At 39.2% G+C, this 72089-nt stretch overlaps 1 protein-coding gene and 1 long non-coding RNA gene across 4 annotated transcripts; one reads left to right on the top strand and one right to left on the bottom strand.

Moving 5' to 3' along the window:
- The first annotated feature begins 24089 nt into the window (after window positions 1-24089).
- CDC42EP3 (CDC42 effector protein 3) lies at window positions 24090-51384 on the top strand. Of its 3 annotated transcripts, XM_053937449.1 has the most exons (3): window positions 24506-24668; window positions 29304-29446; window positions 49282-51384. In XM_053937449.1, exon 3 carries the CDS (start codon window positions 49560-49562, stop codon window positions 50319-50321), a length of 762 nt encoding a protein of 253 aa, XP_053793424.1. In that variant the 5' UTR covers window positions 24506-24668; window positions 29304-29446; window positions 49282-49559; the 3' UTR covers window positions 50322-51384. The 3 variants fall into 3 exon arrangements, with proteins under 3 accessions (XP_053793425.1, XP_053793424.1, XP_053793423.1); XM_053937450.1 differs by lacking the exons at window positions 24506-24668; window positions 29304-29446 and adding an exon at window positions 24090-24142; XM_053937448.1 differs by lacking the exon at window positions 29304-29446.
- Window positions 51385-64766: 13382 nt separating this feature from the next.
- LOC128785179 (uncharacterized) lies at window positions 64767-71324 on the bottom strand. The gene is made up of 3 exons (XR_008429785.1): window positions 70625-71324; window positions 66458-66534; window positions 64767-64979 (listed from the first exon to the last, which is right to left on the bottom strand). It is a non-coding gene; the product is annotated as an uncharacterized LOC128785179 (long non-coding RNA).
- Between the last annotated feature and the right edge of the window lie 765 nt (window positions 71325-72089).

Genomic DNA, 72089 nt, shown 5'->3' with positions numbered 1-72089 from the left:
AATGTTACTGGCTCTTTTAATTTCAATCCTTCATCTCCCCAACCTCACTTCTCATCCAGTCTTGTTTTACCCATGGTCTGTTCATCCACTGACATCTGTATTAAACTGTTGGCCACAAATATGGCCATTTCTATCAATCAGAGCTACAGGCACTGACTTTGGAAGATGTCTCAGGTACTTGTATTCCCCTTGGAAACAACATTTTAAAAAAAAATTTACAAAGCTCACAAGCCTGTACATGTCATGAGGAAGTACAACTTTCTGGATTCCCCAGTTACAGCCAATAACTGAGTTATCCTGTCTTTAGCAGCTGGAGGCATTTGTGTTTTCCACAACAGCATAAGCAAGCACTGATGCTAAATGATATTTTGTTTAAATTTTGTTCTCATAAGACCAAGCTGAAAACTTTGAAATACCTTTCAAAAGGCATTGCCATCAAAAAGAGACACTGCAAGCTTATGCTGCAAAATATTCATTTTGTCAACATTTTGCTGATGCTGCAATTAAGTATAATGTTATTTAGAAAGTTTTTAAGAAGTAATACCTGTGAGTAGGAAGTTGTGTATAGAAGTATTTTACCAATGGATTTTTATTAGAGTAGATTTCTTTGATCAAGTTCTATGGTGAGGAGACTATACCTTTTTCTCTGTATTGATTCTGTGAAGATAGTGCTGTAGATATGCAAACAAACAATCAAACAAAAAAGAATTTATGCAAATATGTCAGTAGCACATTATGTTCTATAATTTTTCTCTACTTTTTTTTTTCATATTCTGAAACACAAGGAAAACCTCATTCCTGACTTTCTGGAATACCTTTGGCAGACTACCTCTTGTCAATTAAATGAATGCTGAAAATTGGCAACAAAAATTATTCAGCATGTTGAATATATTTCAGGGCTCACCCAGTGGTTGTCCTTGAATTTGAGTTTACTCCAGTGGCAGAAAAGGCATCAAACAGAGTGGAATGTTCCTCCACTGTAGCAAATCAGGAAGTGCTTTTAATGTCAGTGAGTTGCACTAATTTACAGTGTCTGCAAGCTGTGTTCCAAATTTTCTTTTCCTTGTTGTTTTCATGTCAGAGTTTCTGAGGACAATAGAGATTCAATAAACCCAGCCCCAGATCTGTTTCACTGAAGGAGTACGCAGAGCTGCTCTAGCCAGAGGGGTCTGAACTTATTTATCTAAAGTCTTTTTCAAAAACACAGTCACACCTTCTCTTAATCAGTTTTACATTTAAAAAAGAGTATTACAAAATTAGAGAATAAAAGTCCAAGCTTGCTCAGGAATGTAATTTTTAAGGCACAGATCTCAGGAAATACATCCTGTCTCAGCTTCCAAAAGCTCTTTTCTACGTTAATATCTTCTTACATTTCCTGTAGCTTTTTTCCCTGCCCAGATAACCTCATCTTGTGTTTCCATTACCTCATGAGTTCTGTTTTACTCTGACCTGTTTTATCCTGACCTTCAATATGTTTTTCTTAGGGGACATGTATGACCATAAGCTCAATTACACAGCTTCTAAATGGATGATTTGTACTGTTTCTTATTAGAATCACAATCTATTTAAGCACCAATTCAGCCAGGCTACTCTTTAGGTTCACTATGTATGGGCAGCATCTTGGAGGATTTTAGTTGTTTTTCTTCTTCCTGACTCTCTCAAGGGCTGTAGGTAATGCAGTGCCCAAGTGGTGGATAGGGCACGTACCAGTAGATGGTGCTGAAGAACACGCAGCATGTTCCCGAGCTTTGGGTGTCACTTCCAGCAAGTGGCTGCTGGTGGTATACACAGCTGAAGAAAAAAGGAAAATCATGCTATTTTCTTGGAATGTTGAGTGAAGAACTTTCAGGAAAAAAAGAAAAAGAAAAAGAAAACTTTGTCATCAAAGACAAGCTGTTTCTTCCACTGCAGACCTTAAGTTAGGACCTTCACTACACTCTTCTTTCTTTAAAAAACCCCAGTTTTTCATATCCTGGTATGTTTTTTTTTTACTCAACTGCTGCTGCTTCCTTTTTAATTTCTTTACATCTCATTCCAGGATATGAGACTTCTAAGCATGGGGCAGCCACTGTGCACAAAATCATTTTGAGATATTTATGTATGCCAAACAGTCAGAAATGCAAGTCCACCTTGATCAGATCCTCATCTCTCTCCCTTTAAGTAAATTAACACTGAAACACTTACCTTTGTATGACTTTCACTGCGTGGCCTAGTCAAGGCTAGACACACTCATAAATTTTCACCCTATACTGAATTGGAGATCTTCACTTTGATAGACAACAGATAACATTGCTGTTCTTTATTCAAGACCTAGAAATCTTGAGGCAGGAGGGTAGGGTTTGGATGAGGGTGGATGGAAAAATGGGGAAGAAGCACACTTGAAATAATTTAGATTGCTGATGGTTAAATACATAAATTTGGTGAATGTGATTGAGGCAGTTTAAATGAGTGACTCTTGCTTTGTCTTTTATTGTATTCATGAATAAGAGATTCAGGGAGCCACCTCATCTGTATCTGTTTTTATCCTGATTCAAATAATTCTAGAATGAAGGAAGCCAGAAATGCTGCCAATAAAATATTCAGCTCCATGAGACCTTTCTGTTGTCTCTTAGGGGACATGGTGTCATTTGGCAAATTTATATCAGTTAATTTCAGAAAATTCCTCTGTTCCTGTCTGACAGAGCTGCCCCACACACACAGAGAGCTCTGCACCCCACTAGGGAGATAGCAAGGGAAAGCGTGTCACTAACTCCCCAACAACTCACATGCTGGCTCAACAGCACAACTCCCTTTTCCCAGCTTTAACACGTTACCCAGGAATATGACATATTGCAGCTGAGACCAAGGCACATGTTTATTTGTGTTTCAGGGGTGACAATCTCTGGAAGATTCCCCAAAAAGTGTCTTCATAGTATAAGGATCTCAAAGGGCTGAAGTGCCTTTGTTTCAGAAGACATGTTCAGCTGTAGGAGTGAGGATTAAGGGGACAGATGCACAGCCAAGGAAACCTCTTGTTTAACTCCTTCATATGAGAAGAACCATCTCCACCAGCTCTTGCCCACTGGGCACAGGGCCAGGCACAGCTGCTCTCCAGTTCCACCACCTGTGCTGAGCATGCCATGAAGTACAGAGAGGATTTAGCTGAGCTTCAGACACTCATCTGCACTGCTCTGCTACAGCATTCCTGGGTGCCAGGGCACCAAGGGTACCTAATATTGAAATGCTGTATCTCAGTATTTAGCTCTTGGGATATCTCAGGAGTGCTTGAGGGATGTAGCAGTGTTACACATGGCTTCTAGTGCTGTTGGGAATGGCACATTTCCCATCCCAGAGACTGCGGCACTCCTGGAAAAGTTCTTCTAACACTTGACAGTGATTTGTCAGCACCACCCACATCTGGCAACCCTTCTGTGTAGTTCTGCATGTGCAGTGTTCACACCATTATCCTTCATCTTAGAGCCAAAAGGAGGGAAGGACTCATTCAGGCCTAAGACCAGACCTGAAGATTAACAGCCTTCCACATTTATAACAGTTTTGCAACTGCTAAAATGCCTGGGATTTTCTTTTTAAATACTTAATTTATGCTCTTGAGGGGAGAAATAGGTATTTCACCTTTTGTCTAATGAAAGTGACTTTACTTACTCTGTCAAAAATAGTCCTCTGGATATATGAAAGTTTCTGTTCCTGTCTGGTTTACAGCACATTGTTTGTAAGAAAATTCTGCAGTGGCAAAAAAGCATGGTCTTGTCCAGAAGCTCAGCCCATTAATAACACACAAAGATGCACTGTATTCTGCCAGGCAAAAACACCAGACAAGCTGGAAGCCAGTATGGAAATATTTAATGATTTTTTTTTCAGTAGAAGAGCCAGCTACTGTATTTCATTAAAAAGGAGTAGGATTTTAAGTGAAATAACATAGATTTTGTAAAATGTGGGTATTATAGTTTACACTGAAAATAATTTGGGTTTGGGTCACTGAAGCTTAGCTATTATTGAAAAAAATGAATGTATTTTCATATATGATGGCTCAAAGAAACATGTCTGGATTAAGCTCAATATAGCATTTCCCTTAAATTTGTATACATGTGATCTGATGTTGTTCTCATTCTATAATCTATACAAAAACATGGGTAAAAACATGGGGAAATTTGGAAGAAAGTGTCAATTTGGTCGAGTTTTTCTTCCTTTAATGGATTTTAGAAGATGCTGTGTTTTAGCTAGGAAGATCTACTGACAGTTTTTCTGACCTTTGGCAGTAAGAGAAGATACAGAGAAACGGAGCCAATTGTATAACTGAGAGCTATAACAGTAATCTGAGTCAAGTTGTAAACTGTACTGGGGGCGTTGTATTGCCATCAAAGAGTTACTGCTCAGAATAGCAGAGACTAAATCTGTGGGAATTCCCTGGGCTGATTGGAATCCTGGCTAATCAGTAAGAAGTGATGACAAAATATGACCAAGCCAAAAGAGTCATACCTCATCTCTGCCTTCCACCACTGGAAGTGACCAGACAATGGAGCAGAGTTGATATCAGATTTACAGAGCTGGATAAATTTGGCTTTTACAACATTTTGGACCTATTTAGAGCTTGTTCTACAAATTCTATCTGCACTTCTGCATGTACATATGCAGATACACCTTGAAACATGCTTGTCCAAGCAGTCATGTATTGTCATATGAAAGATTTCTCAGCTATACATGGAATGATGCTGGCTGCATGATTTGGTTTAAGTTATATAGTCAAATGCTGTAACATTACACTAAAAATAATCAAATAACCTATATGCATTTCTGAGTAGAGGCAAGTATCTCTAAAATGGAGGATAATTTTCTTTTAATTAATTTAATCGTATCGTTCCTCCCACAGTGCAAGCTGGGTGAATCTTTTAATGTGTATTCTTCTTTTATGTCTCAGGTACGCTTTGGGGTTCAAAATATGAGGGCAATCCCCCTGAAGATGATTTAAGGCCCTCTGTATTCCTCTCAACATATTTTGCTCCTTGGGAAAATCACTCTTGTAAACAGTCTTAAAGACAAAACTTATAGTTTCAGGTTAATGTGTGCCAAACTGATTTGTCTACAAAAATGAAATAGGCATACAGTGTAATGGAAGAGGATTTCCAGGCAACCAAGTGTCATGATAACTGAGTGCCTTATAGCACAATCTTAGAGGCACTAATGCACTGCAAGATAAAGTCCCACCCTTCACAACTCTCAGGAAATGCATATTATATGTGCTTCACAATATCTGTCTGATTTACTGCTGATGTTATAAAGTGCTCTGTAATCTACATGCAGGCTCCAACTGTACTTTAGGAGTACCATCAAGGAAATTAGCATTAATTAGATAGAGGAAAGATGAAAGACTCCAGGAAGCATTTAGGACACAGTAATCATGTTTCCTAAAGAGAGAGACAGTGTGGTCAAATAAAGCTCCTGAATGATTAGGTCAGAGGCTCCTGCTTTGCAAGGGCCAAATGCAATGAAAAACACTGCAGCCAGAGCTGAGAGAAGGGCAACTCTACTTACTATTTCCATCCAAACCTGCTCCCTCTTCCTCTCCTGCCTGTCCTTACCATAGCCATGGCCACAGGCTGCGAATTGGAGGCACCCTCTGGCTGAGTTTGTGTTCCTCAGAAGAAATGCTTTGGTCACACATAATCTCTGATGTGTCCAAAATCTGGGAAGTAAACAGCAGAAATAATTGCTTTCGCTGGGGTTGTATTCTAATGATTTAAAGTGCAGTATTTCCCTGTACTCAGTCCAGCTGCAGCCATGGGCTGTAGGTAGCTTTATGGAATGGTGAACAAACTGAGCACCAGTTCACCAGAGCTGTTCCTGCAGCAAGAGGGGAATTAAATATTGCCACCAGAGGACACAAGGAAAAATGATGCACCACAGCTGTGGTCACAATGAAGAGACTAATTTATTTCCTCTGACTCCAATAATTTATAGTTTTCCAAAGGTGCCAGTGGATTGGAGGGTGAACGTGCCACCTCTCCAACTACACCGGACAAACTACCAGTACATCACACTTCTCCGCCTCTATGAAGGAATGCAAAACAACAGGTTATTTACAGAAAGTTGTGTGAGAAAGTTTCCTACAAGAATGTAAACTCAGAAGGCTTTAGAAAATCTTAAAAAAATCAGGGCGACAAAACATGTACATGAAACAAGACTTTTGTTGACACTGCATTCAGTAGATTGTGCCTACAGTGGTATACAAGCTCTCCTATCATGAGAGAAACTATGAGCAAGCTGGAAGTATCCTGCAGAAATTACTCCAGCATTCATGGTTAAATAAATGCAAGTCATATTGAAAGCAGAAGAAAGGAGAAAAATAATATTTACAGACGTTGGGATGGCTCATGTGAAGTGTCTCCTACTCAATGTAACTGACCTGAGCTGGGGATTTGTCTGAACAAAGAGAAGAGTTAAGCGTTCAGCTTTCAGTGCTCTGCTTTGGCTTTGGTTCCCAAAGTGTCCCCCCACCATCTGCAGAGCTATTGCATTTCTGGTGTGTGGTTGTCATCATTGCTGAAAGAGGCGAGTTGGTGCTGTAGAGATGACGTGTGTCTTGCTCTTGTATTCTTTGTTTTCCAGAGTTTATATTTAGAGCAGTGCAGTGTATTCTGTCTGCCTTACCACATGAGGTGCATGATGGCACTACAGCCTGAGATTAGAGTATGAGGGTTCAAGTTCAGAGACCCACATTATTTGTGGAATCACTTCCACTTGTCTGAAACTGCACAATGAATGTAAAATGCTGCACTTCAGGCTTGAAAGCAATTTATCTTCACTTTTCTTAACAGAAACAACCATGTAAAGTCTTGAGAAAACCCAAGCTGCAGACTTCCAGGTCAGATAGATCAAATTCAATCAGTACTTGATTAATTAAAAATTGTCCTTTATAATGCAGGTTAACTATTAAAGTCTTTGTTCACATTTACTCAGTTACATAAATGTATCAAATTATTAACTGCCAGTGGAAGACAATGTGCTCAGAAAGTTGAAGTCTGATCTTCACTGTATCATTGAATCAGAATGTAGTGTCAGGTAAATCTGGTCTACCCAAATTACTCCATGCATAAAATTGAAGTCACTTTTATGTCAGAGAGGATAAATTAGTAAATAATTGATAATCAGTAGATAATTAGTTGATAATCAAGTGTGCTTTGAATCAAAAAATGCAAAGTATTATTATCAGCATTAAACTCTCCAGTAGGATATGACTCAGCCTTCAATGTCTAACATTTCATGTCACTATATTTGATTTCAATATTTTAATATAATTTTTATTTTGGTTTTATTAGACAAAATTAAAAAGCCCTTTACCAGCCATAGTTTGGTCTAACAATAAAAATGTAAGTGACTTTGGCACCAAACTTTAGAAATTAAAAAAAATGAAAAATTCCCATTACAGTTTTAACACGAAGGCACTATAAACACTTGAACACACTATTAGAAATCCTAGCTGACTTTGCCTATTTCCATGCTAACCATACCATTCTAGGAATTAAGATATATTCTAGAAATTTAACATATGTTGGTTTGCTTTTTAATCTTTTTTTCAGTCCAGTATTCCTTCACTTATACTTCCTCACTATGTTTTTAAGTGCATTCCAAAATGCAGAATCTACATTTAAAATTACAAACTTTTTTTTTTTTTTTTTTTTTTTGCAAACTAGACACTGATTTTGTGACAGTTGCTCAAGCACTTTTGAGCCAGACTGCTCTATCTTTCCCCCTGAGTCATGCTGGATGTCTCTATATATAGCTGGCAGGGTGGGAAAGCATGAACATTTTAAATGGTGCTACAAATGATGCTACAGTATAGCTGCCAACATAGCCTTTCACTCTGTATCTATGAAATTTACTACATTTCATAAAAAATGGTTCCTGTCCTGCAAAAAGAATGAACATATAGTACTATTAAATAAGTTACAAAGATAAGTTATAAAAAAAAGACACACATAAAAAAGTACATTTGTTTATTTTTTAATACCATGATTTGTAGCCTCACCTCAAAGTTTGATTCAGATTTTGCAAAATGTTGAGGTTGGTAAGGCTAAATTAAGAAACATGATACCTACCAACTTCTGCTTAAAGAGCATTTAGCATAAAAGCCTCACAGTAGCTATCGCTGATACGTGTTTGTGCAAACAGACACCACACTGATGAGAAAACTCACACTGATTGACTGAATGCACATATGGAAGGATTCTTACAACTATTTTTGATGTGAATAAAATTGCACAGGAACTGATGATACGTCAGAGAGACCTGCTGAATATCCGGGGACATAGAGAACTTTTAAGAAGAATGAAATACAATATCATGTGCTGTTTTTAGAGTAAGGTATGACACAAACTAGGGAGAAGGTCATGCAGAGTGATTCTAATATCAAGGAATAAAAACAACCTCAACATTTTTATTACTTAGATTCTTATGATTTGGGGGAGAAACTATGTTATTATTTTTGGATGCCTGAGTTCTGCAATTACATGAAATAAATTGCACAGTAAACCAGCTCCTGATAAAATTTTAATTGGTATCATCTGTTTTTCTGACTGCTTTTACAGATCTCAAAGTAGCTTGGTTGGGAAGGGAGCTGGTGTGCTATAAAAGTAGTTACTACTTTAAATAAAACATTTTAGTCAAACAAACTGACTAAATTCCTTAGGATATATGATCTTGACAAAAGATGATTCTCCTTTTTTAATGTTTATCTTTGTTGCTCTCTAATAGTGTTTCTGGAAAAGAATGGTTAGGAAACCCCTTTTTGACTGAAAATTCAGAATGAAAGTGTTAATGAAGCAAAACCATGTAATGAGCATAAATGCAACCATGATTAAAAAGTAATTATATCTATTTACCTTGATCACATATATGGAAATGATACCAACAGCCATATCTATGTACAAATCTATCCCATACCTCCATAAGCAAAGGACATTGCACAATCCAAAATGCAGAGGGTTTTTTGAGTTTTTTTCCAGCCCTAGCTCACCATGCACCAGACAAACACATCCTCAGTCATGAGAAAGCCATGGGGCAGCATGTGCATTTTGCACAGAAGGCTGCATTCCATTCATGCACTGAAATTAAAGCTAAATAGAAACCGGAGTTCCTCCAGGCAAGAACCATAACTTCTAATTACCAAAGGTAAAAGATAAACTGAAAAAAACAAACATTCTTTCAGATACTGCTAAAATTATGATGTGAGTCTTAGAAATATTTATCTTTCCATCCGTGAGTGAACATTCTTCTGGTAAGTTGGAGTTTTTCTTGGATTCTTGTTACTGTTTCACAATCATCTAAGGCTTTATTTGTAGTCTTAGTGGTGCTTATATAATTACATAAATCTAAAAAAAAATGGAATGGCTGATTATTCTAAATTCCAGTTAAAATAAGTCAATTGAAAAAGGAACTATACCTCAGTGTTTCAGCTACATTTCAGAGGGTCATATATTCATGTGCTCAGCAGGCCACAGAATGAATGATCTTGTCATAGGAGATCATTGGGATTTCTGTGAGATCTCAAATATAATTAAATGTCTAATGTGGACTCACAATAAGCCACAAAAGGCAGCAGTGTCTAAATCTCTCATAGTCCTGAAAAAACCTTAGAGCTGGGTCAAGTGAGGAATGAGACTATCTCCAATGAGAGCTTGTCTTTGAGAAAGCACTCAAGAAACCCAAGTCTAATTAACTGGAAGTACAGTATCAAAGTTGATTAAATGTGCACTTGGGGATAGGGCCAGGTGAACTCTGCCACAAATGCTTTATCTCTATGTGGCACCAACATACATATCTTTGGGGTTTCCTAGACCTACTGCCTCACCACAAAGCCCAGTAATTAATGTTAATTCTTCCTGTAAGTGTCAAACTGATTGCACAGGTCCAAGGTGGCTGTCTAATGCATGCAGGGTACATCCCGTGCTTCCCAAACTAGCAGGCATTGGGTGAGTGAGGTGTAGATCCATACTGTGTGTCCACACACAGTACAGAAGTCTTTGACCTCTGTACAGAATCCAGGTCCAAAAATGTCAGCTCACATGTCAGTTCAGGGCATGTGCAAAACACCATCTGACCTTTCACCACGAATCTCTATGAAGGCTGAAAATCCCAGATAAATATAGAAAGTGATAAAATTTGTCCAGGCAAGATTTCCAGGTAGAAAGAAAGGGGCACATGTTGGGAAACAGAAAGCAAACAACAAAAAAGGGAATGTGCTAGGAATGGCAGTTTTGCTGGATCATTCACAAGTGTTAATGCATGCTATTGCTTGGAAATTAATAAAATTTTCAAAAGTCCTCCTGCAGAAGCATGTCCTCCTAATGGCTACTTGTCACAAATGAGTGCTTTAAGGTCACATGAGGAATCATGTTAACAAATCATGTAATCAAAAGTCTGTGTTGTATATCAATGGGCAGAGCTGGATCAAACTCAATTCAGATTCATTGCATATTTTTACATTATGACAGTCACCTTCTTCTGTTGATCAGGTCAGAAAGGTCTTAAAGGCATTAAACTGTATTAAAGGCATACAACTGTAATTTCTCTTGTTTTGGATTAAATAAAACCTTAGGAGGAATGGCATAAAACATGCTGAGAAATTCTCTCAGTAGTTGTTCATAATGAAAACCAAATTCTTACAAGATACATAATAAAAAGTACAAATCATAGTAAAAATGCATGCTGTTTAAAAATAGAAATAATTTTCAATCTTTTTGGAGTAGTGGTGGTACCAGTAGGTAAACTGAATTTTGTAGGCAGATTCCTTTACAGAGCACAACAGATCTGACTCCACTTTTTCAGATTACAAACTGAGTAACAATAGCTCACATCTTTTGCACATGCTTTCTGCTGTGCTCCACAACAAATTCTTGTAGGTGAGAAGTCCCTGATCTTTTGGCTGGTTTCCAGTCCCAGGATGTTCACTTTCCCTTTCAGTGTAGGCTTGAGGCAAAAATAGCAAAAATAGGAAAAAAAAAAAGTGTAGGAAAACATTTAAGAAATCTCTTGGTACTGGGTCCTGCTCACTAGTGTGTTATTGTGTTTGGACTACTAAAAAAAGAAACAAAGGCACAAAGTCAAAGCAGGTCAGAAATCACTGTATTTCCATACCGTAATATGCACTATATGCTGCCATGGGTAGTTTAGCTACCATGCTCTTCTCCTTTGGAGAAAACATTCTCCATCTAGTAAGAATTTGCTGCATGTTGAATGCCTCCCTACCACTTCTGAATATCTGGGTCAAGAAATGTGCACCTGCGGATCCCAATACACAGCTGGAGCAACATTCCAGCAGGCTCCTGCAATGACTCATCAGCTCTGATCCTGTTCACCGCTCCAATTAATGAAAAAAATAATAGCTGCAAAGTCCAGTTTTAAGCCTTTTATCCAGAACCACTTGGCCACTGCTAAAAAATTAGCATACATGGAGATTCAGATGTTTTGCAGAGAACACTTTAAAGGCATATTAATATTCACTTAAAAGTTGATTTTCATGTCAGTGCCTTAGCTTAGTGTGCTACATTAAGGACTTGCTTTTAAAGTACAATGTTATCTACTTAGCTCAGACTCTTCCATTTCCTTTTTATTCATTACTTTGTGCAATTGTCCAAATATAGGGTAGATTAATATAAGGAAAAAAATATATATGTAAAAGAAAACAGGAATTACCACCATCAGTCTGAGATTTTTGGTCTGCTCCTTCTTCTTCAAACTAAACTGATGTAGGGCAGACACAAACACTGTTTCTTATAAATATCTACGATCTTGATATCATCACTGATGTTTTTACATTTCAGCTCCTCTGAAGCCTGTGGAGTTTCCTTCTGATTTGCACTATGCTTAACGAAAGCAGAGTCAGCCCTTTAAAAGATCATAATTATATCAGAATTTGGCCTGTCTTACTCCTTACTCCATACTTACTCCTTTTCTCCTTAACCTAATAGTAGCAAAGAAAAGCTCTGGATAGAGGCTTAAAGCATGAGATTTTTAATTTGAAGGATGATGAAATGGTAAATTATCTCAGCTTTTCCCTTCTATAAATTAAACAACACAAAATGCCACATTATTTGATTATGCCATTTTCTTTATAAGACCTGTGTTGTGGAAATGAATACTGATAGTCACATTTGATTGCTGACAAAAAGCACATTAGTGAAAGACACAGTTACTGTTGAAGTCTTGTCCCAGGAAATCATAGGAAATTCGCTTTTCACTCTTTGAAACTTGGAAAAACAAACAGAGAAAGCATAAGAAATAGATGACCTGATAAAAGTTACACAATTATTGTCTAACTGCAGAGACATTTAAGAGGAAGCACATAATAAATCTCTGCAGTCAGCCACAGATTTAATCCAGTCCCCGTTTCCCCTCTGAGGTGCCCACAGCAGAGCCATGGTGGGGCTGATGCCAAACCTACCCACAGTCCCTGCAGCAGATCCCTCACTTCACTCCTGGCAGACCCTTACCACAAAGCCAGAGGGATCCCAGCATATGAGGGGGACTCCTGTTCTGCTCCAAACTCCCTAGGGTTGCACACCATCACTGCAGCAATCAGGCCCTGTTCCCTGTGGCCTCTGCCCTATTCCTACCCATCCACCATTCCCAGTCTACCCCCAGTTACAGGCACCAGCTGCAGAGAGAGAAAGGCTGGTACTAGAGGGTCATATCTGCTGGAAGGTCAGGAATCACCATAAGGATGCTGGAAAGACCTTGAATGTCTTGAGAGAGATGCAAACAAGGGCGAGGTGTGGCTTGTGTTTTGAACCTACAGAGGGATGACTCTCACTGTCAAATCAAACAGTTGTCGTAGAACCAGCCTCAGGCCTGTCTGAACTGGTGGATCCAGAAGCAGTTCCAATCCCCTGGGTCAGGGCAGCCTAGGCACTTCCCAGCTGTGTACAGGAGATAAACTCAGACACATGCTGTCTCCTCCCTGCCCTGGTTTCTGCTGGAAGCAACATGGAAACGGAGCAGAGAACTGCCATGTGCTCAGGGCAAGATGACAGCACTGTGGGGACATCAGGATCCTCACTGGATACTAATGCAGGCATCTGCCCTCAGCCTGGATACAGCCTAGATGTGTCAGATCCATTTCCCATGGATACTTGTGTTCCATAGGAAATGGGAAAGATCCTTGGAAAGCAGTGGGGTGAGGTTGGTTTGTAGCAGTTTAGAGCCCAGGGTGACCTAATGGTGCTGCAATTTCACAAAGTCACATTCCTCAATTCAAACACACCATGAGCTAATTGATGATCCATTTGTCTCCCCATTGGATAGCAAATAATAGGGGTTTAGATGCCAAATAGGAATGTGGCGCAACAGGGGAAATTTAAAGCTTCTATTTATTTGGGACTTCCCATATTGATATCAGCAATGATAGGAGGGCCAACTGAGCAGGAAGGATATTATGGGCTGTTGCCTGCTTTCTGCAACCAATTCCTTTCAAATCCATGCAGGATGTAGCCTTGTCATCCTGTTTGAAAACATTCTTTGCATGTTGGAGTTTTCAATGCTAAGAGAAAAGGTGGCCAAAGGGTTTCTTATGGCCACAGGGATCAGGATCACATATATTTGTGAGGATGAGCGTCACAGAGTAACACTTTATGTCATCCTGCTGGCTCACTGCACCTGTGCAGGCATTGTGTTTTTTAGGAAGTGTTTCAGTTTACAACATCCTGTTCTATGCTGCTGAAGCCACAGCTATTTACAGCACGTGGAAATACTACAAGGGCTGGAATGCAAAAGTTCAGTGTTTCTTGATTCTTCCCTAGTATAGATTGTCATGTCTGCACCCACAGAAATTACTCTTTAGCTGGAAGGTGATTCAGTTCAGATCAGTATTTATCTCTCTGGTCAATAATTTCCTTTCAGGTAATACCTGTTGAGGAGCATAAAACTCTTATTATACCCTGCAGAAAAGGAATTCCCACAACAGCAAGGCATGTATAATAATGTCATTGGAACTATGTTTTGGTAAGAGAATTTGATGCCCTGTCAGGACTTTCTGTTTAGGGCCTATTTTGCCAAATCTCAGCAGCAAAGTATCAGCACATTACACAGGAGTTAATAATGAACTATAAGGCTACTGCTTGCATCATTTTAGCAGCTTGGTTTTAATGGCATTTTCCTTTCTACATTTTTATTTCTAGTTCACTTTGAAGAGACAGCATGTTTCAAAAAGTATTTCCCTGTTAATACTGTTAATTTGTTGATATTGTGGGAGTTTATTTATTGTAAATAACAGTGTAATTTAAAATTAGTTATAAAAAGCTTGCTAGTCAATGTGCTCCAAACTTGTAAGTCTTATTAGATATGTTGCCAGGCAGAGGGCTACATGAAATCATCAATATTCCTTTGAGCTCAAGTGGGATGTTAGATTGCCTCTCCCAGGAAAATCCCTGTTCCACAAAACGGAGTGCTAGACATGGTGACTGACATTACAGACAAAAACTTTAATTTCAAAGTTTGCATTTCAAATATCCAACAGTTTTTCAGATAAAATTGATCCCTTATTTCTTGTTGGTCAGTGTGTGTGGAGGGATGGGCTGTGTGAGGCCTGAGAGCACCCCAAACACTCTGGAAGCCTTGTAGGGGGGTAGACCCATACTCTGACAGGCTGCACATCACAACACAGGTCTTTGACAGAATTACGTTAGAAGGATTTGTCAGCACTTGTTCTGTTTCACAGCTTGGAAATGCAGTTCCATGCAGAGAGGGCTGTATTAATCACACAATTTCTGCAGGATGTCATGAATCACAGGTTGCAGGACATCCTCCTGAAAGGCTCCATAAATTCTGACTCATTTTTAAAATAAACATAAGACAATAGCAAGCAAGACCAAACAAAGGTAAATATGAAAGCACTGAAATGCAGAAATAGGATCCCACCATGTCTCCTCCCAGCTGATACCTTCCTCCCGTCTCCCAGCCACTGAAGTGCTGAGAGCTCCACACCCCTTCAGGAAGGATTGTGTCTGCATCACCATCTGCACATCCAACCAAATTGGAGCCTGAGTAAATCTTTGCTCAGGACTTCGGGAACTGGTTGGCTGTGAGCAAACACTGAGTAAGACCACTTCCTTTCTTGATGGAATTCACTAAGGAATTTATTGTAATCAGCTCTGGCATTTTTCTTCAATGATGCATTTTTTTAAGCTGGACGTGTCATGAGGGAGTCATCACATGACATCTTTCTATGGTTCCAAGGTCTTGTTTTCCAAAACTGCATAAAATATACAACTGAGATTTGCACTTTAGTTAGTAGTCCAGAGAAAAATAGAATACACTGAGTAGAAAAGTCACCTCTTCATGGACAGGAATACAAGACAGCCACGCATGGCTGGAAATCCAAATCTGAGCACTAATACCCTAGCTTTAAGTTGATGTAGCTCAACCATTAAACTGAAGATTAATAAGTCTACTTGAAATATTTGTAAGGAACACAAAGCTGATGGGAAATAAAGACACCTTCACTTCTTAAAATCAGATTAAACTGGAGGAAAATTAGATACTGGAAGCAATTATCATTTTTTTCTGACTTATAGTCTTAAACAGACACACAGAAGTCAAATATAATGATTCATGCAACAAATTTTATAAGTATTCAGAAAGACTGAATAAACAAACAGTTGCAGAGCAGTGTGGTTCTCTGTTCTCTATGGAGTGCTAGCTCAGATCTGGGAAGGTTCATTATATTCTATATTGGCTGCATTTACAGTAGGGCTTGTAGCAAACTTCTGCACTTTTAAAAAATTCATCAGACATTATCAATTCAAACCTCTAATCTGGTTTGGGTTAATGCATACCTCTGTGTAGCAATCTGAGAGCGGGTTTTGGAGGTTTCAGAGCACTGACCCCTGCAAGTAATGAAAATTTTGTAACAAAAATACTCTGTGTGTTTCTAGTAAACTGGCAGATGTTACTAACTGACTATTGGTTCCACTTCAGAAGTTCTGACAGACAGAATTAAGTTTAATACACCTACAGTAAATGACATATAGGAAAAAAAAAAAAAAAAAAAAAAAAGGTCAACATTTAACATACCAGGTCCCAAATATAAACCTCTAAATGTTGTGGTTACTTAAGAAAAACAAACTATGTCATTCAGCAGAAAGACTGTTGATTAAGGTTTGGTACACATCTTCTTCAATAAAATATGTATTCCAGTCATATCAGTTTTCTTAAGAGGTTACTCTTAAGAACCCAATAATTTTGCTACAACAGGATGGGATTTAAAATATTAGCTAAGTGACAAAATTCCATTGAAACATAAGCACCTGATTCTGGACTAAGCTAGTGCAGACAAAATTCCTACCTGAATTAACTGGGTGTTTTCTTATTACACTAACAATGCACCATTGGCATGTAGTTAATGGCCAATTTGTAGGGTTTTTATACATTTAAAAAGATTAGTCCCTTTGCTTCCCAAATTATATTCCAAGATGGCAACATATTTATGTACATGTGGGATGGCAAAGAAAGGAGAGAAAGAGTTAATGATGGTTAAATTCTTCACACGAAAGGACTTTTGTCTGGGGATCATAACCCAACACTATTTATCACCAGCAAATTAATTTTTCCAGCACTGTCATATTTTTATCTGATTCAATTTGACCAGTGTTTTAATCACATATGGTAAGTTGTTTGTTTAGCCAGATGTCATGCCATCTAATTATATAACAGAAGCATTGCAAAAAACATTACCATAATTCATGTGAAGATTATGAAAATTAAAACACACATACCAGTTATATTTGTTATTAGGTTTCCAGACATTTTTCTGCAAATGCACTAGGTGTCTTATGAAATGGAGGTATCTTTAGAAAAGATATTTCAGATTTTGCCATGCTACCTATTTTAAAGCTTTTTTTTGTATCTTGTTTCTACTAACACTTTTTAATCTAAAATAAATAATAAATCTTTACTGTGTGTAAGAAAAAGATGCGTCCTGGGTTAGCTATTTCCACCTTTCTCAAATTGCAAAATCCAAAAAATTTTCCTGTGCAGATCCATACTTACTGACAATAAACATTCTTTTCTTAATTATCATCATAAGACCCTCAGAACTGGGCACCAGGACCCTACAGATAACAGGTTCAAAACAAGTGCTTCAAAAGCAAGGTAGCAACTCACTTCTCTTAATCACTTTGGGGACACTGGAGAACAGGAAAAAAGTCAGATCTTTACAATCTTGGGGGTCTTGGTGGTTTCAGGCTTGGTTTGTGGATTGTGTAAATTGTGATTTAGATAATATTTGTGGGACTGTGGAATAGGTAATTTTATTTTGCATTTTAAATGCAGATTTTGATATAGCTAATCCCATTTGTGAGAAGAAATAAGTAGAGGCAGACTTGGTTCCAGTCTACAAGGCAGGGGACAGGAGCTGTACACCCATGGTAACATGAGGAGATACAGAAGTGCACACTGTAGTTCATACATAGAAAAGTCCACCTTATGAAGTGCCTTTCTTAAGTGATGCCTGCATATAATTTCACACCAGCATCACATCACTGATATTAACAGTTATTCTCAATTTACAGTAAAATCAACTGAGAATCAATTTCTTAGTCCTTAAGTAATGTGCAAAAGCCAACACAAGAAAACAAGAATCATTCCCTTGTTTCTGGTAGGAACAGAATCTCAAAAATATGTTGATGGCAAAGAAAATGGGTAGTTGTTGATTTTTAGTCAGTTCTAAGCACATGAACAGCAGAGCTCTGCTGAAGTTTATCTACTCTGGTACTGTATTCAGTTATGGGCAGACCATGATGTCTGAGGTTGTATTTACTGGTTTTAACTGCGTGCTCAATTGCACAATCCTGTGGTGTGCTGTGGGAAAACTGGTCTGGCCTTTGTGAGTACCTGTACAGATGAGACTTTGTCCCATAAACACAGTAAACTACTTTCAGCTTGGCATGCTGCAGTTTTCTCTCTGCAACCTCTGTTCCAATCAGTGGTAAGGCAGGAATCCAACTTGGAGCACTGATCTGTTCCAGCTGTTGGCATTAATGCAACCTTCATTATGGAACCAAGAGGTAAATGCAAGACATGAGACACATTTGAAGGCATTTTCTCAGTGTCTTCTTGTTAGCCAGCAGCATGCCTAGCTAACAACATGCAGACATGGGGGCAGCTGATGCAGATTTTCCTAGCTGTGAAATCCCATACTGCTGATCAGTGATGCTGTGGTAAGGCAGTGAGCAGAAAGTAATGAAACAGCTTTGTGCTGCAGACTAGAAGGGGTGTCAGAGGAATCAGATTTACAAGAAGAGGAGGGTTCCATGAAGCTGTTGGAAGAGCTTTACTCTTTACTTATCTAGTTAAGATGAAACTCCCTACCTCTCCCTGCAACCTCTTCCTTCCAGCACTATAAACCAGAGTAGAGCTCTATTTCTAATCCACATGAAAATAAGGAATATAACCCAATTTGGGTTGTCTTGCTGGAATTGCAAAAAGTGTTTACAAAAGAGTTTCATGGAAGTGAAACTTGGGGAGCAATTGTTTAGCTTAGTGGGAAAGGTATAAGGAATATGGGATATCTGGATTTGAGACTGAAATCTACACTGTTACCTTTGCTTTATCCTCTGTGAACTCTCATTTTCAGTAAGCGAAGGTCATGTAAAACGACTCTTCCCCAGCCCACATCCACACCCAGCCGACTTCAGCATTTCCTAATTAGGTTATATTCATTCTTTATAATGTGCTTGTAATAGATGTGGTACTGTAGTGTAATCTCAACTGATATTATTCACTTCCCAGGAATGTACAGCTGAAGCTGCTCTGCAGGCTCTGACTGAAAACAATGGGTGTGCAGCTGACAAATAGAAGTAGCTATTTTACATGCCCTGGTCTATTTGGATGCCATTGTTTAAGTTATGTCTGCTGAACAGGTATTCACATTAGAAAAACAAGCACCATTACAATTTTCTGATGTGGCAGCTATTTTTGAAACTCATTAAAGCCTGCTAGAGCTTTTCCCATGCAATGAAAAACTGGAATTGCCTGTTGTAATATTGGCTGGCAGTTATGAATGGTTTCAGCTCACATTTTATAATGAAGAAGTGAGCTCATGCTATATAATTGTGGGCTATCCCCAAGAATATTTTATTCAGCGTTATTGTCAGACTAAATTAAAACCGCCAAACAGCCCAATTTCTCAAGATGCCAGGTGCTCTCAACTCCCACAGCAGTTAATGGAAGACTACTCAGCAGTTTTAGAATTAGTCCCTAAATGCTGATAGTGATGCTCAAATTTTCATATTAAGCAAGATAATTTGCAGAGTTGTTGTTCTTCTACTCTTATTTTTCCTTGTGAGTATTCATTGTGAAAAGTATTATTTATTCTATTTATTCTATCCATTTATTACATTTACGTGAGCTATTGCCATATCCTTTCAAATGACTTGTGGTTTACTTTTCCTTTGTAAGCTTAAAACAAGCATTAATGTCCTTTTATTGAAAATTACTTAGTGATGTATTTGAAGCTGCTGTTGATCATAGACAGTGGCACATGTCTAGCACTAGATGCTTGTTTTCATGCCCTCTCACCAAACACAGTGGAATTTTTGTCCTCATCTCCCTGAGGTGTCCTTCAAGGAAAAGTGCTCTGAGCTTAGAGGACCAAGAGAGCAGATGAAAAGAGAAAGGAAAAGCTCTTTGAGGCAATCAGTGAACTACCACCTTCTTTCACTGGCTGAATCACCACATCACTCCATGCACTCCTCCAGGCATTACTGAGCAGCCTGGGAAGACTGGGAAGGGAGAGAAGATAGGTCCACACACCCATCCTTCCACTTGGCATTTTACAATGCACTAGGAAAATGCAGACTAGGAAAGCCAAATCTTGTGCAGTATTGGAATATCAAAAACAGTTGAACGTCAAAGATCCATCACTAATGTGAACAAGGCCAGGCAAAACCCTTGCTCAAACTGTGGGTCAATTAGTCCTTCTTTTCCCCCCTGGGTCCAAAGTGTTATCACCACAGAGGACAATGAGTTAAAGCCAAGTATGGTACTCTGGAAATCAAAGGTCATGGAACAAGAGTTGAAAAAAAGGGTTCCAAATAGTATAAGTCTTTCAACACTGTTTTCTAGGTATTCTGTTAAATATCCCACTGGGAGGCTTCTTTTCGTCAAACTAAACCACATTTCTTTGGACTCTCTTTTCTGAGTGATTTCAAATATATAAAGAACTTAGATGAAAAACAGATCTGTATTTTTTCATTGTTTAAAACATGGTAGTAAATGTTCACTTCTCAGAAGAGTGATAGTGATTTTATTTATAGAAATTCCCAAAGTGACAGTTACAGAAATAGTCTGTGGCAAACAAGTTGCAGAAGACTTTTTCCCTCAGTCAGATCATATCCTTGCTTTCCAATGCTGTGTAATAATCTCCATGAAACGAAGCTTTATTATATAGCACTGATCATTGTTTTCACTTGGTAAGAGCAAACACTGAGCATAAAGTTGGGGGAGATAACAGCCTCCTAATAGGATTGTTATAAAGAAGATGGTCTTACTGTTCTCTGGGGTCATTGAGAGAAGAAATTAGACTGATTTGCTGCCAAGAAAGAGGTAAGTTGTGTATCTGTTGGGAAAACAGAAAAAGTACAGATAGTGAAAAAATGACACTATGGATCTACCTCAGGAGGATTTGGATTTTTCTACCAGTGGATGAATTCAGGAACAGAGGATAAATGAAGATGTGTAGGATATCTCGGGTATGTGGTTGACCAATTTGCCCACAGTGCCACATGGATCTGGGAGAGACTGTGAAAAGTGAGATTTGTATACATTATGCAGTAGCCCATTTTAGGGAATTCTAAAGGGGCTGCATCTGCCCTGGAAAAGAGCATGCCAGTAAGTGCTTGATCCTCCATCAGGGCACAATGTGGAGCAGATGACACCAAAGTCCCTTCAGTTCTGACCCTACAGTTCTATAGTAGTCTATAGTACAGTCACTCTCTGAAGTAACTTATTAGAAATGCTTAGATGTGTGTGCATTGGTAATCCACATGAGTTACTAAAACAGAGCCAAATATTTAGACCATTCCTAGATAGTATTGCTAAATTCTATTTAGCAATAGTGTTTCAGAATGCAATCTTCAGGAACCCTGGAAAATTGAATTTTTGAAAAAGGTTTTAGTCACATTTTCTTGTTTGTGTTGGTAGTATGAAGTTTTTTACATTAAATGATTTAACTTATTAGCTGCCAGAGCTTATGTTAATCATGTGTACTTTAGGGATCATAAAACCTTTTAAACAGACAATTTCAAAGCAGAACAGACTGCTTAACAATCCTCACTAAACTCATGGTCTAGCTCTAGCTGAAAGAAGAGCAAAAGCACCACACACTTAAGTTGGCATATATAAATAATCCCAATATTATGACGAATAGAAGTTCTCCTGATTCAGCAAAGCACTTAAACAGATACTTATTTTAAACTCCATTTTTAATTCCTAATAAAAGAGGTTTGAAATTAAAAGGAGAGAAGGCATAAATCTGTGGTTAAAAGAGACTTAACAACAGAGGATCCCATCACTCCTTTCCAGTGATCAATTGGAAATCTGCATGTGTTTAATAATTCTGATACTTTAGCTATTAAGAAGTTGAAGAAATTAATAACTGAGGTTCTCCTAGGAACCTTGGTTCTGCCTCTGGCCCCTACATGTGTATGCTTCAGTGTTTCCCATAACATGCTTTGCTGGGAAAGAGATTGGTATTTTTTCTACAGAGAAACTAGAACTTTTCTCTAAACTATTACTTCCTTAAAATACAAATACTATTGATGTGTACACATATAACTTTCCTATCAATATGTCCTTTGCTCCTAATTAAGAGAATAAACCAGTATCATTATGGCCTATGATGGCACACTTGGGCGCAGTGCAGAGGGCTGCAGCCTGGCTTTGATGACCTTGGGATGGCTAACATGGAACTTAAAAAAGTAAGAGCAATGATACAAGACACCAGAAATGGCATGGCTGTGTCTTCAGGCCAAATTGGCTTTTAGGGCTGGAGTAAAGCAGTGAAAACGTGCATGGAATAAAGACAAGGGGAAACGAAGGAAGGAAGAATGAAAAGCTGGAACAGGTGCCACAGATCAGAGGTGCAAGAGGTCACAACATGAAAGGGCACAAGAGAGAAACTTGAGTAAAACCAACTGTGGCACAGTACAGTGGCCCACAGGTTTGAAACCCAGCTCTGGAGAGAAAAACCAAAGAAATATTCAGAAGAGGCAGGGATGTAACATGACTGGAACAAGCTTTTGAGTGAGCTACTGTCAAGTGTTGCCAGCCTGTTATAATAGCAAATGAATCCATGTGTTTCTTTTGTCCTCAGAAACAGTTGTGTGGATTTTCATCAGCTTCAGCACATGGGCTACACACATGCATGCCCACACACATGTCCTTCCTGAACTAAAAGGAAGTAAGAGCAATGTCATCCCTTCAGTGTCCCTTTTAAAAAGTTTTAAACCACTTAAATTAGTTCCTAAACTAGAAAGTAGTCTCAAGCATAGAGTTGGTAGAAGAAAGGTAACATGGAGTGCATTCACACATGATAAATAATTGAATAATTGCTAGGTTGGAAATGTATCCAAAGAAGCCAGGAAATAATACAGAATTCTTTTTTCTTTTGCTTACACAAACTTTACAATAGCTGTTTTCTCTGACTGTCCTTTTATATAAACTGGGAGCAGCCTCTGGGCTGCTCTCAAATTTACTTTGGCTTCTGCAATAGCACTTAAGAATTACTGGAACTGTGCAGTCCCCGGCCATGCCTCCAGTACTGTCGGAGGCCAGGGCACAGAGCCATCCCCATCTCCAGCGGGGCTGCTGCCTCCAACCACCTGCTGTGGCACTGCCTGCTCCCACCTGGGAGGCCGCGCACTGGGAGGGACTGTTTGCACAAAGCCCTTGCTCCCATGGAGCAAGCAACTTCATCCTTGGCTGTTCAATGACATATGGAGGGCTTGTGGGGTTTTTTGTCATTGTGATACGTAAATCAAATAGTTAAAAAGATTTTCACAGAATTGAAAATATTTCAGCAATAAGAAACTGTGAAAAATGTGAGAGGACACTATTTTCACCGTCAGTTTCATTTCAGATAGCAGGATTGGGCCATGCATAGCATGACGCTTCTCACCCACAGACATCATCCTGTATGCATAAGGGCACAGCGGTCTGTGGGCACACTGAATATTACAGTCTCAACACCTTGAAAGGAACATGTTCTCTGAATTTGGGTACTGTTTTTACAAAAAAAAGAAAATAGAATTACCCTGTGGTAAAGTGCTTTAGGGTCAGAGTGCTCCAATGCAAAGAGAGCAAAGGGGAAAATGCTCTCACCCAGATGTGGGTATGTAAACATATTTTAAACTAAGTATACACGTTTACATACAATGCATCCACTGTTTATGCTGATTTTAAAACACCATATGTAATGAAAATTATGCAAATATTTAGAAAAATACCTTAGCCTGGTTAAGGTACATACCACACTTAATATTTCAGTAAGGGCACATGCAGTGCTTGTATGGCAGTGCCAAAAGTAACATTTTGAAAAATGACTCTTTGGTAAAACTGTCAGGCACAGAGTGTTGTGTCCAGGTACCCACCAACAGAAAACGTTGGGAAGATGTCACTGCGAGAGGTGGCCCAATGCCAAGGTCTCTATCTGGATTAACCAGAGAACTTGTAAAAAATTTAACATCAGCACAGTATTTATGGGCTTCCTAGTCAGTAATCTGCTGGACTGCCAACAGCTATTTTGAGCCCTTTCCCGTTCTGGGCAAGGCAGTTTCACTTGTATAAAACAGACGGGCAGGTGCCCTTAAATCAGTCATTAAAGGGCTCTTGGCCGTCGCTGAATGGTCCGCGCCCCGCGCAGCACCTCCGCGCCGCTGCCCCGCTCCGGCCCCGCCGCTGGGCGGGAGGAGACGCCCCTGAGCCTCGCCGGCTCTCGCAGTGTTTGCCGATTACCTACAAATCGCAGAGCGCCGAGTCCTGAAAGCCCGAGCGCTCCTTAACAACGCGTAAATAATGGAGGACAGGCAGGATGAATGAGTGCGGCGGGCGGAGAGAGGACTGAGCCTCACTCCTGACGGATCGGGGCGCCGAAGAGGTAAAGGGCGAGAGGGTTTGGGTGAAAAATCATTTGCTTTAAAGCACACCTCGGAGCTGACCGTGCTCGGGGGACAGGGGGAAGGGGGTTGCCCACCCGAGGGCTTCACCGGGACACTATCAGGGTGTACGGAGGGCCTCCCGGACTGCCCGCAACGCCCCCACCCCCACAAAATAGCTCAAAAAAAAGGTGTGGGGGGGAGCCCTTTATTGTTATTGTGGTTATTCCCGGCCTCCCTGCCCGCCTCCCCGCCGGTGCTCCGCGGTGCCAGGATTTCCCTGCAGCCCGCCCTCCCCGCCCGCAGCGCCGCCGGCAGCGCCGCCTCCCCGCGGCAGCCGCTCGCCGCCCGCGGCCCCGCGCCGCGCCCCCGGCACACGGGAGCCGCCGCCCGCGCACTGACAGACGCTCGCAGGTGCCGCGCTCGGCCCGAGTCGCGGAGGGGCGGCCCCGCTGCCCTCCCGGCTCCGCACCGGCGGGAGGGAGATAGCTCGGGAGGGAGGAGCGGCGCGGGATCAGCGGCAGCGCCGTAAGTCGGGGAGCGGGGCGCGGAGCGGGAGGGCCGCCACCGCCGGGCTGCGCGACCGGGACGCGGCACTGCCCCTCCTGACCTGCGGAGCGGCGGCGGGGCCGCAGCGCGCCTGCTCGGGGGGCTGGGAGGGAGGGTACGCATTTCAGGGTAGCCAGAGAGAGTACCCGTTAATGATCTTGTTTGGCTGCTCGGGAGGTTCATGCCCGAGCTATCGCTTAGAACGACTTGGAGTGTTTCTACATTACTGAAATTCGCCCCTGTATCGCTTTAAATTTCCATCCCAGTGTATTTTGGCATACCTGATTTTATGCCCTTGCCTTGGAGGCAGAAGGCATACCCAGCCTACATCCCCCCCGAAACAGGCTGCGCTCCTTTTTGTGCGGTGCGTCTCCTTGCGCCGCGCCTTCCTGCGTGGGGCTGAGAGTAACCGTGTATTGAGTGCGCTGCTCCCTGCCCGGCTGCGGCTGGACCGAGGGCAAGCACCGCTCTGGGGGCAAGTCAGTACCCGGCGTGATGCTGGTTGTCGAGCTAAGAGTTCAAGTCGGGAAGTCAAATTTGAGAATTTGAGTTGGGCTGCTGATGAAGAAATCCGGGCTGTAGATAATAGAAAGGACTTGATTTATTTTCAGTTGAAATTTAAAAGAGACCAAAATAGAGGAAGCAATTAATTTAGGACTTGCGTCACTGTAGATTGTTGCTAAGTTTTAAAAATAGGAAGAAGGGTTATTATGAAATGTTTAATGTAACAAATACGATCCTGATCTCTTACTTTCCTTTGAAAATTATCTGGGGGGAGAGGCAAGGACTCATGCATAGACCATTAATTTCACTTATATATAGGTTGTAAGGATGTAACATTGTTCAGGAAAATGTAGATGAAAAAAATCAGAAGGTTTAAGGTATGAAAATCTAAAGCTGAACAATTCTTTAGATACACACTACCAGAAATCTTGTAATCCATGTGCCATGGCTCAGATGTTTAGAGGAATGACAGAGATACCAAAAAAGGCATCATGATACTCAGCGCAATTCCAGAAGCAGAATTTTCTCGTTCCCTACAGAAAAGGAAAGCACATTTCTGGAAGCAAGAAGTGACAGATGTGGCATCTTGGCAGCTGGCTAAACATAAAAGCATGTATCAGCAGGTGATTACTGTTGCAAGGATTTATTTTTAAAGTGTCTTGTACTGAAGGCTTCAGCCTTTTTTAGCATTAGCAGTAAGATTTACTTGCACTCTGTGGTATGTTACAAATAGTCTTTCAGCAGAAACATTCAGAAAAGCAAGAGAAAACTCCTATGTTCGAGGCACTCCTTGCTTTGAACATTTGTTTTGCATTACAGCATGCGAAGGAGAGGAACTGAGCAGGTTCTTTGGTCAGTATGATAGTACGGAAGAGAATGATTTTTCCTGGCCTCAGCATAAGCCAGCGGTATCTGGGAAGGAAACAATAGGGCTTATCTTCTCCTTAAAGGTAATCACAGTTACTGTTGTTTAGGGAGCACCTTGTACATCCACAGAAGTAAAAACCAGGCTGCAGAAACTACCTCTGCCCCTCTTCTGTGACTGGTAAAGCTAGCCTGAATCACCAGGAGGTGGCCCAGGTGAATTTTAGAAAAGAGATGGATATCACCTAAGAGGCAACCCGGAGCCACTCTTTCCCTGAGGCAACGGCAGCGTGGGTCTGCACCATCCCTCTTTCACTGCTGTGGCTACATGTCACATTTGACTTGAAAGAGGCATCTAAAACTGTTCCAAACCACTTGTATCAGCTTTACTGTAACCAACAAAAGCCATGGTTCATGGCAGAACATGCTTCGCTCTCAGCTTTTCATAATTAGGGAGGCTGCTTTGGTTTATAGTCTTCTGACCTAGATGGCTTCTTCTAGAAGAAATTCTGGTCCTCTGCCCAAGTTTTTACAAATAGTTTGGCGGAGAAAAGGGAACTTGCATTAAAAAAAAAAAAAAATCTTTCTGCTATGCAGAATTTGCCATCAGGTTCTCCTTTACTTCTTGCCAGTGAGACCATGTGTGTCCCAGGGGCTCAGCAATGCTCTCTGACCAATTCTTCCTCCTCTTCATCATCCTAGTTAACAGAATTGCTGTGGATCAGGTCACCTGATGCCTGTTTGGCTTTTCATAATGATATAAACCACTACAGGCTTTCACTCTCCTGCATGCAAATTTTACTTTTTGGAAACAAAATAAAAAAGAAAAAAGAAGTGATGGTTTTATTTTTTTTTTTCTCTTATGATCATATCAGAGTAAATATATTTTCTCAAGAGCTGAACCATCTCATGGAGAACTCTCCTTCCCCCAGTGGTAAAACTGAACTAATTGGGTGGTCTGTACTTAAAAGCCGCAGTATTTCCATGAGTGCAGTGCTTACAGAGAAGGCAGTTGGCTGAAGGTGTTGTTTGTTTGTTTGTGTGATAGCAAGGTGAATTTCCCTAATAACCTGAAATCTGAACTTAAACGAGGATGTGGGAAGAATTGTGTTCGGCTGTTTGGTAGAGGGCTGTTTTAAATGATTTCCTCTCTCTAAGAAGCAGACGGGTTACTAGGCAGTGAAAGCGCCTCGGGGGTGCTAGAGGATGTGTCTGGGTGGAGCAGTGAGAGCAGAGTCCTGGCTCTTCTGCCGAGTTCAGTACATCCTGTGTGAAGTGTGAAGCAGGATGGCAGAATAAGGTGCAACTACTCATGAGCTCAAGTAAAGCTCATGCTAAAGAAGAGACACACTTCTAGTGCTGTGTTAAAATAAGAAAGATTTCTGGTTGACACATTCATGCAGATAAGCATTACTTACAATATTTTACAATGTTCTGTATTTACACTCATAATTGCCATTCCTAATGTTATTGAGCAACGATGTTGATCCAGCATGGTGACTGCTGGGAAGGTGAGTCTGATGGGAGCAGCTGGAACTGGCTGACAAGACTAACTTCCTCATAGTTCAAGGGTTAAATCAAGACCCAGTAAAGCCTCAGGAAGCACACTGCCAAGATAAAATGGGATGATTACAAGAGGACAGAGTTGGCCAGGGTGACAAGATGTATTTATACCCTTACTTAATTTCATTGATATTTGTGGAATAAATACTCAAGTATAGACACAAATATTTGTCTTATGGTTTTACCACTAGTCAAGTCTACAAGAGCACAGTTAATCAATAATCTTTGTAACTGTGAGATTTTTCTTTTGAGAGGCTAGTGAACTGCTGAATGTATTTTGCTCCTTTTTGTGTTGTGCTTTTGATTTTTAAAGAGGAAAGGTAGGCCATTTGCAGGCCATTTACAGGCCTAGCCTACAGCCAAGTAGCACTTTTAGTGCCTAAAACTCTGAAAATGTGAGAGTCGTTTTTGAATGCTAATACTAAATTGTATCGTCATGATCTTAGTACTTTTAATGCAAGACCATTTTACTGAAATGTATATTTAGCACAAGTAATTTGAATTACAGTTATTCTTATCTTTGAAATTAGCGAATGTTGCAATACTCTTAAAACTTGATGACCTAGTATCTCATGAATGCCAGGGAGCCACATTAAGGGTTTCAGCCCCCACTGTGTGTGGTAAAGCAACAACATACAACTTAACTATGTAAATGTTGTGTTCATGCTGTTTTTACTTGCACGAAATAATAGAGAAAAGCTCACCAAATCTGATACACTGCTTTGATTTCTATCATAAAGGTCAACGGGGAACATGTTAGATAAGAAATTAAATGGACTGATACTGCGAGTTTTTGTGCTGGGTCTCATTCTGAACGAGCTAAGTGAACTTTTCTGTGATTACATGTAAACAGCAGCTGACCTTCTGTAGAGATACAAGAGCTGATGACAAGCTGAGACTAGGTATGACTTGCTTAATCAGGTCTGCAAGCTTCTTTAGGTGCATTTACGTGGCAATTAATTTTTTTCAGTCATCTGTAAGAACTTTCTAAAAATAAATACTACTTCATATCTTTGCTTGGAAGATCTAAAATGTAGGGCTTGGCCTATTTTTTTTCCATCCCTTTGAAATACCAGGTGTTTCAAGTCCATTTCTCACTATTTTGCTATAGAAACTTTATATGTATCTGAGGATTTGTGTTGTGCCTTAAACAAAGGAAACAGGTGTTGAGTCTTCATTCCAAAGTGGGATTTTTTTTCTTTATGAATATTAGGCACTATCATAAAAATAGTAAATAAAAGCAAACGGTTAGTCTGAAATTTCCTTCCCCCCCCCCCCCCCCCCGAAGAAATATGTACAGTATAACATTCAAGTCAAGCAAACCCAAAACCATAAAGCCTGTTGTTCTGGCAAAAGCAAGTAGCCATAAGTTGGCAAAAGCCTGTAGAAAATGGTGATATATATATAAGTGCATTAAGGTCGTGTTATTTTTCATAGCCCCCTTGCCTTATGTAGTATGTGGAGTGAATTAGGTGAGCAAAAAGAGGATCTGTTAGAAATTCTGAGCTAAAGCTGAAGCCCCTGCTCTGTCATAGTTGTTTTGGGTGGTGCAGATGATGAAGGAATCAAATAATGATTCCACAAATAATGTAAACTTGGGATTTTCTAACTTTGTGTTCTTTGAGCTTGTAACCTTAGTGCTGTACATATGATATTTCTAATTATGGGGTTTATGATTTTCAGTGATACTCTGCAAGGAAGATCAAAGGTGCTTTGCTGCTACCAGTCAGCATCTCTGAAGCCTTTCTGCAAAGAGGTTGTGAAATCAGCTCCTTAGCCAGCAGAGCTCTCAGTCACCATCTTCATCAGGAGAAATCCTAATCCCTGTAAGAGCACGAATAATAAATCTTAATGAAGGAGAGGCTAATGGATCTTTTTGCTTTGATAAATACTTTCTCTGTTTCTCCTCTTCGAGTAAAATTCTTTAAGCTCTTTATAAGAAGGTAGTATTCTCAAACTGTAGGTTTGTACACTTGCTGTGTAGTAGACAGAGTTTTTTGTGGGGGTATTTTTTTTAGTACTTGAGTGATGCACTAGTACCAAGTGATGTACAGGAATATAATGCCGGTGTTGCTGGGGGACTATCGCTGCATATTTATATTCTTGCACTTTATTTTTCTCATATTTCCTTTATATTTCCAAGAAATATATGATGGCACTTATGGACTCTTCTCATTCAGAAAGCTTTTAAATTCTACCAAAAAAATCAATATTTCAGTAATTTTAAACCTTAAAAATCATTTATGACGCCAGAACAATTTTTAAAATGTTCTTTGTTCTAATGCTTCCTAAATCTAACCTTTTAAATTTTATCCATCAAGATATTTTGATCAGAAATAAGTTCCATTCTTTATTCTTTCTTATGTGTATTTCCAGTCCTACCTAAGTAAAGCCTGAATTGTGTATGTTTACTTACATTTTTTTCATGAAGGTCTACATATTTTTTAGAAATCTCTAACTTTACTTTTTCACCTCAGTTACTATGGTTCAGTGCATATTTTGATTTAGTTAAATTCTGTTTATTTGTGAGATTGGGTAAATTAGATCTGAAACTGAAGCACAGATTAGTTCAAGATGCAGTGCAGTTTTGGTGAATATCCAAGGTGAATGTTTTGGTTTGTTTTTTCTTTCCCCTTTGCTGTGCTGAAGATGCACACCATAAATATCTTGTCCTCATTGTGACAGGATCTTTTTAAGGCACACTTGCCACTGCTTTTAATGAAATTCTACAGGGGAATGGCCATCAATATAATTTTTTTTTTGTATGTATTTTTGGATTATTTTCTAAACTGTCTTTTGGGAACTAAAGCATCATTTCAGTTTGGTTAAAATTTGTTTCCAGAGGATGGTTAGATCAGTATTCTCATGTTCAGATTTCAAATGATAGCCTAATCAGTTGAAATTTTATGAGGTCCATGTCATTTGAAGCATTAATGTGACTCATTGGTTCTTTGAGAGTAAATGTTTCTGTAACCACAAAGAATAAAAACAAAAGCATCCTTGAAACCGGAAGTTGCACATGCCGCAGCGAGGGTGAAGAGAAAAGAAGATGCAGGTTCTGCCTTTTGTTATGACATGTAAAGGCCAGCCATGCCATTTCTCCTCAGCACTGTGGTCCTTCCAAAGGCGCTTTTCTTTTGCTTTTCCATGATTTGACTCTATTCATCTGGAGGATGGTTTGTGGCTATGTAGTCTTTGGCATTTCCCTTTTAAGGATACATTGCTCCTACAAATACTGTTAGGGATTAGCCCAATTTAAGGAAGGCTTGAACACTAGAACTACACTGTGGATGAAAGAGGGACAAGGAAGGAGTAGTGCCCTTAATTGTCCTGCATGTCAGATGCAGCTCACGTTTCTGCTCCAGATGCCATAGACTACTGCTCTTGAACAAGTTTAGGCTGGTTCTTTGCTTGCTCATGGCTCCTGTAGCAGGTAACCTTGGAATAATAACCATGGCTCGTAAGAGGGTAAGATGTAATGCATCTGGGGGTCTCTTCTGTTTGAAAACCAGATGGGAATACAGAAGTAAAGAATGGAGTAGCAGGTCCATGCATAGGTTGCATATATGGCATACAGGATTGTACTTTGCTTCAGTCCAAAGAGTTGGAGTGGAAAGGTGAAATAGGAGGAAGGTGATGTTCACAGCAGCTACAATTCTGTTGGTATTCCTTGCCCCAAAAGACACAACAGCTGAAGAACTGTCTTCTGTGAGATTTAATTGCTTTCATTTTATGTGTGTGTAATTCTTAATATACTAGATACCTGGCTTGTGGTTAGGGGTGTGATGCTGCAGTAATACAAATTTGTAGTAATTCACTGCTCAGTTTGGTCATCCTGCCTAGAAGGCAGGGGTAGCATCTAGTCAGTTTGATGAAAAACTTAAATGCAAAGATTTTCTTATTATTGTTACCATTTCTGCTTAACTTGTTTCTTATTGGTCACATGCAAAATAATCAGTGGCACACAGAAGTCCTCAAGACTGAATAGAGAATCTGTTGTTAGGAACAAAGATAGTGGACTGAGCAGACCAGTAATTTGTATGGCTGCTGCTCTGTTTTGCATGTCCCAACCCACTTGCTTGCTATAATTTTAGTGGAAAGAGAGGCTGTATTTCTTCTGGTTTTCTCTTTGTGTATCTTCAGGCAGTATGAATACCTATCTCAGCCTCTGGAGTCTTTCAGATAAAATCCCCTGAGGTCAAAAGCAAGGACAACAAAGTAATCCATTTGGTAGCAGTGGACTGTAGAGCTCTCTTAAAAATGCATACTTCTCGTCCCAAAGAAAAAAAGTTACAATAGCAAGAATCTGAGAAGGTTATTAATCTGTAGGAGTTCCTAAATAATTTGTGAGGACAAAAATAAAACCTGCCTATCTAAATGGAAGTCCTGAACAATCATGTAATTTATGCTGTGGACGGTTTTCACATTTTTGTCTGAGAATTAATTTCACTGTTAGTTGCAGCAGTTATTTTGCCTTGAGAGTACAACCATGCCTCTACCTTGGCAGAGAAATAAAAATTGTAAATAAGGTATTTTGATGCATGGTATAACATTTTGATTACTGGGAGATGCTCTGACAGCTGTATAGGAGGAAATAACGGAAATGTTATCTAATGAATCAACAACACAGAAGTTGGAAACTTTTTGACATTGCATTTGGTATGAACAGTATATCCATCCAAGTGTAATTCTTTAAGTGTATCCAAGTAATCTCTGAAAATACAGATATATAATCTGCATATAACTGAAAAATCTGCAAGGAAAGAAGCAGGCTTCAATGGCCAAATGAACAGTCTAAATATACAAATTACTCCTGTTGCTAAATTCCAGCCAATTTTCCTGCATCAACCCTGTGTAAATGTCTTTGTTCCTTGCATCTGTGAATAAACTTTAATCCCTTACCCACATCTAGTGTCCTCCATCTCCTAGTTCTACATGCCTGCTTCATATGCAGAGGTTCCAGCACAGATCTGAATTTGGGTTGATGGTTATCTGATTCTAAGTGTTAGACTCTAAAGCTACTGAATCTTATAAAAAAATATACACTTTAACGCCTTGACATTGCCTATCCTGGTAATTCAGAATGACAGGAAAAGACACATTTAAAAGTACAGAAGTGCCAGAACCTCTTAGCAGTATTGTGGATTTTGATGGTTTGCGTATCTGTAGGAGTAAAGGACGTTATGGTACAGTTGTGGAGTAGAATTAGATAATTTTGTTTTATCTCATTAGAGAAACAGTTTAAAAACTTTGGTTAAAATTCTCCCACCTCCTTCTAGTCCTCCCAATAAACAAACACATACAGATGGCTGCAGAAGAGGATAGAAAATGTTGAATGGTGGTGTCAGATACTGACAAACAACTCTGAAAATAAGCCTTAAAATTGAAGCTTTCAAGACAGCTGAAGTGTAGGTGGATGTGTTAAAAAGGCATCATCTGAGAAATTGTGTGCATTCTTTCTGTAATAAAAGTGGTATCTGCAGAAGTAGGAGCAGCTGTCTGTGTATACATATAAGGTCCATGACTGAAATGGTACCAGATGATTTTTCAGGTGTTCTGATTCAGTGTGTTCTTTCAATCCATCTGCTGAGGTAGTTGGTGGTAGTTACTGGGCTTTCCAAATCCCAAAGTTTTTGGGATAAGTATCCTGAAAGTACAAATATGGTCCCAAAGTCAAGTTTTGCAGTAGTAACAATATATAGGAGATGTGACTTGAAAAGAAGCTACAGTTGTATTTTCAAATTCAAGAACTGTGTGATTTTTTTTTTCCCTAGTAAAAGTGAATGAAGCCGCATGTAATTTTTTTTTTAATTGTGCTTTTCTTCAAAATTTAGTCTCTGTAGCTGGACATGGATTTCACTTGGTCATGGATCTTAGATACCCCCTTTTGGACAGTTGTACTTTAAAACTTGGAGTTTTTCTTGCTTGTTTTGAAGAGGCTAAGTTGCTGTGAAATGGGTGCCCTTCTGCTTGCAGAGGGTTCTGGGAGGGACAGCTTTTAAAGCTTCCAGATCTCAAACTGTTAATGGTGATTTGACAGGACAGAATTTATTTGGTTCTCCATGTAGGATTTCAAGTAGTGTCCAGCACATAGATCTACTTATTTTTTTTCTTTCTGTTTTGTGCTGAAAGATGAGAACTTTCTAAACACAACAGTTTTGATGAGAGGTCTGTTTTGATAACTTACAGGAGATTTGTCCTTTCAACCTCCATAATCATCTTGATGGTCAAAGAAACACAATCTGTGGATGGAAAGGCTCTAAAAATGTAGTGTGGCTTTACTGAGATAAAAATACTTTTCCAAATACTTCTTAAGAGAAATGTCATGAATTTAGGGGAAAATACTGTTCATATCTTGAATGATAAAAGTCAGACCAGACCACTGGGAACTTGTCTTATGACAAGTTGTAGGCCTTTCCTGAATTGTTACCCCGTTTTTTGTCTGTATGACTCCTGGCTCAGCCTGAATTGTTTGAATTAGATAATAGTATTTTCCTAAAAAAACAAACAAAAAAATTAACAAAGATTGAAATAACAGAGAAATCTACCTTAAGCCTGAGTAAATTGATCTTGCTGTTCCAAAAATGTCTGTTTTCCTTTGTACTTGCTTTGATTAGCTTCAGTCTAGCAAACTGAAGCTAGATAGTTGGACTTCATGATCTTAAAGGTCTTTTCCAACTTTAATGTTTCTATGCTTCTATGAAATGTAAGTGATGTTAGTCTTGTGGCTCTGCTGGAACTTTCTTTTGTTTTATGATATCCTCTTGGATTTGTGGCTACAGGAACTGGACATGATGATGGCCAAATACAGAATTACTAGCCCTCTTCTTTCAGTGCCCTCTCATGCAACAGGGAATTGCACTACCCTCTTATGACTAGAATTCAAGAGGATGAGGTTCAGCCTGGTTAACTCTTCTGACCTCTTACTTCTGTTTTTGAGCACAACCTTCCTTCCTGAAACTGTGGCCATTGTGATTTAGTCTTCCATTTTAATCTTGAGTACATGACTTGGGCTACTGTTAAAACTCAAGTGGCTTGCTGGTGTTCAGGTACCAGCTTGAGGTGGTTTAACCTGACAGGTCACTGAACACAATACAGCTGCTTGCTCACTCCTTCCTCACCCAGTGGGATATGGCGGGGGGGGGTGGGGAAAGGTAAAATTAATAGATTGAGATAAAGACAGCTTAATGGGACAGAAGAGGAAGGAATAATCATAAAATAATTAGAATGTACAAAACAAGGGGTGCACAGTGCAATTGCTCACCACCTGCTGACCAATGCCCAGCCAATTCCTGAGCGGTGGCCCATGGCCACTTTTCCCCCTAGTTTGTATACTGACCCTGATACCATATGCTGTGGGACATCCCTTTGGACAGTGGGGGTCAGCTGTCCTGGCCATGTCACCTCTCTTCTTGTGCTCCTCAGCCTACTCACTGATGGGGTGAGAAGCTGAAGAATCTTTGCCTTAATGTAAACACTGCTTAGCAACATCTAAAACATCAGTGTGTTATCAACATTATTCTCACCCTAAATCTGAAATACAGCACAACACTGTACCAACTACCAGGATAAAAGTTTATCCCAGCTGAAATCAGGACATAGTTCATCAAGGTCACTCTTACCTATCCCTCAATTTCATTATCTAACCCTTGATTCTAAGTCTTCCAGTGCAGATCAACTTAAGGTAGTTCTCAAACTGAAATGGATCAATTGAAGGCAAAGAGTTTAAAGAGCATTCATTGGTAATGCAGGCTGCATGTCCTGTTGAGCAGAAAATTCATACAACTCCACATGTCCATAGGAAAAAAAATACAACCTTTCTTCGTATAATTAGTCTGACTTGGGAGTGGCACTCCCTTTTAGGGCCTGCAAATGGAGAGCAACTCCTATGAGATCAGGTGTGTTAAGCTGCTGTGGAAGAGCTCATAATTGATCTGAGATCCCGTGACAGGAAAAAAAAAAAGAATATTTGTGGTTTTCAGTGGATGTACTGGGCTGAAAGAAGAGCTGTATATATTGCAAGTTGTCCTTCCATTGCTGATGTACCAGTTTTGTACCTTGTAATCTATTTAGTAAAGCAAGAGTTTTGATTCTGATCTGGTTTGCAGTATAGCCTCTAATAATTACACCAATTCAATTACTGTTGAAAGAGAAAAGATGTAAACTAGTGACTCAAAAAGTTATCTTAGTTGTTTTTAAAGCTATTAGCAAAGTGTTTGACCCAGGAGAAAATGGCTATTTCCAGGTACATGGGAAATTACAGAATTTCAGTGGGAAGCTCAAGAAGAATATTTTAGTGTCTGATAAAACAAGTGAAAAAATGTTCTATATCTTCTGCATAAGAAAGGTAAGTAGCAAGAGGTATTAAGGGAGTTTTATTATTTATTAACCTTAACCTTAATCAAGTTCTAAAACAGCACTCAGTTTGTCTGTTGGGTAATAAGTCACTAGGAATGCAATAGTCCAAATGCAAGAGTCGGCGGATTTTTCAGGTATTCAAATTTTTTTGTTTTTGAAGTTTGAGATTTTGCTTTAAGATGCAATGCTCTTTCAGCCTCTTGGCACCCTGAATGAAATTGCCTGCCTTGTTTCAGACAGTTTGAAACACTCACTTTGGGAGGTGTGAACTCAATCAGGGCCATTAATCTGGGAACCTGGTGACTATAAAAAATTAACTGTTTTCCTGCAGGCTGCTAATGTGTTGTACTTGGAGAGTTTTAGTTTACTGACTAGGTGCAGATTTTTTTTTTTCATTGTTGTTTGTGCCTTTTTCCTTTTCCCATGCTAAATTGTCTCTTCCCATTTTTGTCCTCTCAAGTGAATGGGTTATAGTCTTTCCAGGAATAGCAGAAGTTTAACAGCAGTATCCATGGCTGGATTTTTGTGTAAGATATATATTTAATTCGAATTATTGTAGGATGAACCCTATTTAGTCCTGTGTTCTGAGGGAACAAACAAAACATCAACAAAATCCCATTTTACTCAAGGATGTGGTTTACTTTAGGAAGCCTATGGCTATAGCAATAGGGCTGTTGCTGAACTACTTTTTACATTGGCCTTAGTAGCTGTTGGTGAACTATTTAATACTTTCCTCCAGTAAGGATTTCCTTGGGCTCCAAGGAAGAAGCCCAGGTATGCTGCCCACTGCTTCTGCAGCCAGAAGGAGCATACCTCTGGTGCATCCAGGTTAGCAGACATGTACAGAGGGAAAGAAGGAATGCCACTTGGATGATACTTTCCTTTTAGAAGTTACTGTACATGTCTTTTGCTGGGACTGTGTTTCAGAGTCTTTTAGTTATGACATTTCTCTTCCTTCCCACAGAATCTGTGGAACAGGCCCTATGTTATCCAATCATTTTTTCTGGTCCAGTACTGAAGCAGCAGCACTGAGATGTTGATGCCCTACTTGGATGCAAGTTCCCTCTTAAACTTCTTGAGCATATGGCCTCTGCTGTTGTGTAATTCAGGGAGTTATAGTTTGTTCCTTGCCTGTGTTTCCACAGATGCTATCTCTCTTAAAAAAACCATATGGACAAGAGGAGAGGCCCACACTGTGCCTTAAATTAATCCTAATGCATTGTTAGAGTATTATATGTTGTGGGGTTTTTTTGCTGGATATGGTTTGGATTTGTGCTCAGGACAAGGAAATTGAGTTTCTCTTCCTTTGCTGACAGTAAGAAAATCAGGAATACCTGTCCACTTACTTAGGTGGGTTGGTTTCTGACCATCTTTAGATTGCTTTTGTTTTCTGAGTTGGTGTTGTTTCTTTTCTTGTTGTTGTGTTTTATTTTGCTTGATTTCCCTTCTCCCCCAGCAGAAGTTTTTTTCAGCACTGTAGCTGTGTGCCCTGGGCTCTAAAACATGTCATCTTTTCTTAAATTTTTGAAGGATGGTAAACCACATATAGTGCTCCTCCCATGGCTTGAATTTTGACTCCCTGGAGCTTGCAAGAAGCATTAGAAATTTGCTTTAAATAGCCTGCAGTAAAGGTAACATTTCATCTTACCTACTTGTTAGAGGATTAAGTAAATAAATATGCCCTTTACATGGGAAAGTAGGTCCCAGAATCATGTTGGTTTATTTTTCTGCCTACACACCACTGCTTTCCATACCAGTTGTATGAATTGGTACATGAAGGACTTGCAGCATGTGGTAACAGCTCGTTCTTGGTCAATACCAAGGTGCATCCATGCCCAAAGGGATTGCTGCAACCTCATTTCAACTGCTGAAGTTGTATGAACAAGATGACCAAAGCTTTAACAGTCCAGCAGCAAGTGTCACAATGCAATATAAAGCCTTGGTATATGTGTGTGTGCTCTGTTTCAGAACCAGCTACTCTCAACTCAAGTAATTACTGCAACCTAGATAAAGTATAGGCTCAGTACACTTAGCTGGTATTGGTTTAGTCAGACCTAAACTTGACTTTTGCCTTGTGTAACGCTTTGCTTCTCCCACCTGTCGTCCCCCGGTACTCTGTTTAATGTGAGGAGCAAAAGGTTGAGATTACTAAACCATGAGCTGAGGCATTACTAGAAAGACAGTTGCTAAATTTGGGTTGAATTTGGCTGTCAGACCTGGTGTAGGTCTCTTCAGTATCAGAGTGGAATGCCACAGTTGATCAGTCTTAAATCTATGGACAGTGGTTTTGACAATGGATTATGTGTGTAATGGTCAACTTCAGAATCTCTCTCCCCTTTGATCTCCCGTGTTGGAAGTACCATAAGGAACACAGTAACTGGTGCTGAGGAGCATGTTTAGCACTTACTTGACATTTGTAAAGGAGTGAAAGGGACCTGCAAATGTAGGCTCCTAGCTCTGCTTCTGAGGTAGGAGGGAGAGAAAGGAGTTGTCTCGTTGAGTTGATGATCCTAAAGGTCTTTTCCAACCTGAATGATTCTATGATTCTATCTGGCCTGTGAGGGCTGCAGAGAGGTGCAGTTGGGTGTTGGCATCTGTTACCTAATGTCTAGCCTAGTTTCAGTTGAAATATCTGATTAATTTTGGGGTTTTCATTAATGTGGGTTTTGGAACAAATTAAATGTGACCGAGGTCCCAGCAAGGTTCTGAAATCTGTTTTCTGCTGAAGAAATCTTTATACAAATGAACAGCAATTTGCATCATTAAGCACACGCTTCACTCAGGATGATCAACAGGACAGAACACAGAGACAGAAATTGCCTCATGCAGTGCTTTTCTTATAAGATGGGAGACATTTAACCCCAATTCATGCTTTGTCCCATTTGTGTGTTCTTTTACAGCCTTTTTGGGGAGGTGGTAGTTGTTTTAACGGCAGTCTGAGTACGGTGTGATCCTCTCCAAAAGGTCCTTGCATCTTGCCTTTCTTTAGATACTAACTAGCAACTAGACATTCCCCTTCCTCTCGTTAGGCATCCTCCCAAGGATTTACAGTGTTTTAAAGGTGTGTGAGAGGGTTGGTTCGGGTAGGAGAAATCATAAAAGTTGTGACTTGTTTCTCGCAAGTTGATTGCGAGGCAAGTTGTTTAGGTTGGTGTTACGCCACTGTGTTTGTCAGTGTCGATTTATGTCAGGCTTTAAATAGGATGCTCTGCAATGAGTTTGTTTTCTGGTAATTTGTAATCCTTTCAGGCCAGCTAACATTAACGAGCGGCAGCATTGCTGTGGCTGGCTTTCTTTTGATCATGCACAGCCCTAGTCAGGAAATGGGTGAGGAGCATGACTCATGATTACATTACCCTAATGTGACTGCCCATTAGAAGTTTTCTTTTTGTCGCCAATATGCCTTCCCTTGACACTACTTCTGAAAACAAAACTTCCATTTTGGAGCACTTTGAAATATTGACCTTTGAACAGAGAGATTTATGTTCTCTTGCGGTCTCAAGGCAAAGCTCTAAGTAGGAGCCCCTGCAGAGAGCTGAGAGAAAACGAAGGTCTGCAAAATGCTTTTCCAGAAGTTTGTAAAGACAGACAGGACTTGACTTGCAGTACACTGGGTCTGCTTGGCTTCACTGGATACAACATGCTTCCCTGACCCATTTACTTGTCCTCTCATGTTGCCTGCACATGCAAGCTCGAAGCCCAGTCTATACAAGGACTGTCATCTCATTCAACATTTGGCTTAAGCTTTGTCTTCGATCCGTACTTATCTTTTGAAGTATGGCTACAATAATGGAAAGATAGGTGCTGAGTGCTGGCTGATGTAAACCCTGAGTGTTGAGAAGATGGCTTTAGTGGGATTTGAGACAACAATATTTTGGACAGTTTAATTAAATACATGGGATTTAGAGTTTGAAAGAAATACCAGCTGCTAATCAGTAAACTAGCTTTAGCACCGAATTGCCACTGTGCACTCTGAATATTCAGACAGCACACCTCTTTACAAGTGCTGAGTATATGAATTTCTGTCAAATTAGCCTCATTTGCTCTGACAGGTTTTAAGGGCAGTATGTGAAATATGACTATTGGCACAAAGAGTGAATTCACCCTGATATTACTTGATATATTCCAGGAAAAAAGAAGTCTGATCAGTTCACTACAAGCAACTCAAGGTATGAGAACCAAATGTCTTGGGAGGAAGTGGGGATCCCTGCACTGCTGTCCAGAGTGGTGCATCCCTGTCAGCTGGGGCATGTTGCAGGTGTCACTGACATGCTGCAGAGCAGCACCAGCATATGACATGTCTTCCAGTTGTCACTTATTCTTCCAGATTCTTACCTCTGCTCAAATGGTGCCTTCAAATAGTGGAGTTGTTTTGTTAGAAGTAGAGTATAAACTCACCGTGAAGATGTTATTTCTAGGTTTTCCCTTTGTTTCATGTAAGGGTGATAAACCAGATACTTTAGCTGTACTAACAATACCCTTGAAACTGAACATAGATAACAAAATTTTAGAAGCCCTATTTACTCTGTGATTTCAGCCCCATTTTTTAAAGAGGGCATGAGTTGGACGAAAAAGTAACTCAGTGAGGATTTTTTTTTAATCTGTTGAAGCGTTTCCTTTCTTCTATCCACCCCAATGCCATCAACTTTGCTCTCATCTTGATGACCATTCAACTCTCTGAAGGAGGCAGAACTGCAACAGAGCACAAGATTCATCCTTTTATGTAATAAAAAAAATAAGTCCTGTGCAACTTTAGATTTTTCTGTAGCTGTATATCTCTACCTCATTGTTAGTCTTTGCTTAGCCCAGAGAGGGCTCTCTGGCTTTCAAGTTTGTTTTAAAACTAGTTTATCAGCCACTTAAAGATGGTCAATACTTATTTAAACACTCTGAAAAATGAATAATAGAACTGGTGATTGTGATATGCCTATGTCACTTGTGTGTTTCAAGGAGATGATAAGGAGTATTTGACTTAGAGATGAAGCATATTTGAGAATTGGAGGTCAGGAGTTCAGGGTAGGGTTTTTTTTTCTTGAAACCTTGCAGGATCCTCATATTTTAGATTGCCTTTTGTCAGTAGCTAGCAATTACGGAAATTTTAAACTAAGGGTCTTTTCCAAAAATAGTATGAATATATAAAGTTAGAAAAAACTTAATTTCAGTATGACAGCAGTCTTGGGAACCCTAAGGCAGAAACAAGTGGAGCTACAAAGCCATTTTTGCATCAGGAGTGCATAAAGTCTGGATGTAACTCCATGGACATTTTTCCTTCCGGAAGAGATGGTTAAGGATTGCGTGGCCCTTCTCCCACAACTCCTTGCTTTCTAAGAGTGGTGTCTCAAGAGATAGTTTAGCTATTGAAAGGACTTTTTACAGCAGAAAGTAGCAGTCTTATGCCAAGCCTTGTGATTTTAGACCCCTTTCCTAGTTAGTTTTCACCTTGTGTGCTGAACTGGCCTGTAAGGGGTCAAGTGTGTGCACACAGTAGGGGGGAAGGAGAGAATGCCTTTCTGACAGCAAGTTATATTGGGCTTGAACTCTCTTGAAGCACTGCCGTCGGGCAGCTGCAGCTGTTACTAAGCCTGTCCTGTAAACTGAGTCAGTGGAGAGAACTGCGGCTGTGACCAGTTTGAAGTGCGACTAGTAGGTCTGTCTGCCTGTGAAGGGTACAAGGAACTGCAGTGCAGAATGAGGAACCAGCAATGAGGAGTGAGGAATCCAAGGTGGGAACGTTTTAATCCGGCTTTGAGAGCAGAGTTGGGCTGAGGAACTACACCCTCTGTGTCAAAAGAGAAAGCCATCTATGCTAACCTGCTCAGAATCACAAAGGGTGTGGAGTGTGGATTCCTAATCCATTTACACTGATCTGAGTGCTGGCTGACATCACAGGGGACAGTTGAGATTTCAACCAGGGCAGTTTGCCAGGCTTTTAGGTGGCACATTGGCTCAGGTTGTAGGGGTTATTTTTTTGTCCCGTTTCCTGTTTTTCCCTATGACTGAAGGGAACCAATGGACAAGTTTTTAAGCCTGTCCATCTTGTGGCTTATGGGTTTATGGTACCCAGCTATTTGCTCATCTGGTGTGTGACTTTGTAGGAGGAGACGTGTGACTGTGCTTCAGCGTGCAGTCTGCTTGACGTAGCATAACCTCACCCACAACCTCACCGTGGCTGGCTGCATTAGTACTTGTACTGACATGCACCTCTGCCTAGATCTGCACGGGCTTGTGCTCATCCAGTTTTTGGAAGCCAATGAACTATATGGTATTAAATGTATGTATGAATGTACTAGCCAACAAAGCTAAGGAGAAAGTAGTAAAGAGGGACCTATTTCAGTCCATGAAGCTGAACATGAATACAGTGAACCCATTAAATCCCTGTCTCTGGAGGAGAAAAGAAAATAAGGTTTTTATTGTTCTAGAAAAGATGCTAACTTTTCAAAGCTGAAAGCAAGCTGTGATTCAACCTGTTGAAAGGTAAAAAAAATTGCTTGATAAAAAAGAGCTATTTAAAATATTCTAATGAGTGGTCATAAGCACAGTTGCAAAAACAGACTGTGTAAGGCATTTATTTATTGCATCACAACCAGATTTTAAAAATGTTAGTCCTCTACAGTGTTAACAAAGCATATATTAAAAACATTTAGAATCTCAGAGTAAATGGCAAAAATAAGTCAGCATCAAAGAGGGATTTATTTCTACTCATACAGTGCAGAGATCTATTTATACAGTATGGGTTGCCTAGTATTTTTATGAGCATCTTGCAAATAAGTACAAAATTGTTGTAGTACAAGTTTGGAGGTGATGGGTATTGGTGAAGAAGTGTATTGGTGAAGGAGATAGAGAAAGCTCAACTGATTTATGGATTCACAGCTTGAGCACATTAAAATAAAATGTTTCTCTCTCTTTCTAAAGTATGGCATTGCTTTTTATCCTATAGAATGTAAATCCAGTTTATTTACTGGAGAATGATAACTTGGAGTGCTTTTTTGTCCCGTCCCCCCCCCCCCCCCCCCCCCCCCAAGGAAAGGAGTAGAGTCTTACTGGACAAACAGTGTAATATGAGCACTGCCACTGTGCTCTGGCACAGTTTTGGCTGTGCTGCCAAAATTCATTGATTAAATTAATATGTTTGTATATTGATCCTAAAAAAAAATAAAATGGAGATGCCTACTCTGAACCAATAAAAGGCAAGGATAAAAAATTCTACTTTTTCCAGTATAGTTTATTCTGCTTGGAGAACTGGTTTTTGTTATGCCAGCACAAGAATTCTTAAATGGTTTGTAATATAATTCTACCCAGTAAATACAGGAAAATTCCTGTTGTAAGAGGGTGAGAATAAGAGCAGAAGTATGATCTCGTTTATAAACAAGGCAATGGTGATGGAAAGAAAGAAGTGATTTTTATCTTCATATATGCTGTTGGGATTGAAATATTGTCACTAATTCTGATCTGCTTGGAAAACAATGTTGAAAAATTGGAGGTGGCTCAAAAGAGAGAGGAGGAGAGACCCCAGAAGGCTTAAAATTATTCCCCCATTATTACCACATGAGGAATTTCACCTGTTCACTTTGTTCAAAAAGGATGACCGAGAAACAACTTGGTTAGTGTTCAAGTACCTTAACAAGGATGAAGGTTTCTGGTTGATAAAGGGCATTTGTAATCTCAGACTGGTAAAGAACAAAATAATAACTGGAGACTGAGGCCATTTCCTCAAATTAGACCTTTTTTTTTTTTCTTCCCCCCAAATCAAGTTTACTCTTCTTAGTTTCTTTTTCTTGCAAGCTAAAATAAAAACTCTTAAATAGATTAATTACTTCATTCATTTCCATATAATATACGAGTACTTTAATGGTTTAAAATTAGTTGAAAGTGTTTCCTGGTTTGGTTAACATGATTTACACAAGGTCGATCTGTTTGAAAGAGTGCTAAGCAGGGTGGCAAGAGTTAAATGAGTCAATAATTAAAAATCAAGAACTTGTTTTTCCTTTGTTTGTGAACCTAGGTTTTAGGGATGGGGGGGGAAAAACAGGAGGGTGCTGGAGAAATGGAAGATACCTGGAGAGAAAGATGCTGTATGCAGCCTGTCCCTGTCTGTGCTTACACTTAGTGGCAATTGACCCTTCTTCAAGGGTACACCTTCAGCTGGTGTACTATTTGTCTTTGGTTTATGTGGAAAAAATTGTTTTATAACAAGGGAAGTAAAAATATATCCTTATGTGATTTTTTTTTTTTAAATTTTTTTCCACAGCTAGAATAGATAAAATAATTTATTATATTAATCAGGACACAGATTGGAACAGGGAACACTTTAGGTTCATATTCTCTGGTAACTGACCTCTGTGAAGTAAATTAATTCGTGTAGTCTGCATGTATGGGGAATTTTAAGAGAAGGGTGGACAAACACCTTCACAGATAGCACATGGCATCTCTGTCTTCAGGGCAATGCAGAAATGAATCAACTGCAACATAGAGTTGGGTCCTCTCTTGACCTGTGCTTCTGTAGCTGTGGGAATTATTTGGGATTTTTTTTTTCCTTCATTTTCTAAATAATGTACGTGATAACACAGTGAAATAGGTAAGACTTGATCCAGGCGAGTCAGCTGACTGCAGTTGAGAAAATTAGTTAAACTGAAGTGCATTTAGTCTGATTGTTTTTATAAAGTAATTAAATCCATAGCTTTAATCAGGAAGGTGCCAATTCTTTGATGAAAGGAGAAGCAAAGGAGACAAGGACTTCTAACCTGATCAAGGGAAGTTGACCTTAAGACAGATGAATTCAAAGGCTGTGCCTCTTATAAAAAATGTAAATTTAGATAAACAGTCTGGAGGGAGAAGTGTTAGCACTTGATATGGTTTAAGCTATTTAGAAGGTAGTGGCTTTATAAGTGGAGAGCTGGTGGCCTGGTCTAGAAGTGGACAGACTTGTGGCCTCTTGTATTCAGAGCTTGGTGGTTGATAAGGACACCTGAGTCTCCAGAAACACAAGAGGTAAGCTCTGTGGTGCATCATCTCATGGTTTTCTTGTATCTGAGGACTTAGTTAACGGAGGATGTGTTTCATTAGCATTCAGGAATTGTGACTGCATGACTTCAGGCCCATGTTATAAAAGCAGTAAAAATGTGTTTTACACTTGATGCTGTTTCAGACATAGTGAAAGTAACAGCATTGACCAGGATGTTCTTAAGAGTTTGTACTGCTGAAAGCTACTGATAGCTAAAACCTAAAATGAAGCCCTAAAGTCTAATTTTTCTATGCTTGCAGATAATTCATCATGTAGAAAAGTTGCAGCTGCTTGTTGCGTAGTTTGTGTCTGTCTTTTGCTATATTACTGTGCTTTCATTTGGATATTTAGATAATGTACAGACTCAGTTTTCTCTTACTGACTTGCTCCACAAGGTAATTCAATTATATTTTAAATTATGCTTTGGAAAGGTCTTTCTCTGAGTTTCATGTCCTTCTAGTCAGTGGTATGTAAGGCAGAGCCTTTGCAAGGGATTGCCCTGTAGAAAGCCTGTAGGATTCCCAGCATACACAGTTGCTTCTGGCTCTGCTCTGTGAAAATGTGGTTTCTTTCTCTAATTTCTTTGCTAAAGGATCTAGGTGTCTTGGGATGCATGCACAAATAAAAGGTTGCACCTTGACCCTTATTTGTCTCTGGCTTTTCAAGCTTAACTGTTGAGATATTTGCTGATAGTCTGTCTTTCTAAAATGGACCGTGGAATAAGCTAAGGCATCCATGGAAAACTTTGAGCTGTGTGGAAGGTGATGATTGAAGAGTGGACAGAAGGCGGATTGAGAAGCACCTCTAAAAATATTAGTCTTTGTTACCAAGCAAAATACTTATACGAGAGTGTAAAGTGATAGGAATGAAAATGAGCAAGCACTACAGCCAGACTAAAACTTTAATTTTCACTGGGCTGAAATTCCTCTGGTTTGGCTCATACTTGGATCTTGTTAGGACAGGGGGTATCTTTTAAACTGGAATGAAAACCCTTTCATGTTGTTTTTCTCTTAAATTAAGGTCTTCCACTGTAGGCTGGCAGTCCAGGATTGCAGACTTCTGGTTTTCTGGTAATTTCTCATTCAGCTTTCCAATTTAGCTATACAATCACTTAGTTACTGAGCTGAAGTTAGTCAAAAAAGAGACTCTTTTAGTAGTAAGATCTGAAAAAGGTCTCATTTTAAGACAAGGAGAAATTTATTGTGTAGCCTGATATCAAAACTGCATTGTGTTGTGTCCCTTCTCTTAGCCCTTGTGCACTTGAGATTCCATTAAATCTTGTTGAGTGCAGGGAGTGTGTTAAGGTGCTAAGATTCTTGTGAAAATTTTGTGGACTAATTTTTTTTTTGTCTTCTAGGATTTGAGCTGGAAGCTTAGTCTTGTTAGGTTTTTCTTCATTTGCCAAAGTTTGATTTATATTTTTTTTTTTTACTAAAATAACTATCTATCTATCTGTGTGTGTGTATATATATATATGCTATATGTTAACTGTTTATATGGGTTCTTCTTTATTTAATTGTAAATTAAGTATGAATAAAAATAGTATTGTAGACTTAGTGAATATTTCCAGATTTATTTGTTTGAAGTAGCTAAAAATCTGTGCTCCTTTAGGCAGTAGTTGACAAAGACGATAGGTATGCAGAAACAAAATTGCTCTGAAGCTTTGTTATGTTGTACATGGAAGGCCTGTCCATTGAGAAGGGAGCCCTTTTATTTAAAAGGTGTAGTTTGCAGATTTCCAATACTGTGGGTATTGAAATATGCAGTAAGAGTAGCCTTTGTTTTCAGCAGAGAAAATGGTGCTTGCACTAAGCATGTAATTGTGAAATTTCTTCTCTTCAAATGTAAAGCCTCTTGCACTGGCCAAATGGAAGACAAGGCCTTCACAATTAAAGGGACTGCTGTATAGAAAGGGTTTATAATTCTTGATAGTGGAGTCTCTTGCAGCATCATCTCAGGTAGTGTGGTTTTACACTGCCCCTTACTGGGGCTCTCTAGTAGTGCAAGAACTAAAGGAGATTTGGATATCCAAAAGTTTGTGCTGCTTTCAGAGTTTTTGTATTTTTTTCCCCCTGAGCTATGAGCTAAATAAAATACAGTACTTTTCTTGTATGTCAAAATGGCCGATTTATACTAGGAGTTATTTTCTTTTTAGTATTTCCTGATGTTCAGATGTTTCATTGTGTCCTTCAGGTTTTTTTTAAACCTCCCTGTGGAGTTTGTTGATACTGGGTTTTGATACAGGTCCTAAGTGGTGGAAGCCATGAAAGCTTTGAATGAACTACCATTTGTCTTTCATTTTTAAACTAGTGACCAACAGGCATGTCTTTGGACCACATTGTCATTGCATTGTCATTGATTCGAATTAAAAGACCTTATAGAATGAGAGATTAAAATCAGAGATAATTTGGCCTGTTATTTCTAGGAAGTGAGATAGAGCTGAGTCCACAAGATAACTGTAAAACCACCTCACCATTCATCTCTGTTTGCTAATAGTCTTCTCTGTAGAGTTGAGGTCATTTTGTTTAGTTAAATGGGTTTGCTTGGGCAGAGTGATAAAATGGGGAAAGCAATGCAGTGAATTTTAGATTTTAAAACTGCAAGGTTGATTTGTCTAATCAGTTCTGTTCCCATTGCAGATGGCACACATAGAGATCTTATTTAGGAGTTACTTTTGTATCTTGCAGTACTGTTATGGAGTAATGTGAATCTCCTAGTATATTGTAGATCCTAATGAATTTTGTTGTGTATAAGGGAGCTTTGAAGTGCTTTTAATTGATTGATGCAATCAATTGTATTTTCAAATTTGATCTTAAAAGTATAAAATGCCCTCATAAATTATTGAAGTTATTTTGTATTTTAACTTTAAGCTGTTTACATCTGACATGTTTTGTAGGGGAGCACTCTTCAACATTATCAAAGTACAGTAGATACCTGGTGGGAATCAAAAAAACAAAGCACTGACCTGGCTAGACTCCCAGCTCCCCTTGTGATGCAGAGTTAAGTACCCAACTGTAGGAATTAATTACTGTGGTTAAAGGATCTGTTAAAATGCTTAAATGCTTCTTGACAACTTGGGTGTGTAACCATACAGTGCTAAGTTTTAAACCTGGTGATTCTCATACTGGGCTTAATTTGGTGAAGAAAAAACCTAGCCAGGGCATGAGTAAAAGGCAGCAAAAGTAGCCCTTGTTACAGCCAGCTTTCTTCCTCTTATGGTAGAGAATAGTCTTGCTGTGTAAAAGCTGTAATCTCCTTTGTAGAGTGGAGGGGGTGATGGACAAAGGGTGACAGATTTGCAGATGAGTACTCTGAGGAGAGGGGGTGATCTGTGGTGCATGAAGAATGTTCAAAAATGTCCACGAGGAAAAAATGCATTAATTCTGACAGTGTCCAAGGGTTAGGAACTGGCACTATAAGGAAGAAATATACCATTAAAGTATTAAAAAAGAATGTTTTTCAATACCTTGCTGACTTAATAGTCTGTTAGCCCTTGTTAGCTCTATCAGGCCTTTCAAAGACCACACCCTAGTAGGACAACATGGTTTGCAAAGACTGTTAAAACTGGTTGCACTCTAAATCACTGCAGGCCTCGTGGTCTGCATAATTTGTGAGCTAGTCTATGACTAATTGCTATGAAGAATTCATGTAGCCTAAAGAATATAGTCACAAGAATCAATCTTCTCTAAAGCATGTGCGTTTGGATGTTCCTAACAAAATGTAAAGATGTGGAACAGCTCTTTTTTCTAGTTCCTAAAACTATCTGTTTAAATGGGCACAATTACTGGAAATGTTATTGGTTACAGTTTGTGAGTGTTCAGCACTAATTGGAAGTATCTGAAAGCTAATCTGATTACCCAGTTATCTAAATCAAGGGAGTGTACTCCATATCCAAAATGGTTTTCTAAATGACTCTGTCAGTCTTCCTGGATCTACCAAAAACTTAGTGTTGTTGAATGTTATAAATGTGTTTCTGCATGTGCTCTTAAAGGTCAGCATTTTGGATGCCACGATAAGGAGAAGAAAGTTTGAGATAGTGATAGTTGTCAAATGAATTGTGCTCAGCAACTGTGTCTAAAAAGTCTGACTTCAAAAAAAAAGCTATAGAGTCAGAGAAAGGTTAGGTAGCCCTTGTTAATTTGAACTCTTTTATCCTGCCAAATGAAGGGAAGCAACATCATTAAGCTAATCTGCAGGCTGGAACTGTCAGTACCATTACTAATTTTGGGGTTTGGTAAAAAACAAGACTGAATGAACCATGAGAAATAAGTTAATGATAACCTGATTTTGTATCCCATGCAGGTTTTCTCAAGTTGAGGAAGTAGCAGGGCATTTGGTTGGTACCTGACGCCAAAACGTGTGCTCTACCTTGAGAAGAGTTGATGTGGGAGACATTTACCTTCACATACTCCACAGTTCTCTGTATCAGAAGAATAAGACTTGGTGTGCAAGAGTGGTTCAAGATGATGATGTAAAATTGCTAACACTGAAGGTCTCCTGAGAAGAACTGGCTTTGTAAGAGGCTTCTCCTTCCCTAACATTTTTTTTTTTAACTACTTCTCTCAGAAACTACAAGCAAGATGCCAGCCAAGACACCTATCTACTTGAAAGCTGCTAACAATAAGAAAGGGAAGAAATTCAAACTAAGGGATATTTTATCTCCTGATATGATCAGTCCTCCACTTGGAGATTTTCGTCACACCATACACATTGGAAAAGAAGGACAGCATGATGTTTTCGGAGACATCTCATTTTTGCAAGGCAACTATGAGCTGTTGCCTGGAAATGAAGGTGAAACCAGAGTTAGCCAGTCTGGTATCCACAATGAATTCTTAAGGGCAAACAGCACTTCTGAATCCATGTTTACAGAAACTCCATCACCAGTGCTCAAAAATGCTATTTCCCTTCCTGCCATTGGGGGTTCTCAAGCCCTTACATTGCCTTTATTGTCACCGGTGACATTTAATTCAAAGCAAGAATCCATCAGGTCATCCAGAAATCCTAGGCTTAGCTGTGAGCCAGTAATAGAAGAAAAACTGCAGGAGAAAGGTAAAGAGATGGAGGATGAAGAAACATACAAAGATGACATATGGGAGCAAAATGGTTCTTCTTCACATTTTACTAATGGTAGTGACAGTCACTCATCCAGCTTTTCTGAACGATGCACTGATTGGCAAACAGTTGATTTACTGGATGACAGTCGACTTTCATGTGAACTAACCAAGACAAAGTCAGAAGAATCCCTTTCAGATCTTGCAGGCTCTCTTCTCTCATTACAACTTGACTTGGGGCCCTCACTTTTGGATGAGGTCCTCAATGTAATGGACAAGAATAAATCTTAGAACTGGTACTGCCTCGCTTCTTTATAAGTGATTCACTTAAAAACAAACAAAAGACCACAGTTCAAAAGCAGATGCTTAAAAGTCAGCTGTATTTGCAATTGTATGATGAGTTTTCTAAAAATATTCTTAAAATACTATTTTTTTACCTATTGTTTTTCATGATTTTTATTACACTAAATTCTTATATCAGGAAGGTAAACTTTACTAATCAGTTTCAGCAAATATAAAATGTTTCTAAGTACCAGTATTAATGATCAGAAACTTAAGAAACAGTGTTTGAGGATGATACTGATTGTGACATTTGCTTAGTTCACTTCTACAGGCTTCTGAATATGTGAGAATCTCTTAATGTCAGAAAGGAGACTGATACCAATTATTCGCTTTTATAAATTATTACAATATCACTTTATGTGTAGGCCTCTTTCTAGAACCTTGTGTTTGAGGGTTTTATAGTGTTTTTCTTCATTTTCCATAGTACCATTTCTGTTATAAATTCACCATAACTACTTTCTTGGTCTTATACTACCACTCTGAATTTAAATGTGAACAGTTTGAAGGCTTTTTCAGCTTGAATAACCTGGTCCAGAGTCTCAGCTGCTTTAAATGAGTATGCACAAATTTACACATGTTGAGACTTGGGCCTGACATTGTATATGAAATGTTGTATTGTAAACAGGTGACACATGCAAGATATTATGGTTAAATTATTTTAAAAGTTGAAATATATTTTCTGTGTGCATATTGGCTTTTTACTGCCTACACATACGGTATCTCATCAAAATACTCGCTTGGCATTATTGGTGCTCTTCTGAAAATTGTATATTTGTGTGTTTGAAGAGAAATATGTAGTAAAAGTCCTTGCTTTTTTCTTCATTTATTTCCACAACATGCTTAAACTTGCAACTGGTTATTTTACTTTTTGAAGAAGGCACTGGTTATTCACAATGCTAGTGATGTGTGCAGCAACAGCCAATGTTTGCGAAATGTGGATCCTTCAATACAGTACCTACATGGATTGCATAAATACCTTGTGCAATACAATAAAAACCCCTTTAAATCGCTATGTCTTTGTGATTCACTACACAGCCTCACCAAAACACGAAGTTTTGTTTTCTGCTATAAAGAAACAGACTAGTTGTAGAAATATGAGACCAACAGGCAAATCAATTCTGACTTAATTCAGTTGATTTCTCCAGTTTATTTCCTGAGGTTTTAAGGGCAAACTCCAAGCAGATAGGACCCTCTGGAATATATATACTGATTTAAAGTAATGGGAGATAAGAGAGTAATACTTTGAGCCCAGTGAAGTTAATGGCAGAGTTCCAGTAGATTTCACTGGAAATCCCAACACAGTTTGTAGACTGTTCTTCATTAGATAACTTTATTTATCTGTATCTTCCTATAAGAACATGTACATCATGAATTATTTAGTACATATCATTTATCCTTAAAATTTCTAGGGAATCAATGCCAAATAATAATGTTCCTTCAGCATGTTTTAGGAACACAATCTTTACCCCTGTTAAACACATCTGTTATTGTAGCTGCATGTCTCATTAATGCACAGTCTCCCATATTATTCCTGTAAGTGAGGAAATGAGATGTAGAATGCCCAAGAACTGTGTTTATTTTTAAGATGATGTTTAATTGCCTTTAACTTCATATTCTCTGTGTGTAAGCCTGTATCAAATTTCCAATGTATTCATAATCCAAGAAGAATGGTGATGACTGTGGTGCTTTTTCTGTTTTAGAAAGCAGGTTCAAAGCTCTGCTTGGCCACATTTCTTACGGGACCTGGGGATTTAGAACCTAAGGAGAATTTAGGCCAAAACTTTCACTGGAAAAATCTGTCACTCATTAGCATAGGGGAAGTTTGGGTGAAATAGGGAATTAGACATTTTCTGTGTAAACCAGCTTCAAATACCATGATTAGAACATTAAAGTATTTGTTGAATGGAAAGTCATTATCTTTTAGGGCTTTCCAAGAAAGTATTCTCTAGAAAGCAAAACCAGATTATATTAGCAGCTGTTGCAGTTGTGTAATTTTTGCTTTGTCCTGTTTTATACTCTATTTTCTGTCTTAGGCTGCTGAAAAGTGTCCCACTATTGCAGGATTTTTTTGGTCTGTATTATCCTTTCTATGTCACTGCTCATCTAAATTTGTAAATCCTTAAGTCTTGTGATGAGGGTGGGTGGTCTGAACTAAAATAACAGCCATTGCTCCAGGCAAAAAAACTGCTGTGTTGTGGAGAAGAACCTTTCCTCACATCAAGAACAGGACCTTTGCACTGGCAAAGCAGATTTCATATTTCTTTAAAGCTTTCTTGTTACTTCCCTAAGAAGCTGGATCCCTGAATTGTTCAGATCTCCTCAGTCTTATATGTAAAGACCTAGAAGATGCAAAGTCAAAATGTGCCCAGCTTCTGTTTTGACATGGTCTTCTGTAAAATACTGCTTTGTGTAATCTGATCTGGCATCTCATTTGTCAAAATAAAAATTAAATTTGTCAGATCAAAATCTAAATTCCAAAAAAATTTAAAGTTCTGCCCTCCTGAAGCCTTGATATAGTTCTTAACTGAAATTAGACTTTCAAGGAGGAGCTACGTGTCAGTTTTCTGAAAACCAATATCCTGCTGCAAGTCGGCCTTGTGGTTATTGCATCAATTTGGTATATATATATATATATATATACACATATACACAGCTAGCTATACATATATATATGTACAGGGAGAGAGAGAGATAAATCTCCAAGTTGCCTTGCATATTGCATCAATTTTCTGTGTCTGTGGAAAAAGTGTGCTAACTGTACCACTCACAGAAAGTTCCACAGATGCTTCACAAAGCCTTCTAGTATGTCAGAAAGCTCTTTCCCATCACTTCTAACTGCAGATCTACAGTGGAGGCCTAGAGATGTAATCTGAAGGTGCCGAAGAAGAAACCAGAGGCATATGCCTACTTCCTGCATGAGTATTTGCCAAGTTTCACATCTGTACAGTCCTGCAAGCTGAGCTATACACAATACAATAGAAAAGTGTACCTGAAAGTCCAATAATCATCCAATTCAAGAACCTTGGAACTCCTGTCTCTGTTCCCCAGCCAGCCTGAGGTGATCAGTATTGGGCTGAGGGTGTCAGTGGGAGGGAGAGAGGAGGTTAAATGCTGGGAAGTACACAGCCCCACATGGATATCTGTCAGTTTCTAAGAAGGACCAAATCCAGACACTGAGAAGAAAAACAAGTCCCAACTGAAGGATGGAAAGCAGTTTGACAAGGAGGCTAGCAGAAATCCTGAACTTGAATTCATTCTCTTGAAACTTAAATGTACTGAAGGTATCTATTTCATTTCACCTGTTTATCCACAACAGTACAAAGTGTACAGGATTGCACCATCCAGATTCACTGCCAAATAGGTCTAAATAACTGTACATTATGTGAATGTGACAGAAAAGGGAAGAAAATATAAAAAAATAAATCCAAAAGCAGTCAAAACCTTGTTTAAGGATGATTTTACTTTTTAGTCCTTTTTCCTTTTTGAAATTTTTGGTGTTAATGAGGAAGCTAGTGAAGAAGATTAGAGCTGAAGGATGTTACCTAATTTGTCTAGGAAATCCTCAACAACAGGAACAGACTAAGGCCAAATTTCAGAAAAGCATGGGAGATACTGGCTCAAATCGTTTTTCCTTCTTGTTAAAATTAGTGAGAGAAGAGGGAGTCTGCCTTTTTGAGGATGTCATTCGTGACCAGAATCGGAAGCAGCTGTTTGAGATGTCTTATGTAAATAAGGCAGATGCAAGCCTAGCAGAGAAGGTGCTGGATCTGGCATAGTGAGACCAAATAAAGATTGATGCAAGAAGAAGCTAAGAGACACAGTGGATTTCATTCCAAGGAGAGAGAGAAACAGTTGTTGTAAATTAAATAAATTAGTGACCCAGCTGGTCTGCTTGCATCTATTTGCTTTTCCCTGTGAATACAAAGTATGGCAATACATCTGTTTCCTATAAAACGTTCATTTTACATGTTTTTACAGAGGTTTCCTGACTCCAAATATGAGACTGGATCCATCACTAACTGCTTCTCTCTAATTAACATTTTACAAGTGCTAGAAAATCAAGGAAGTACCTAATGCTTTCTGTTTACTTTTGAATATTTTAAGTTATTTTCTCCCCTATAACAGTTATAAATGGACTGATTGTCTCCTAGTATAAATTAACATTGCTCCGATAAAATCACAGATTCAGATTTATACCAGGGTATTCCCAGAGAGAAATAAATTTCCCAGAATATTTACAGCAGAGATAAAGTGCTTCTTCATGGGTACCTTGTAGTATGACCCTACACATTGTTCAAGCTATTTATCTTCCTCATTGCCTAAGATATTTCTAGCTTGTGCTCAGAGAAACTAGGACTTCAGGTTTGTGGCTGGGTGACTTCTAGCCTGTTCTTTGCTTTTTGTGATAATCACTTATTTAGGAACCTTTCTTCTGTTAGAACCTCCTGTCAGGGTGAAGCATGAGCCATGGCATGGGTGGAGACCAGACATCAGTGGGGCAGGGACTGAAGGCCCTGGGCTAAGATGAAATGGGCCTCCTGAGCCAGTGAACGGGGTGGGGTCTGACTTAAGAACCCTGACAACCTCTGGCAGAATTTTGTGGGTAATCTTTTTGATCTGGAGATGAAGTTTAATTTTCTCTTCAGTAAATCATAGTCACAAAAGCCATCTGACACACAATTAGATTTTGGTTCACTACAAATGAAAAAGCCTTGGGCCATTTGCTGTTTGCTATGTAGGATGGAACCATCAGTCAAAAAAAGTCTTTTGAGACTTTTGCTCACTTAACAAATTGCCATTGCTATTCCAGAGCACTTAACTGCCCTGCTAAAAATGATGCAGTTTTAACAGACAAACTGCTAGAAGAAAGTTGCGTCCACATATTGGAATGGTAAAATTCACACCAAGTTGGATACCATATGTCAGTACTTAGCCAAGTAGATTTTTAAACAGTCCTTTGTGGCATCCTTTCAACTCTTATGTGCTTTGAGGTCACAGTCCCCAGATATTCCCCAGATATTGTCACATTACACTATAAGATGGTCTCATGCACTTGTGAAAGGCCAGTGGGCCTGGGCCTTTCCTTGCTTTTTTGCCAGACTTCTTCATATATACTGTCAGCTCGGTTGCACCTAATGAAATTAAGGCAACCCAAAGCCGTAGTGGAAACTGCTCACCATCATTCAGTCCTCAGGAGCTATCTGTTGGAACATCAGCTGGAGTCAGCTAGATCAGTGGGGACATGTGGGAGGAGACACCCAGGAATGGGCCCATCATTTGGAACAGGAAGAACAATGCCAGCTATTGTGCCATGCACATATCCTGAGGATCTAGACCCAATAAGAGCCATGGCAAGTCCTTCAAGATTCACTCTCAGGAAAGTCACCTTTCTTGAGCTTGGAGGAGATGGTCCTTGAAAATAAAACCTTTCTCCTGGATCCCTCTTCTCTCCTAAATTGTATCCCCTAGGTTTCTTCTGAGCGTATCCCTGACAGGTTAGAGTCTGCTCTTCTGAAGTTTAGGGTTGTGATCTTGCTTTTGCCTGTCTCCCTCCTCTCAAGATCCAGAATTTAACCATCTCATGGTCTATGCGCTACAACCAAGACTGTCCCCTAATCTTCAAATCCCCAACAGACTGTCATCCAAATGGACTAAAAATGCATTCTATATTATAGCATAGGATAAGCTCTAGGTTACTCATTAGCTGCCTACAGATACAGTGCATACTTAAAAAGAAAAAGGTATATTAAGAATAACGTTATGAAACATGCTCATTGCCACTATGTTTAGACAACTGGAAGGAAAAAACATTTCCATAACTGAAAACATTCCAGGCTCCTTAGAAACCTATCTAAAAGCAGTATCGGAATAAAAGAAATAATTTTAAATGCTTGGAATCCCAACCAGATATTCCTGACATCTATTTTATAATGTAATAACTGGATGGTTTGTTTCCTAATATTTATTCTCTTTGTAGGAAACAGAGTGCCACCCAATACTTTCAACTTCTATGGTACTGTAATGTTATCTCTGTCTCTCAGGGCTTCCACCTATTCCTTTTTGCTGAAGCACTGTGCTGCAGTACAGAAGAATTTCTGGGGATATATTCACTGTTTCTCCACCGTTTCTCCTTAATTTCTACTACATTTCATCTGGTGGAAAAATTGTGGGAATATATTTGATAATAATATTTCTATTTCCTCTCTTGGCAGATGCACATATCTGCAGTTCATGGTTCATGTACTTATGGTTAAACATCAAATATTTTCTAAATTTGGAGAAGCTTTACGTCACCTGCTATGTTATCCAAACTGCTCTCACTAGAAAAATGCAGATGGAGAGAGCAAATTAACAAGCCAACTGTAAAGGTTGACCTTCTGCATCACAGAGTTGTAAGAGCTTTCATTGCATTTTACATATGAAGTTATTTGAATGTAAGCCTCAAATATGCTAAATTTCAGCTGGGGTTCTCTAGTGAGTCCTATACCCTGTGGCAGAGTTGGGGAGGTCCCAGCCACACTAAAGATGTGCACACTGAGGAATACTATTTCTCATACTGAAAGTAATGTGTTCCAGCGCTGATAGTTGTGCTTGCACTGGCACAATGAAGGACATTTCCCCTGGCACTGCAGGGCAGTGGAAAGAACAAAGGAAAAGAGGAAGATTTTTCTGACTACAGCATTAACCTGAAATGCTAGACTATCTTGGCTCTAGCATAAACTTGGTCTGTGCCATGAACTTGAGCAAATTAATCTCTCAGCTGAGACTGACATCAATAGATAAGAAAGGTGACACTGTGCTTCTAACTGGGTGAAATTCTGTCACATTAGGTGAAGATATTTACAGGTAAAATGTTTGGAGGGCAATGCTTAGCCCTCCAAATTAGCTGGGGTACCTTAGGAATACTGCATAGCTGGGGTATCTAAGGAGTACTGCTATATGGAACTGCAGTGCTTTACTGGACTATACACAACGTGGTATTATAATTGAATATTATAAATGCCTATGTTTAACAGACTGTATAAGATTTCAATGATAAACACTTTAAACTCATATTTTCTCTAAACTCCCATGAAAAACTGTATCATTTAAAGGAAAAAGAATCTAGGCTTTGCTCTCAGTTTGAACAATAATCAACCATAAGGCAGTATGATTACATAATTTGGGAAAGAGGGTAAAATAAGATAGTGATGGCTTCAGTAAATCTAACAGTGAAGAATTACAAGCAAGGCATTTAACTTATTTGTTTGATTATTGTTTGTCTTTTTGGAACTGTGGTGGGGAGCTAGGACTATCCCATCCTATGTCTGGAGAGCAGTTAGAATAATCTGGCTGCCATCACAGTTCAAGAAATAATACAAAACATGGCCAGCAACAAAGAGGATATTCACTGCAGCATGACAGCTTAGCAGAGGTCCAATTTGTGCAGAATCAGTTAAGTCTGAACAGGTGTAATTAGACCACTATGAAATGGCTCTCTGGTTAAGTTGTTCTAAGTGATGCATGGGACACTCTACCCTAACAGTATTTGTAATCTTAAACTATCCTGGATCCACAGAGTATCTGACACTATTGCTAAAGCAAGACAGCAAGAGAAACAGAAATCCTTAATTACTGCTGCATCATGAAAAATATTAATCTTGTCAGTATTGTGGATTGCTCCCTGATGTGGTAGTAACCAGAAGGTATTTTCCTTTCCTACAGTTATTGAATGAAAAGAGGAAAACTGTAAGTAGTTTGCATGTGGGGTGGCATCCTTTCAGCAAATCATTTCATCAGGATGAGAGACAGTCATATAGAAAGGGGATTACTTTGCACTTCATGCAACAAAGAATTGGATCTGACACAGCTGTCCTATAACCTGTAGGAGGCTGTGGCATTGCTAATGAAGTCTCAGTGTCCTTAAACAACTTAAAACCCTGTTGGCTTTTCCACTTTAGAAATTTCTTCAGACTCTGTTGGCATTGAGCAACAGAGACAGTGCACATGGAAGTTAAGAACACTAGTGGAACAGCATCATGAAAAAGCTAAAGCATGCCAAGCTCTCCTCTGCCACATATGTTTGGTTTCTTGTCTACTGACAAGTGAGTATAGGAATGGAAAATGAATGTCAGCTCTGATTTCAAGCAGGATGCTGCCTGGGCATACCCCATAGACAGAAGCCCAAGAGCACACCAGTTTTTGCACAGTCCTAAAGCTTTTCCCCGCTGGAATTGTGGGCTTTGCCTCTTTTGCTATGCACCTTGTGAAAGTGTGCCCACTGTGCCTTGCTTTCTGTGAAACTACACACTTTCCCATTTGTAGGGCTTCTCTTGTAGTTCTAAAAATGGAATATGGATTAAAAAATGTCTCCTCTTCACTGTTAACTTGTATTTACAAGGTGCCTTCAGAAAGCTTCCTTACTACAATAAATTACAGCCATTTAGCCCTTGGCATGTTGGAAGATGCATCATGCCAGTGGGCAGATCTGAGAATAGATCATGAATTAGTGGCTGACCCACTGGATAATGCAGCTTTTTCTGGTAGAGAATGAAATCCCACCTGTAACATTATATTCATTTTAAGACATAAGTATGCACACTCATACAAATAAACCGACATTGCTAATGCTTTAGGGTTTCTAAGAGCTTTTATATTTTTGTTCCCAACGAACAGAATCCTGTGTAGATTCTCTCATGTCTAAAAAGGGCTCCTTTCATAATACATCCTTTTCTGCATAGGGAGAGTATAGGCATACTGGAAGGGTCTCTCTCTGTTGTCTAGGAGCTTATTTTCACTCGGACTGAAACAAGTCAATGTTTCCAAAAGGATCCCATACAAACATGAATCCATACTGAGATTTCAAAATTGCATTTCTTTAGAAAGTCAGGCTAATTGTGTACTGTGTTGCAACCCACACAAAAGTCTAGGAAGTCAGGCAAAGTAATAATTGATGCTCTACTTGACTGTTTTGATATTCAGATGTGCTAAGTGCGAATAAATTTAAATACTACTGAGTCCAATTTTGGACTGTTTGTTCATTGTTTCTTAACACATATTTTAATCTGCTGTGGACAATTCTATCTCTGCCTTTTAAGGAAATGTCTCAAAGAGGTAATTTAAACTATCTCATAAAAAGTTCATCACTGTCAGGCAGAGATATGTGCAATTGGGCTTGTGCATGGCTACTTTTTGGATTCTGTGAACTATTTCCTTTTACGGGTAAATCTATTGGCACGGCAAACTTCCATTAGTCTTCATTCAAGGGAGGTGAACATATACTCTTATTGGCATTCTGTACCTGCTTGCTCCATTATACTTTTCACCAGCATTAAATTTATATTGCAATTATTAATTGATAGGTCCCAGCTTTTCAGGTCAGGCAGCTTTGTTTGTTCATTTTTGTATGCAAAACATCTGCACATGAAGGAGTCTAAGTAGGGAAGATGCCCAATCTGAAATATTGAACTCAAACATTTCTTTTCTAAAACTCACCCAATAATCTATTCAATCACATCTCTTGATTAAATCTACATTTGTTTTGAATGTGCTTACCTGTCAGTTAGGGTCTCCTAGTTACAAATGTGTGTGTAGTGTAGGAGAGTTAAAAAAGTAAGAAATTTTTTTCACATATAGAAAGCTGTGTTACTGGGAAATATCCTTAGACATTCTATCTGAATAAACCAAGAGTTCATAACTTAAGCTGCCAAAGAACACTTTGAAAAGCAAAATACGGCATAGTTTTGCTGGATTTCCTTCTCTCCACAATGTAAGCTGTTGTTTTAAATAGGATTTCACATACATTCTATAAAACTCAGTGATGTCCAGACTTGATAAAGGTAAGGAAAAAAAGAAACAATTAAATATATCAAATCCATCCACAAAGCTGCAACAACGTACACTTGTGAGGGATTCTCACAGTGCCAGTTAGGCTTGAGGAAATTAGGATTTCTTTACTGTATATAAAGTGTTTGACAAACTGAAAACTGTAGACGTGGCCTGAGGATAAGCTGAGTCCATGGTGCTCTGTGAATTTTCTTTTGACTATTTGTCAACTCAGTTTTACAGTGAAATTGCATTTACCTCCTGTGGAATGAAGGAAGAATTAACATTGCAATATATATTATCTATATCTCTGAGGAGCTGTCAGAATGCAATTAGAAATAGAGCTCTCTGTGGGAAGCTATATGAGTTTATAATGCTCCAGTGATTCTGGGTTTGCCCCCTTCCTCTCTCCTCCAGTTCCTTGTATCAAGGCCACAATAAAGGACTAAGCATGTATTTCTTTTGGCTACCACCCTTTGAGCAGTCTAGAGCACAAGGAATGGTTGCAGAAATGAACATTGAGTTGAGAAATATTCACAGTTATATTTCCAGTAATACATAGGTGGCCTTTAAAGTTTCTCACTTGGCCCAGTTCAGACCATGGATCTGAAATTTAACCGTGACATGATCCTACTCTGGAATAACATCATTCAGTGTACCTCAGAAAGAATCAGGTATCTCTTGAATGCATAGATAATCACAACTTGTTTTTTCTGGTAACTTATTCCTCATGTTTATCTTGGGGAAATTTCAAGATGATCTCATAAGTCTTCTTAATCTCATCCATTTATAGGATTGTTTTCCCCTTCTCTTCTATGCACTGCTAGATCCAACTGGCCCAAATCCTTCCTACAGTAAGTGGTTTACACCAGAGATCATTTTTTAATTGCGTTGTATAAATAAATAGTTTAGATCTTTGGGTAAGATTACCCGTTAGCTGAATACACTGAAAGAGAATAACTGGTATTTTTACAGTCTGCCTACAATCACTTACTGTACCAGATGAACAGTTTCTTCTTTCTGATCAGACAAAATATAACAAGGAATTTAAAACCAAAAAATCTAAACCTGAGCATAAAGAGATGTGGCTCTAATGCTTTGCTTCTATGTATTTAAGATTCATGAAGAGTCAGTCATTTTAAGAAAAGTGACATATCCAAGCAATGCCTCACTATGTTCCATGGAAATGTGGCAGCCAAGCAGACACCTCTGGATCAGCAACAGGACAGGACAAAGACACTATCTTTAAAGACTGTGTATATTTGTTCTAACTAGAGGGTTGGAAGGAATTTCATCAATAGCATGAGAACACTAGGCCATGAGAGAAGCCTAAGATGGAGTCTCTGGGTGTAGAATAACAGAATGAGTATTCTAGGAACAGTCATAAGCCTGCTCATATATGAAGGCAAAGTCTTTTTGCCAAGTTATTTATTAATAGAGCACTGCAAAACAATGTAGATTTGTAATTATTTTTCTATATTCCTAAGGTGTCTAAGAACATATATCCTAGGAGAAATTGCTCTCAGGAAATGGTGATAAATCCTTCATAAAAGGTAGCTACCTGCCTATGTTTCTCAAAAAAAAAATTTAAATGAACACTTTACAGCAGTTATGAAAACCCCAAGTACACTTTCCCCCCCACTCTCTCTCTCCTCAGTTGTAGAAATAACAGAAAGATAATTAAAATCACAATCTGTTTGTCTGTGTGTCTATAACACTTAATGTAGGAAATCAAGCAAATGAGTTTTGTATTTAGTTATTAATGCAGTGAGATCTGAAGCTTTTCCTTAGTCCTACAAGTAACGAATTCCAAATGCAGTAAAACCAAGTCCATTTTTCTCTTGCTCACAAGGGAGCCCGGACTCATTTCATTGTTCTTGTGGAATTCATCTGCTGTGTGAAGGTTCTGCTCACTGCTGGAGAGGCACTGGCTGGAATAACTTCAGTACGTTTGTTTGTAGACTAGGTCTTAAAAAGATAAAACTGCAATAAAGTCAAGTCCCATGTTATAGGCCCTTTCATAGCAAGGTCAACCCCCATCTTAAACCCTTTGTTTCCACTGCTGCTGTCATAGCTCCAGCATTTCACTCTTGTAGAAGCTTTTTGGTTTTTCCATTCTAAAACCATTAAGGGTCAGTTTGTACCCTTGTGCCAGTGCTGTCTTTTACCCTAAATAGCTTTTTCTTCTAGTGTTTACCCCTCTTCACCAGTGTATTTGTCATCAGTTTTCATTTTCTCCCTTGATCTTAGTTTTGCTAGACTAAACAAGCTGCTTTATTTCAATCTCTTAAAAAGCCTTTCATTCCCTAACAATCCTTCCAGCTCTTTCCTGCAAACATTCCAGTTTAAGTTCATCCTTCCTGTATACAGATGACTATGCAATTTCCTAAAAGAGATTTCACCAGTGTTTGAGCTTTCCAATTTGCACTGGTAGAGCCTGCTGGAGCCTTGGACCTTGATTTCCTATATCCTGCATGAAGTGAGAAGCCTCTAGAGACTGCAAAGCACTGAAGTGTGATGCTAATGCTGACTTTTGTTGCAAAATAGGAAGTGTATCATGTAGTGAACCAGATAGGGGCTACAATAACTCGTGTGGGTTTTTTCCACCTAACTGCTCCCGACCTCCTGAACTTGCAGATTTCTGAGATCAGACCTACTTCTGAAAGGGAAGTCAAGCCTTAGGCCTACAGAGACATTATCTGGAAACCTACTAGCACTGAAATGCTTGAAAGAACCTAAAAGTTGTTGGGCATTTGTGTCAATTAGATGTGTTTCCACAGCACTTTCTTCTCCTGGCTACAAAGCCGTGTTTGTGTCCCCCTCATTACCAGCCGGCTGTTCCCAAAGCAGTGGTTGATTTTACTTTGATAGAAAGCTGGAGGGCTGTGCATTTGAAAGGAAGACCCTGTAGACCTGGCTACTGTTCAACAGCTATTAGTACAGGTGCTGCTTTACTGCACACCCTCCTGCACTATGACCCAGCCTGCAGCAGCAAAACAGTTGCTTCTCTGCTTCTCCTGTTACGGAAGCTGTTATCTCCCACAAATCTTCATGAAGTAAAAGGATGAACCTGAGCTACATTCCACCTGCACATCTATGGGAGCAAGAAACCTCAGAGTGTTTTTATGCAGTTTCCATCTCATCCTTTATCGATAAGGTGTTGCGAGGTCCCACGGATCTGGGAAGGCTGGAATCTGATACAGCTGAGCCACCACTAAAGGGTCCTCCTCAGGACTGGGGGAAATGGAAACACATCAGAGACAAAGCCACAGTGGCTATGAACATGTTGTGTGGGTATGATTCTCATTTTCTGAGAGATCCTTATTTCCTGACAAAATTTCTCATTTTTCATGCCATTGTGAAGGGGGAAAAAAAGCCTTTCTTGAGTGTATCTAAGCAGATGAAGTTGCAAAATCTGGTGAAAACTCACTGGTAAAAACTCACAGTAATGGCAAAACTCCTTTTGATTTTCCTGTGGCCCAGATGACCTCAATGTTAACCATAAGGTATAATATAAATTCTTCTATTTGTAATCCTCTTTGATAAAGCCAGAAATTCTGCACATGGCTTGTTTAATGGATTTTAATAGCTATAATGCAAATATTATCACAGAAAAGGTGAATTATAGCAATATGTGACAACTAAGCAGATCTTCAGCTGCTGAGAACTGCCATGGCTTAGCTGCAATACTATTTTGTTAGCAAAGAATGTTCCCCACACATTTAGGATATACGAATAGTGAAGGTGTTAGGAACTTTAAATGTGTGCAAAGCAGCTTCATGACTCACTTTGGTTGAGCACTGAGAAGCCCCAACTTCATGTATTGCAGAAGTTCTCCAGAGAAACTGTCAGAGAAACTGAACAATGTACTCAAGGTGTAAAACACATGAACTTTGAAAGAATTGAAACTGTTGTATATTACTGACTACAAGCTCAGTCCCACAAGCAAAGAAGTAATGTGGAAAAATTACTGGAAACGCCTATTTAAAACATGACACCTTCCAAAATAATTTCTACAGGCAGTAAGAATTAACGCGCTATGAACAAAGCGGTGTTTTCTCTGTAAACCTTTAAAAAGGAAAAAAAGGTTCAGTACAAAAAGTCTGCAGTTAAATCTCTGATGATTTAGGCATTTTCTTTTTTAAGTGTTAATAATTTATGAAGAGCTAAAAGTGTTTTCAGAAGAATAACTCCATGCTCACTCATTTTGAAGCAACTTCGGGTTTTTCCTTTTGTTTTCAATTTGTTCTAGTTGCATTCCTTCTGAGTGGGAAAAATAAACCAAGTATTTCTAAGATATAAATAGTTGAGGATGAGATGAGTAATTACGTGAGAAGAAACCAGAGCTGATTAGTGATAGATCTAAGTGACATTACAATGAAACAATTAAATCTATTCTTTCCTACTAGCTCAGCATTGAGGAGGTGATGATTTTATGAAACAATGCTCCATAAAAATACTATGCATTGCAGAACATTATTATATCTCCCCCTAAAATACAAAGTAACAACAACAACAACAACAACAACAACAACAACAAATTACCTTTTATTTTACAAAAGACATGCAACTTCTGTCACATTAGGCCATTTCAAGAGTTTTTCCGGGTGTTCTTTCTTCAGTTTTAACCATAGGAAAACAGCCAGCCTCACACTAAATAAGCCTTTCTTTTCTCCATCTGTCACAAGCCCTCACTCACCTGCCTTCTTTGGAACCTGCTCCTTCTCAGCAGTAGGAATGGTACTGTCACATTTTTCACAGTTTGACATCCTTATCACTTCTCTAATATTTAGGTCTTCCTCCCTCCAAGCATAAAAGTACAAAGCAAAAGACCATCAAGGACAGTTTATGTCTCCTGTGTAATTCAAAGGTAATAATTCTTATATTCTTCTAATATAATCAGTAAATGGATGTAAATACATGTAAAAGGTAAATGTAAATACATGTAAAATGTATTAATACATGCAAAATGTATTTCTATATATAATTTAATTAATTGGCTATTTAGGTAAGTTTTGTTAATCTCTATTAAAGAATTACAAATAGACAACTATTGAAATTAAACACATGGGGTCTCCGTGGTCTTGCCATATTCCATTTTTTTACTTTTACTTCCCTGTAGACTGAGAATCAATGTGTCTATTGCAGTGAAATAAAAGAGCTTAAATGAACTGAAAAGAAATTATTAAGGCTCCTTAATCCTCTTTTGCCATCTGCCTGCTTCATGTGCTTACATTTTCCTTCAGTGTGAAAGATCTGTGCTATTCAAGTGTATATTGTAAGCCACTTTCTATTACTGATGGGGATAATATTTTAAAGGTTAAAACTAAAAAGTGTGTCCAAATTTAAAGGACCAAAGCCAAATGAAGGAAATAACACACCAATGTTACTGGGAAGGGAGTCTCACTTTACTTGGTAGGAGAATGAAACTCATTGATAAAACCTGCATGCCCTTGCTTGGTATTTTAAAACTCTTTTGTAAAGTTAGGCTCAGGAGACAGGGGAAGGGCTGATGGTTTATTACTCCTAGATGAGCCATAGATTGCTAGGGGAGCCTTATCTATGCTAGTTTTACTGCTACAAGCTTTGACAGAATTTCCTTAGTGCAGATGAACATGCTTATTCAAATAGAACTTATTCGAGAAGCTGTATTAGGTATCTCAGCATTTACATACAGGTTGAGTGTCCACCCAACAGCCTTTCCTGCATATAACTATTTTGGTGAAACAGACCGCTTCTAATCAGAGCACTAAGAATAGTAAAACTTTAAAAAGTATATATCAGATTTGAATGACCTTTTAATTCTCAATAGTGGTGCAGTGGAAACTCCTCTGTTTTCCTTTTTAGGAAATGTTCATCTAGATTAATTTATCTCATAGAAAGATCATCACAGGGAAAAAATAGATTGGACAATAGAGGTCCTGCAACCTCAGTTGCACAACTGATGTGAATGTCAAATCTATTGATACAAATGTCAACATGAAACAATAAAACTAAGACTCAGAATTCTGGAAGGTTAAATGTAAAAATAGAAATTTTAAGCTCTAAACCAAGCCAAATACTTCTGCTACTTAAAAGCACTGTTGAAGCTATTCAGTAAGACAGGAGCACTATCTGGGCGAAACAAGCTCATATTCATTTACACTACCTCCTGTAATTGTAAAAGCATACTGATAGAGAGTATAGAGATGGAACTGAGTTTGCAATGATTACCTGCTGAACTTGTAAAGGAAGGACTGTGCCTATCTAGAGAGCTGGTCCCTGGGAAAGTTTGTGCTTACCTTGGATTTCTGCTGGTAGTAAAGTCTCATCTTGCCACTCACAGCAACACTTTCCTTCTCATCTGAAATGAAGTTGACTGAAAAGGAAAGGAGACAAATAGTAAAGTTACCAACTCTTGTCAGTAGGAACAAGTACAGCAGTTAAAAAGACTCTTGTAAGTGGCTTTCTGCCCTCTATCCCAATAAAGACTTCACAGCTTGTGCTTCTTTTTTTCTTTGTAGCAGAAATATTACATATATGTCAACCAGTCCATCCCATAGCCTCACTGAAGCAATAATGGTTTCCTTAGCAACAACCTTTGAGACACAAAAAGGAAATTTATCCATCTGTCTGACCTGGAGGCTCAAACCCTCCCTCTGGGGACCAGCTGCCCTCTTTTGTCTCTAGCTTCATTTGTAAAACATTTCAGCCTTGATCTGTGTTTATATTGACAAAAAGAATATGTATAAAGTGAATGAAGAAAGCTCAGCTGTATAAACCTGCCGGCTGCCTCTGCAAGAGCCAGATGCAACAATGCTGAAGACAGAAATCTTCATCATTTTCCTTTGACATATAGAGACAAGTAAACTGGCATTATTGCTTGTCTTCAGGAGTTGTCATAAACAAGATGAAGTAGGTACTTCCACATGGACAGACAGAAAAGGCCACTTACATTCTCTCTTCTGTGAAGACCCATAGTTTTATTGGACCTGACTTCAAGACCAGTCCTGAAAATATTAACTATTGATACTAGGTGACGTTTGTAAAACATTGCAAGATCAGGGTACCTAGCGTATCTGCCTGTTACATCCACACCAGCCTACTGCAACATGAGGAACTAGGTCAATATGCCAGTTCCGGTACTGGCTTTATGTGGAAAAATTTACTAGGTCATTGAATTTCCACTTTTTTTTTTTTTTTCCTTTCTTTCTTTTTTATTTTTTTTTTTTTTTCAGCTGCAGTGTTAAAGAGCCTGAGAAAACAAGTGTAAATCAAAATAGTCACACTGTCATGCTCTGGGAAAGCTTTTTAAGGAGCAGGGTTGAATCTCACCGTATCTATTTGGTTAGCTTCCAGATGGTAAAAATAAGAAATAGTACTAAAAGCAGTTGATGATGCTGCTCATAGAAAAGCTCTAGTCCAAGGAATGCTGACAGGGTTACAGCCCTGGCTGAGTGACCAAACAGGCTGAAGGTGCCTCCTAACAAGGTGTCAATAGAAGTTTAGAAGAAGGGTCCTTGCTGATGCCTTTTGCTAGGATTTCCCTCAATCTTGGAGAATCTGCTGCTAATAAATGGGTACTTCAGAAAAGGAATGGCACATTATGCTATCTCCAGTTTTGATGATGCACTGCACTGGCTGGTTTACATGGCAATGAGGAAGTCTGGTCCAATGCCAGGCTTGATGGAAAGCTCTTGTGCATATAGATGTTTATACTCTGGTTTGCTTTCTGCCCCACCAAGTGACTGAGGGAGCCAATGCCTAGGATCAAGTTTGTTTCCCTTGGTGGGAGCACAGCAGTAACATTCAATGTGCTTCTTGTCTCAATATGCTATTGCTTCACAGCCTGAGAAGACCAACAGAGCAGTCTAGTTTATGGACCTGCTTTTACCCCCATTTCTGCCTACACTGTTATTCATGAGGTGGGAACACAAGGCAGCTTACGCAAATCTTCCACTCTGTAAATCATTCTGGCCCTAAAACTGCATGCTAAAATGCACCTGGTAAGTTAGAACATCTAAAACTGATATTGAGGTGGAACCACTGCTGTGCACTAAAACGGTTTTGTTAAGAATGCAGACAAGCTAGTATTGACTTGAGACATTTTCATCTGTTACTTTATTTGAAGAAAAAGAAAATGTGCTAATAGTGCTAACAAACATCAGAGCTAAGCAATTTCATTGGGTGATTATACAGCAGAGTTCTGGAAACCTTCTGTCTACTGCAGCTCCTAGATATTAACACAAGCAGCAGACTAAACATTTGTACCCTGTTTGTACTGCCAGCTGACAAATGAAGGTAATTAATGGGCAGCTATAAGGTGGAAGAGTCTGGAAAATAGCAAAACTTGTAGTCCTGAAATACATAGTGCTGATGCCAGAATATTGATTTAATTCCATTACTGTTGCTAAGTGATCTTTTATAGTTTTACATTATATATTGATGTTTACAGCTTATTATATTTTCTTATTTCTGTTTTATCAAATTTTCCCTTTGAACATTTATTTCTAGCTGGACATTAGACAAAAAGAAATATCCCATATCAGGTGCAGCTATTCAAGTCAATGAGTAATAGGACTTGACACTTGTCAGGTCTTTTTAATTTATGTTTCAGTTCTCTCTTTTTGGGTAACATTGACTCTGACAGTGGATAATTACAATGAATACACTTAGTGAAATTAAAACCAACGACATCTCTGTCTTTGCTCTTTGGGGAAATTGCCATCAGAGGCAAAAAAAAAAGATTTTCCAAATACTCTTGGAAGTGGCCAGTACTAAATGAAACTGGAAAGCAAAAGATTTATGATTGTACAGCACTTGCATTACTGTGGGCTGATTACTTTCTGCAAAATCCATAGTCATGTAAGGTGAATTAAATGTATTTAGCCTCAGCTGTAGAATTTCTTCCAAATTCACAGTTTTCTGCAGGCTGCTTCGGGCATCTGCTCTTCAGTGGAATCAGCTTCAGTTTTCAAGTCAGCTTGTTAGAAAACATATGTGTTTTCATAGTCATTCAAAGAAATAAGCCTATGGCTTGTTAGGTACAGAGGACAGTTTGTGGTATAAAGGGATTGTTATAATGGTCTGGCCTGACTTGACCTCCTGCCTACCCTATCTGGCAATTTCCACAGTTACTCTAAAAACTTCAGAAGAAAATATTTTTTATAAAGACAACCAGCTGAAATTTAAGGAGTGCAAAACATGCTGAGTTTTACATGCCTGTGGTAAACTGCTCCAGTAGTTACATACCTCAGTGTTAAAAATGTATTTTATTTCCTGTTGTAAATTTGCTGATTTAAACTTCAACCACTGCATTTTGCTATCCCTATGCCTTTATACTAGAAACTCTTCAATCTGCCTTTAGCACTGATAAAACCCATTCTGTCTGTGGGGTGGGAAGAAGGATAAGAGCAACACTAAAAGGCAACGCATTTGCATTTTCCAGGAAAGGCATAAAAAGATAGGCTGAATTAGTTTCTAAATTTTATTGCACCCAAAAGAGCTTTCTGATACTATGCCAATATGAACACTCCATTAGATTAATCCATATGCAGGTTATAATGCTTTCTTCTGCACAGTGTTTCCCTCATGGTTTTTGAGTGATTTTAAAGAAAAATATTCACATTCCACATTAGAGGAGTTCCAGACATTTGTATCAGTGTGTTGCCTTGTACAGGGGAAGCTAACATTCCTCTCCAGAAGGATGTTTCTTAGAACAAAACCTTGGGGATGTGCACATCTAGACACTGTGGCAGGTTCTAGTTTTTCATTCACAAAAGATGCTCTGGCTGCATTTAAGCCATTGTAGCATAATGGTAAAATCTGTTCTTACATTTTATAAAAGTAATTCCTGTCCTAGGAACTTTTTTTTGTCTTATAGAGAAGAAAGCTCTTGGAGAGCTCTTATAGAGGAGAAAGGGCTTGTTGGTAGCCCTTGTGAGAAGGGAGAGGCACAGTGATGGATGCTTGAGCCAGGTTCCAAAATGCCAGCAGCATTTGGTTGGCACATAGTAGTGACTGAGGGGAAAGGTCTGACAATGCCAGGCTGATATGGCAGGGTTTCAGAGTTAAAATAGAAGACTGAAATTCAATAATCTGGGAGGAGAAAATCTCCTCGCCCTCTTCCCACTTGTCCTGTTGTTGGCTGCACACTTCCTTTCTTACACCTGCTCTGGTACACTTTGGACCCTGTTGTGATCTAATTTAATTCTAGAATGGCAGAGAACTATTTAATTTTTCACTGTGTGTTTTTCACACAATGGGATTTTTTTTGCCATTTTAGCGAATGGAGTTGGCACATAAGAAGAGCTCTGGCAATTGCCAGCACCAGCGTGTTGGTGAGGAGGGGGGAGGAGGCAGGTGAACACATACCCCACATTGGCAGCAGAGAGCTATAGATCAACCAGCTGCACTTTTGAAACCATACTCTTCAGTTGTAATCAGAATGTAAAAAATATATATAATACCTTGAAATGGAAGGACCTGTCATGATCCAGAAGGCAGCAGCATGGTGGGAGCCCAGAGAAGCCAGGGCTGCGCAAAGCGAGGAGACAGGGAGAGCTGAGGGAGTCCCTCAGCGTTCCCGCTCTTTCTCTGAGGGCCCGGTTGTAGCACTCACCCCTTCCCAAGGCGAAGCAGAGGCAGCTCCAGAGCAGCCCCACACACAGCAGTAAGAATATTGTAATGGTTTGAGGGTTTGGGTTTTTTTTTTTTCACTTAATAATTCGAATTTCCGTTATTTCCTTCATTTGCTTTTGAGCTCTGTCTGCCCATGCCTTGGTGCATGGCAGCCGTATGGCTCATAGGGCCAAAGCACCAGGCCCCACTGTGGCACCTGGGTGTCCTGGTGGCACCAGGAGCTCTGGCATGGCCTGCGTGCCACCAGGAGCTCCAGCATGGCCTGCGTGGCACCAGGAGCTCTGGCATGGCCTGCGTGCCACCAGGAGCTCCAGCATGGCCTGCGTGGCACCAGGAGCTGTGGCATGTCCTGCGTGGCACCAGGAGCTGTGGCATGTCCTGCGTGGCACCAGGAGCTGTGGCATGGCCTGCGTGCCACCAGGAGCTCCGGTGTGGCCTGCTTGGCACTGACACCCCCTCAGCCCAGCTGAGGTGCCTAGACAGGAGCCCACTGCCCTGCTGCATCTGTGGGTGCAGCTCCAGGGCCTGGCTGAGGTATGGCAGCAGTGGGAAGCTGTGTTTTACCGTGTGGCAAAATGCCAAAATTCCTCTGCATGTGCACACGTCTGCGAAAGGACACGTGAGATGTGAAGGGTGCTCAGGCCTCATGGGTGGTAAAGCTGGCAGCCCTAACATCACACAGGATCTGAGGGACTTCAGCAGTGGGTCTGGATTTAATGATAGATTCCAGCCACATGTAAAGAAACTTTTGGAATTGATTCAAACTTTAGGTGGTTATTTTTATCTTATGTTTATCATGTTGACCTGCTGGGTAAAAAAAACCCAGTAATTAGTACAAGAAACACATAGTTGTATAATATAAGTTACTCCAAAACCATTTCATGCTATACATACTGTTACAGAAAGACTGTTGGATTGGATATTGAAAATAGAAATTATTTACACAAATTGCAGTGTGGAATTCTGTGGATCTTCTTCCTTTTGTTCTATTGCTATTGCATGTTTAAATTGAACATGTACATTCCTGGACATTTTTCATTTCTTCCCTACTCTCTTTTGTGTGCTACTACTTATTTTTTGTCAGTCTGTTGTTTTCACAAACTTGATGATTTTGAGGTAAGAAACGTATATTATCATTCACTGTCACTTGATATCTTCATAAATCACTGGGCATATTTAAAACTGTCTATAATCACAGTTTTGTTGCAGCAGAGGAAAAATCCTAATTATAATATCCTACATAGATACTTTGATACAGTACAGTAGCTCTAAGTTATGTGTAAAATGGCTGCT

This window comes from Vidua chalybeata, chromosome 3, assembly GCF_026979565.1.
Source record: "Vidua chalybeata isolate OUT-0048 chromosome 3, bVidCha1 merged haplotype, whole genome shotgun sequence".
Taxonomy (NCBI): domain Eukaryota; kingdom Metazoa; phylum Chordata; class Aves; order Passeriformes; family Viduidae; genus Vidua; species Vidua chalybeata.
The sequence above is the reverse complement of the archived record's forward strand: the minus strand, read 5'-3'. Positions and strand labels throughout refer to the sequence as shown.

Excerpts from the sequence above, each read along its gene's own strand:
- CDC42EP3 (XM_053937450.1), top strand. The coding sequence starts at position 49,560 with ATGCCAGCCAAGACACCTATCTACTTGAAAGCTGCTAACAATAAGAAA.